This window comes from Rutidosis leptorrhynchoides, chromosome 5 (genome assembly GCF_046630445.1).
Source record: "Rutidosis leptorrhynchoides isolate AG116_Rl617_1_P2 chromosome 5, CSIRO_AGI_Rlap_v1, whole genome shotgun sequence".
NCBI lineage: Eukaryota > Viridiplantae > Streptophyta > Magnoliopsida > Asterales > Asteraceae > Rutidosis > Rutidosis leptorrhynchoides.
This window is the reverse complement of record NC_092337.1, coordinates 33,316,167-33,388,255: the sequence shown is the minus strand read 5'-3', so window position 1 is coordinate 33,388,255 and position 72,089 is coordinate 33,316,167. Positions and strand designations below refer to the sequence as shown.

General features: G+C 34.8%; 3 protein-coding genes and 1 non-coding gene across 5 annotated transcripts; 1 reads left to right on the top strand and 3 right to left on the bottom strand.

Annotated features, from left to right (window-relative positions):
- Positions 1-37,228: 37,228 nt before the first annotated feature.
- On the top strand, positions 37,229-46,202 carry LOC139846474 (myosin-2-like). 2 transcript variants are annotated; one of them, XM_071835961.1, is made up of 24 exons: positions 37,229-37,857; positions 37,954-38,055; positions 38,135-38,278; positions 38,370-38,520; positions 38,602-38,629; positions 39,059-39,227; positions 39,315-39,378; positions 39,791-39,804; positions 39,902-39,986; positions 40,353-40,456; positions 40,549-40,687; positions 41,044-41,153; positions 41,248-41,400; positions 41,494-41,583; positions 42,123-42,200; positions 42,380-42,535; positions 42,679-42,867; positions 43,006-43,211; positions 43,322-43,454; positions 43,552-43,681; positions 43,793-43,906; positions 44,360-44,475; positions 44,721-44,933; positions 45,501-46,202. In XM_071835961.1, the coding sequence occupies exons 1-24, from the start codon at positions 37,423-37,425 to the stop codon at positions 45,993-45,995; spliced, it is 3,618 nt and encodes a 1,205-aa protein (XP_071692062.1). In that variant the 5' UTR covers positions 37,229-37,422; the 3' UTR covers positions 45,996-46,202. The 2 variants fall into 2 exon arrangements, with proteins under 2 accessions (XP_071692062.1, XP_071692061.1); XM_071835960.1 differs by having other exon boundaries at positions 39,791-39,816.
- A 144-nt stretch (positions 46,203-46,346) lies between these two features.
- Positions 46,347-47,780, bottom strand: LOC139847638 (chlorophyll a-b binding protein 13, chloroplastic-like). The gene is made up of 3 exons (XM_071837356.1): positions 47,593-47,780; positions 47,309-47,470; positions 46,347-46,948 (listed from the first exon to the last, which is right to left on the bottom strand). Exons 1-3 carry the CDS (start codon positions 47,716-47,718, stop codon positions 46,439-46,441), a joined length of 798 nt encoding a protein of 265 aa, XP_071693457.1. The 5' UTR covers positions 47,719-47,780; the 3' UTR covers positions 46,347-46,438.
- A 362-nt stretch (positions 47,781-48,142) lies between these two features.
- On the bottom strand, positions 48,143-48,215 carry TRNAF-GAA (transfer RNA phenylalanine (anticodon GAA)). The gene has a single exon. It is a non-coding gene; the product is annotated as a tRNA-Phe (tRNA).
- Positions 48,216-57,606: 9,391 nt separating this feature from the next.
- Positions 57,607-61,684, bottom strand: LOC139850618 (G-type lectin S-receptor-like serine/threonine-protein kinase At4g27290). Its single transcript, XM_071840172.1, is given in 6 exon segments — positions 57,607-58,012; positions 58,252-58,402; positions 58,654-58,891; positions 58,969-59,176; positions 59,266-59,426; positions 60,126-61,684. Coding segments are annotated over 6 exon segments (2,547 nt in total). The 5' UTR covers positions 61,609-61,684; the 3' UTR covers positions 57,607-57,706.
- Between the last annotated feature and the right edge of the window lie 10,405 nt (positions 61,685-72,089).

Here is a 72,089-nt window from a genome sequence, read left to right as displayed (position 1 = left end):
GATTATTAAGAGCTTCCGCTGTCGCATACTTTAATAAGGACGAGATTTGGAGTCCATGCTTGTATGATATTGTGTAAAAACTGCATTCAAGAAACTTATTTTGTTGTAACATATTTGTATTATAAAGCATTATGTAATGGTCTTGTGTAAACAGGATATTTTAGATTATCATTATTTGATAATCTACGTAAAGCTTTTTAAAACCTTTATCTATGAAATAAAGGTTATGGTTTATTTTAAAAATGAATGCAGTCTTTGAAAAACGTCTCATATAGAGGTCAAAACCTCGCAACGAAATCAATTAATATGGAACGTTTTTAATCAATATGAACGGGACATTTCAATTTTGCTGTTTTCTCTGCATTTAATGCAGCCATATTTGAATCGTCGGTTATCAATCTGAGATGGTTTCAAGAAATTTCGTTTTTAGATGATTGAACGCTGATTGTGATCGTCAAGATTCAAAGGATGTTTTCAAAAATTTTGAATTTGAAGTGTTTAAGCCTAAGATGCATCCATCAATGGATCTAACAGTTGACGAAGAAATGTTTGTGATTTTCAAAAGTAAGGAATGGTAAGTTCGGTGGTTTGATGTGATAATTCATCATAGAATACGAATGAATATAATTCATGAATGTAGTGATCTTTAAGAAGATAACACTTGCTAAAGTTTTACTTAAATTCCGATATGTCAAAATCAGAATATGTATTTGAATTTGTATGAAAATGGTTGTTCTTTAGTGAACGGATACATATGTGGATGTAAGTAGTATAGTTAATGACTGTTGAATCAGAATTGAAGAATGTACGGTGTAACATATTAATGTGAGATATAAATATTTCTCGGGTATTACCTACTCGTTAAAATATTTTCACCGTCAACAGTTTGTACAACAGAATATTTAATTACAATCTTTATGAAAATATACGTACATATATATTTTCTTTCAGATGTAATCATGAATTTAATGAGTTAATATAATTTAAAACTCATTTGATTTACGGTTGAAATGAGAATTAATAATCTCCAAAACCTTAGAGATTTAATAATTGTCGCGAAATATTTCGCTAATGAAGTTATGAATCAATACTTCATCGTTCATTGTTATTGATATATCTAGGTATATGATGTTGGTGCTCGTGGATTTCTTGTGAAATTCACAAGGCACGAATAATGTTTTCTAGAAAGTTTTGAGTACATCGAAAATGGAAGTGTAAAATCAAACATGTATTTGAATAATACACTTGATTTATTATGAAAATGGAGTTTAGTGTGCTGAAGCAGTGATTAACGATTGTTAAGTCATTAACGAAAGATGTACATCATAGCATATTAGTGATATGAATTAACCGAGTAGTATTTACTAGTTAAGATTCACACGTAATAGCTTAGTACGAAAATATTTATTATTGTTCCAAACCATATATATATAAAGTATACATATATAATTCTTCAGGAAGAATGAGTCAATACATCTTAACTCATTATTACTAATATTCCTTGGTATCTATGGGGCGTATGATGTTAATGTTTGAGGTACTGAGTGTGATGTTGAGGCGTGGAATGCAGATGTTGTTGTTGGTGAAGCTGATACTGTTGGCGGTGATGCTGATGGTACTGGTGGTGCTGGTTATGCTGCTGGTGCTGCTGCTGGTGCTGGTAGGTTTTGCACCATATTTTCCAAAGCCACTACTCGAGCGCGAAGCTCGTTGACTTCTTCTATTATTCCGGGATGATTGGCGGTTCAGACAAGGGGATGAATAAGATCTGAAATTCTAGATATTATATATTCGTGACGGGATATCCTAGAAATGAGGGTGAAAATAGTGTTCCGAACGGGTTCGCCGGTAAGTACTTCAGGTTCTTCGCCAATAGGGCAATGTGGTGGGTGAAAAGGATCACCTTCTTCACTTCTCCATTGATTAAGTAGACTACGAACCCACCCCCAATTCATCCAGAAAAGGTGATGACTAATTGGTTGGTTCATTCCGGTTACGCTGCCATTAGAGCTTGAGGAGTTCAAGGAATCAAGTGAGAAATCCATATTATCTGATCGGAATAAGGGTTTTTGTTATAAGATGAGTGTTGAATATTGAATGATATATTTGTCTTCTTGATATACGTATATATAGCAAAAAGATTTCCGTAATTTACGCAGAAAATTTAGAAAAAGTGTTAGACAAAGTCTATTAAGATAGATATGATAAGATATAATAAGATATGATGTGTCTATACTCCAATAATAGCAGTATGACGTGTCGAGATCATAAAATGATAAGTATGTAATCTGATAATATTTCGATTAAAGACTTTCAATTCGTAATGGCCTATTCAGGTCTACGGCTTGAGCTATAGGATCCTTTAAATCGATAATCCAAACCCTTCTATTCTAGAGTTTCGTAGACGCCATCCGTCAAGAAAATTCAATGATAAAAAAATAACGAGAAATCAAAGATTTAAAAGTAATGAATATGAGTAGTGATGACATTATAATGTCTTTGAGATAACTTAATGACATTTTCTGGTTCACAAACCGATGCATAAAGGCATAAAGCATATAGGTACGTGATATAACAAGGAGGTTATATACGTTTGAGTATGAATAGTAACAAATATAGGAGTTTCAAAAATCATGGATAACATTTCATGTAATACATATGTAATACACAAAACTATGATAGATGACATAGGAATGTCGAGAACGGTGGCGGAATTGAATAGTACTTAGGAAAGTGAGCAGAGTTCTTAGGTTGGCTCGGCATTCTAAGATAAGTAGAGTTTCTAAAGTATAGTGTAGCATTTAACAGTTTAAGGCAACAATTAAAGGCACTATAGTCAAGGAAAGTTGTAGTCCTACATTGCTAAGGTACCTAATTGTATAAGGCATACATAAAATGCAATCCTGGTTCTGTACATCAGCCTGCTCTGATACCAATCTGTCACACCCCCCAAAATGGACCAGGGGTAATTGTGACCAATCATATCATAACACAGTTGTATAAACGAGAACGACTCTATATGAGACTTTTTAAATAAAACCTTTGTTAATAAAACAATGGAAGCAGTAATACATGTTTACATTATTATTAAAACGTAAAATAAATGTTTATGAACTAAAATATAATATGCGATGTGGACTCCATGCAAGCATCAAATCTATCATCACAAAGTTGCAAACAGCTAGCTCAATCATCACCTGAGACAAAACATGCTTAAAGTGTCAACCAAAAAGGTTGAGTGAAATTCACAGGTTTATAAATAATATCCAAAGTTTTAGACCACAAGATTTAGTTTAAAGTTGATTGATATAGAAATATCGATCTAAAAGTGTTGCTGCATTTTGTAATATCGCTACTAAACAAGTTTACCCTATGACACCTTGTACTGTCAGTGTCGTGGAATCATTATTATGTAACCAAAGACCAACAGTTGAATGGTTAGAGACGTTACTCTCAATAGGCCTACTCACAATAATTAAGTTTGCATTTAAACGTAGCAACTGACGATATTACGGTAGGGATTTAGCATGAATCAAAGCATGACAGCATAGTTAATAATTTAATACTTGTGTCTAAGTGTAAAACAGTTATAAAGCAAGCATGTGTCTCACCCCAAAAGTTGTAAAACAGTTATGAAACAGTAAAAAGTGGGGCTATGAAGTTCACCTTAGTAGTACAAAAGAGTATTCCACGAAAGAATTGAACGGAAGGACGTGACCGAGATCTCAACCTAGAGATAGAACGTATGATCAGACATTGCCTAACAGACAATAGTATATATTACTATATTGATAGTAATGGTTCACTAAAGAATTTCCATTTTCGGAAGGTTACTATTTATGGAAAGTTTCCACTTATAATAATTTTCCAATTTTAGAAAGTTCGGGTTAATCTTTAGCAAGACGTTGTATAACTTTACTCAAACTTCGTTGCTATCAAATAAGTCAGGAATGACCAGATGTAACCGGGGGCCCAGGACTCTTGATCAGAATCTAAGTCATGGCATTCGAGATCCACAAGCTTACCCATAAATGGCAACCTAGACATCATTCACTTACGACCGTGAGTAGCGATGAAGTTCACATGAATTATACATTATCTTTGATTAACCTTCACTTTAGGTGTATACACACAACGAATTATTAATGTACTTAATAATTATATATGTGATAATATAACCTAAGTTTTATTTAATATTTAGTTATTATACCTTAGTATGTCTTATATATATTAAATATAATTACCTTTAAATAAATACCTAAATTACTTCAAAAATAATAGTGTTTTATTAATCGAACATTATTCAAAAATGTCTAAATAATAAATTAAATATCTAAAAATTACATACATAATTTTTATAGTCTTAGTTAATCATATAGATTAGTAGAAAAATTTAAGAAAACGTTTTTATTATATTTTTGTATTTATTTTTTTTTTACCCTTAATGTATTCACAAAAAAATTTTAATTCTACGTAATTACTAAATAAATCCAAATAATTATTTTTATAATTTTTATAAGTTTCTATCAGTCTAATAACCTGTAGAAAAATATTTAAAAAAATATTTTTTATTATTTTATATTTATTCTTAATTTACCTTCAAATTACATAATAATAGAGTTTAATTATATAATAAATACCAATTCGACCTAAGTAATCATTTTTATATTTTTTTCAGATCTATATAAGTTTTAAAAACTCATAAAAAATTATATATATTTTATTTTTAGTTAAAAGTATTTATTACGAATTTTACATTGTTTTTACGTTTAAACACTACATAATTCGTATTTAATTATAAATAATATTCCATAAATTATCAAAATTATTTTTATGCATCATAACACTTATAATACTAATTATAACATATAAACATAATTAATTTCGAATTTTACAAAGAATATACAATAAATATAAATATAAATGATAATATTGAAAAAAAATTAATAAAAATAGAAAGTACCTCAAATTTTCTTCAAGGTTTTGAGAGAATAACTTAAGTTTTTGTGTTTGGCAAGAAAAAATGAATGAGGAGCCATGTATTTATAGGTAAAAAATGGTTGGTGAAAAGAAAAAAAAATAATAAAATAAAGGTGCCAATTTTGACAAAATAATAAAAACATGTTAAAAATGTTTTTAATAAGTTTTTGTTTTTGAAAATATTTAGTCAAAATTCATGGGCTCATTATTTAATTTATAAAAAAAATCTTATTTCTTTTTATTTTTATTTTTTTTATAAGCTAAAAATATATATATAATGATTAAAATAACTTATCATTTAATTAATAATTATGTTACATATAGTTTTAAATATAATACACATTAATATTAACTAAAGTTATTTTATATAATTAGTGTAAACTTTAGTTAACAGAACGTGTCGACTAAAAATAAATATTTGATCAACGTCGAATTTAATTATATATTACGTATGAATAACAACCTTATAGTCAAATTAGTCAATTCAGGCATGGAAATATGAGGGTTGTTATATAATTTGTGGATGTAAACATAATATATAAAGTAAAAATTATGTTGTTGTAGTTTATATGCAGTTTTTTGATTTGTGATGCACGACAAGCTTCTAGATAGAACTAGCGTTACAGTTATTTCAGTTACTAACTTCTTCGGTCATTGGATACTTGAACTACATCTAATTTATTAGTGATTTGAAGGATTAAAGACTATCATTTATATATTTCATGAATTTCTTCATCATTTGTAGTGATCATGTTTAATTGATATTTGACAACAACACAATAATTTGTTGCAAGTTTTATCGGTATATGGTCGTTGTGGTGTTGCCTTTTGAATTTAAATTTCATAGCAAGTATCTATCAAATAGTAAAAGAGGATATTTGCTTTGCCGTATCTATCAAATATCACGTGCAGCACCATCTCTGCCATCAAAATCAATTCCATCTACATCATGAGTATAACCATGAAGGATGAAGGTTTTGAAATTGTGTTGTTTTGGTTTTTGATTTATGCATATACAAGGTGAGTATAAATTCCTTCAATTTATACTGTCGTTTTACTAAGGATGAGTGTATGACCTTTTTACAAATTCCTTAAATGTACTTAATGGATTGTTCTCATTCTCTTCATTTGAATGTTTGCTCTGACATCATGTTTTGCAGATTATGTTATTGGGTCTGTGTGATGTAAATATCCCTGCTTGAATCTAACAATGCTCTTAAATTGTATGCTCCTGAAGGTTTGAGTAAGCATGTGGTTTCATCCAAGAAAGCTCAGTCAAACTGGTAATTTAACTGTTGTTCAAAACTCTAGCTGTTGACTATGGAAGAGAATATTTGTAATTCTGTGTTGTTTGGTTGGTTTCTAACATTACATATAATTGATGAATTGAAGGTATAGCAAACTTTTTGAGGCATTGGCACAATCAAAACTATCACTAAGATCACCTGAAGAAATTTCCACATTCATTGTTGTGATGACCTGGAAAATTTCAACTTATTTAAACCAATTCTCTATATGATTTAATATTTTTGACATGATAAGCAATGAAATTTTGACAAGTTTTAAAACTTTTGAAAATGATTTTTTATATAACGGTTGACCACCCTGTTTGTCTAACGATTCATGAACGTTATATCATGTATTATATACATATTTTAATAAATATAAGAGTTTTCGATATATACGGAATCATGCGAATAATATTTATACACGAAATGATTAAAAATTTACTATTAAACGATGCTATTTCAAATTAAAAATTTTACGTATTAAGTCATTTTATTTTTATGATATAATTTTTGTATTTTTTTTTTAAGAAACGGAGTTAAATTAATAATGTATAATTTGTAAAGCACAACGTACAACGTGTAGCTTAAATAGTTGGATTTAAATTAATTCATTTACTATTCACATGAAAATGACATGATAGAAATTATTAATTATAAGTTACATAGAATACCCCTGAAGTATTTAATAAATACGACTTTTTAAAATTTTAAATTTCAATTTACGTATTATTAAAACATGTCGACACACAAGAAAACAACGGAGTGTGAGCTGGTGAGGGAGGCCATGCGATCGCATGGCCATAGTGCCCAAGACCCATGCGATCGCATGGTGAGTCTGGTGGCCAAAACTCTATAAATTCGCCCGAAGCCTGATTCGTGTAATTCATTTTCATTTAGATATCGAATAGTTTCGATGAACGGATTAAAAGATATGATCAACTGAATTATAATTGACGTTAATTGAAATTGCTTTTGAATCTGCAATTAATATTTAAACAACTTGTTTGTAAGATTGATAAATTGGATTTTTGAATATTACCAACCGAGTAAATGAATCCTTATATAAGGTACATCTCGTTTTGTTAAACAACTGTCCAAAATTGACTTTTTGAAACGACTTTGGATAACTTTTGTATGTCGATCTCGAGCATTAGGATTGTGATACACTATGACCTGACCTAGCTTGATAAACATTTATTGACCAACATATGTTATCTAGGTTGAGATCTACGGTTATTTGGTAATCCGAGTTTCGGTCACATTTTGGTGAACGACTTTATATGCTGCTAAATTGAGTTTCATTTGCTCCCTTTTTAATTGCTTTTGCAATCTATATTTTTGTGCTGAGAATACATGCACTTTATTTTAAACGCAATGGATACAAGTACATACTAAATTCTACACCGAGTTTGAACCGAAAATCCCTTAGCTTTGGTAACTAGTAACTGCCGGTTATAAGAACTGGTGGGCGCGAGTAGTTATATATGGATCCATAGGGCTTGACATCCCCGTCCGAGCTAGAGCACTAGCCTTTTAACGGACGTATGCTATTTGAGAAGCGTACACGTTGGTTTGCGTGTATTTTTAAGATGATTATACAAAGGGTACAAATTATATATACATTAAGTTTAGTTACCAGGGTGCTCAATTTCGTAGAATATTTTTATAAACGTTTCTGGATGGAACAACTGAAATCTTGTGATCCACTTTTATGTACAGATTATGCAAAACATTAAAACTATGAGCTCACCAACCTTTGTGTTGACACTTGTTAGCATGTTTATTCTCAGGTTCCCTAGAAGTCTTCCGCTGTTTGCTTATATGTTAGACAAGCTATGTGCATGGAGTCTTACATGGCATATTTTTCAAGGAAACGTTGCATTCACCAAATCATCACCATGTATATTATTTTGACTGCATTGTCAACGGAAGTACTATTGTAAACTATTATTTACAGTGATTGTCTATATGTAAAAATCATCAGATGTCAAAAACTTTCGATTTAAATATTCATTTATGGTGTGCCTTTTCAAATGAATGCAATGTTTACAAAACGTATCATATAGAGGTCAAATATGTGATGCCCCGTACAAAACCATCGTGTACGAATCATCAACAACAGGATCATTACAAGGTTAAGTACTATATGCTGTAATTAAAGAAGTTGCATTCACGATAACTAGGTGATATCATAACTGACATCAAATGTTTTACATTTCAAAAGCATGCTTCACTAAGTAGAAGCAAATAATAAGTGTATGTGACCACAAAGGTCGTTACAAGTCATAGTTCAAAAGTACGAATGTTTGAATGCAAAGTAAAGTAGTTCATGCGACGACAACTCTAAGCAGCGGGTGTCTACAGCACGACTAGTACACAGTGGAAGCTAACCTCAAGCACCTGAGAAAAACATGCTTAAAAACGTCAACACAAAGGTTGGTGAGCTATAGTTTAAGTATAACAGTATGTAAGGTAGGCCACGAGATTTCAGTGCTACAAAGAGCGTTTCAAAACAGTATGATAAAGTATATGTTAACCGTGGGCACTTGGTAACTAACTTAACGTTTATACCCCCTAAAAGTACACTTGGCAAGTGCGTATGTTTACGAAGTATTAAACACTCGTTAAATGCTAGTGCTACTAGCCCGAGTGGGGATGTCAAACCCTATGGATCCATATCTAAGATTCGCGTTCACGGTTCAAAAACCAATGATTAAACGTTACCGAGCTAAAGGGAATGTTTATGCCGTTGTATAACCCACACATATATAAGTTTAAGTACTCGTGCCTAGTATGTAAAACATAAAATCCGCATGTATTCTCAGTTCCCAAAATAAGTTAAAGTAAAAAGGGAATGCTATAACTCACAATGATAATGTAGTCGTAAAGTTGGTTCGGAAAAGGTGTGCAAGTAATCGGTCCGAAAGTCCTCAACCTAAGTCAAATAGTACTAAGTCAATAAATTGTCTTAATAGGTTTAAAATTATGTAAATAAGGTCTTAAGGGTCATCATCATTCATCATCAAACATAAGGCGTAAAGTAGGTTTCGTTCATGAAAGTAGTTTACAACAAAGGCTGACTTCGGTCAGTCACCACGGCCTCTACCCTTACTGAATTAAGGTGAGACCAGTGGACATGGCTCCGTCTATGAGTCCTTTAAGTGTGGTAAAATTTACAGAAGCAAACTCGTCTTCGTTTGACCGTGGCGACGGTCTAAGTGCGAGTAGGTCAGAAATTTCTGCACAACGTTAAAAGGACATAGTGACGATCGGAGGGCCATAAATCCTAAACCGTAACTCGGATTAAGACGAGTCCTATATGAAAAGTTATATACTCAAAAGGATATATTTGAAAATCATAACCACAACAGCCCAGGTCTACTGGCCTATTACAGAATCAGCAAAACAGTAGGTATAAGACAGAAAGCGGTAAAATAATGGGTTCCGGTGCTCGATGCTTATCACGGTTCTCATCCTTGATGCGTATAGCTTCAAGTATACAACTCGTTGATGTGTTTGCATCATCTTGACCAAGATTTGAACATCATAACCCAAGTGCAAGTCTAAGACATGAAGCACAACTCACTTAAGAGTTGTATGAAGTTTGATGAACCAAAGTTACATCAAAGTCTTAGATCTAACACATACATGAACTTTAAAGCTAATAACAAGTTACAAACTTGAAAGTAAACTAACTAATCAAGATCTTAAGATGTAGAACATAGTTCTTAGTTAGATCTTGAAGATCCAAGACCCAAAAGTCTAGATCAAGCATAAGTATACAAAGTTATATTTAAAGAAAACTTATTTACATGTTCTTGAACTTTTAAGTTATCTTTTAGTTCAAGATTAATGAGATCAAAGTTAACTAGTAACATTTGACCAATAATAACATAAATCATGAAATTGAAGTGCAAGTAAATGAAGTAAATAGCTAAGTAAACAAGTAATTAAGTTCATGGTTTGCATACTTTAAAGATTTAGAAAGTAAACATTAAGTTCACTTCACGTACTTCAAGTATGAGTTACAACACAAGAACTTTAAATCTTTTGACATAATGTATGTAGAACAAAACTAGGAAGTTAGTTCTTGTATGTTCTTGAAAATACAAGATTAATATGAAGAATCAAACTAGAAAGTTTATTCTTGTAACATGAAAGTAAGCAACTAATCAACTACAAGTAAGTAAGCTACAACAAGATCAAGTAACAATTTAACAACAAAGAATGATGATGAAGATGATTGGGATTCGGTTTTAGCAAAGAAAAAGAGAAAGGAAAAAACTCAAGTTACTTACAAGAACTAGAGAGAAAAAGAGAGGAAAGTTTGAGAGAAAAATGAAATGCAAGTTTGAAGTGTGAGTTTGAAATGAAGATACAAGTGAGAAGTAAGTAAAAAAAAAAAGATTTTGAACACATAAAATGGCCCTAGGCCGTTGGTTTTGGAGTGGGGGAGGGGGAAGAGAGTTGTTTGTTGGTTACAAGCTTGTAAAGTCTTACAAAAGTTGGATATTTAGTGTTAGTTCATGGGGATTGTAAGGTAACTAGATTCCTAATGCCTTAACTAACTAGTTACTTATGAAAGTAATACTTACATGCAATGTTGGGCTAGTTAAGTCCATATAGGAAGTAGGGTGGGCTTATGAGTCTTATTCATGAGTCCATTACACTAACAAAGCCCAAGTTCAACTAAATCACAAGTTAAACCAATTAAAGCCCAAGTAACTAACTAATAGCCTTAGTTAATTAAAATGATTAATAAATTTAATCATGAATGTAAATAATATCTAAAAATATTATTCGTGAAAGTTCCGGGTGTCACAAAGACGTTTCGGGCACTTAAAAGTCAAGTTCGGACAATCATGGCAACATGCAAATGTAATGACATACATTCGTTTAATCACACGTATTAATAATAATAATTATTAATAAATAAACGTTGAAAAATCCAGGGTCGTTACAAAATACCTCGCAACGAGGTGCCTTACGTATGAGTGGGTCGGCAGGGTACGGCACAAGCCGCTTACGGGCAGTAATCCTCCGACGCCGACCAAAAGCGTCAGTGAAAGCACGACCTCCATTCACCCCTGGAATGACGGTGCCATCAGGACGGTACCGGTTCTTCGGCGGGGTGGAGGGTGCCTGTATAGGTACGTCATCAAGGTTCTCCTCGTCGGAGTCACTGGAGTCATCTGTAGAGGAGTCATCGGATGAAGGATCATCAGAATCATGTGGTAGTGACACAGGTGGCTGAACTGGTAGTCCAAAGGCGGCCAACATCTCTCTGTGTCTGCCTGGCAGAATCGGCACTAAACGTCCATCTGGAGTGCGTCGGCACGGCATGCGCATATGGTTACGGAATGGCCCTTCCCCGAACTCTGCGGGGATCATATAGAGGTCAAATATGTGATGGCCCATACAAAACCATCGTGTACGAATCATCAACAACAGGATCATTACAAGGTTAAGTACTATATGCTGTAATTAAAGAAGTTGCATTCACGATAACAAGGTGATGTCATAACCGACATCAAATGTTTTACATTTCAAAAGCATGCTTCACTAAGTAGAAGCAAATAATAAGTGTATTTGACCACAATGGTCGTTACAAGTCATAGTTCAAAAGTACGAATGTTTGAATGCAAAGTAAAGTAGTTCATGCGACGACAACTCTAAGCAGCGGGTGTCTCTTGATATTTTTTTTACTGATACTGAGTCAGAGAAAGAGCCCTCTTTCTTGGATCAAAGAAGAGTGGGGAACCTCTCGCTGGTTTTTGGAATTCGACAACCTCACCCGTGAACCACGAACTACACTTACAGACAACCTAAGGTTCGAATCACATAGCCTCAGTGTAACAATAGCGGACTTTAAATCTACGATGTCTTGTACTTCTGCCTCACGTATACCATGACCGATCACCATCGATAAAGAAGAATCTTTCTAAATCACTAACCTCAAGCACCTGAGAAAAACATGCTTAAAAACGTCAATACAAAGGTTAGTGAGCTATAGTTTAAGTATAACAGTATGTAAGGTAGGCCACGAGATTTCAGTGTTACAAAGAGCGTTTCAAAACAGTATGATAAAGTATATGTTAACCGTGGGCACTTGGTAACTAACTTAACGTTTATACCCCCTGAAAGTACACTTGGCAAGTGCGTATGTTTATGAAGTATTAAACACTCGTTAAATGCTAGCGCTACTAGCCCGAGTGGGGATGTCAAACCCTATGGATCCATATCTAAGATTCGCGTTCACGGTTCAAAAACCAATGATTAAACGTTACCGAGCTAAAGGGAATGTTTATGCCGTTGTATAACCCACACATATATAAGTTTAAGTACTCGTGCCTAGTATGTAAAACATAAAATCCGCATGTATTCTCAGTTCCCAAAATAAGTTAAAGTAAAAAGGGAATGCTATAACTCACAATGATAATGTAGTCGTAAAGTTGGTTCGGAAAAGGTGTGCAAGTAATCGGTCCGAAAGTCCTCAACCTAAGTCAAATAGTACTAAGTCAATAAATTGTCTTAATAGGTTTAAAATTATGTAAATAAGGTCTTAAGGGTCATCATCATTCATCATCAAACATAAGGCGTAAAGTAGGTTTCGTTCATGAAAGTAGTTTACAACAAAGGCTGACTTCGGTCAGTCACCACGGCCTCTACCCTTACTGAATTAAGGTGAGACCAGTGGAAATGGCTCCGTCTATGAGTCCTTTAAGTGTGGTAAAATTTACAGAAGCAAACTCGTCTTCGTTTGACCGTGGCGACGGTCTAAGTGCGAGTAGGTCAGAAATTTCTGCACAACGTTAAAAGGACATAGTGACGATCGGAGGGCCATAAATCCTAAACCGTAACTCGGATTAAGACGAGTCCTATATGAAAAGTTATCTACTAGAAAAGATCTATTTTAAAATCATAACCACAACAGCCCAGGTCTACTGGCCTGTTACAGAATCAGCAAAACAGTAGGTATAAGACAGAAAGCAGTAAAATAATGGGTTCCGGTGCTCGATGCTTATCACGGTTCTCATCCTTGATGCGTATAGCTTCAAGTATACAACTCGTTGATGTGTTTGCATCATATTGACCAAGATTTGACCATCATAACCCAAGTGCAAGTCTAAGACATGAAGCACAACTCACTTAAGAGTTGTATGAAGTTTGATGAACCAAAGTTACATCAAAGTCTTAGATCTAACACATACATGAACTTTAAAGCTAATAACAAGTTACAAACTTGAAAGTAAACTAACTAATCAAGATCTTAAGATGTAGAACATAGTTCTTAGTTAGATCTTGAAGATCCAAGACCCAAAAGTCTAGATCAAGCATAAGTATACAAAGTTATATTTAAAGAAAACTTATTTACATGTTCTTGAACTTTTAAGTTATCTTTTAGTTCAAGATTAATGAGATCAAAGTTAACTAGTAACATTTGACCAATAATAACATAAATCATGAAATTGAAGTGCAAGTAAATGAAGTAAATAGCTAAGTAAACAAGTAATTAAGTTCATGGTTTGCATACTTTAAAGATTTAGAAAGTAAACATTAAGTTCACTTCATGTACTTCAAGTATGAGTTACAATACAAGAACTTTAAATCTTCTGACATAATGTATGTAGAACATAACTAGGAAGTTAGTTCTTGTATGTTCTTGAAAATACAAGATTAATATGAAGAATCAAACTAGAAAGTTTATTCTTGTAACATGAAAGTAAGCAACTAATCAACTACAAGTAAGTAAGCTACAACAAGATCAAGTAACAATTTAACAACAAAGAATGATGATGAAGATGATTGGGATTCGGTTTTAGCAAAGAAAAAGAGAAAGGAAAAAACTCAAGTTACTTACAAGAACTAGAGAGAAAAAGAGAGGAAAGTTTGAGAGAAAAATGAAATGCAAGTTTGAAGTGTGAGTTTGAAATGAAGATACAAGTGAGAAGTAAGTAAAAAAAAAGATTTTGAACACATAAAATGGCCCTAGGCCGTTGGTTTTGGAGTGGGGGAGGGGGAAGAGAGTTGTTTGTTGGTTACAAGCTTGTAAAGTCTTACAAAAGTTGGATATTTAGTGTTAGTTCATGGGGATTGTAAGGTAACTAGATTCCTAATGCCTTAACTAACTAGTTACTTATGAAAGTAATACTTACATGCAATGTTGGGCTAGTTAAGTCCATATAGGAAGTAGGGTGGGCTTATGAGTCTTATTCATGAGTCCATTACACTAACAAAGCCCAAGTTCAACTAAATCACAAGTTAAACCAATTAAAGCCCAAGTAACTAACTAATAGCCTTAGTTAATTAAAATGATTAATAAATTTAATCATGAATGTAAATAATATCTAAAAATATTATTCGTGAAAGTTCCGGGTGTCACAAAGACGTTTCGGGCACTTAAAAGTCAAGTTCGGACAATCATGGCAACATGCAAATGTAATGACATACATTCGTTTAATCACACGTATTAATAATAATAATTATTAATAAATAAACGTTGAAAAATCCAGGGTCGTTACATTACCCACCTGTTAAAGAAAATTTCGTCCCGAAATTTAAGCTGAGGTAGATGGAGGAGTCGGGTAAAGGTGAGGATGCTTCCACATCATTTGATCCTCTCGCTCCCAAGTAAACTCAGGTCCTCGTTTGGCATTCCATCGTACTCGGATGATCGGAATCTTGTTGCGTTTCAAAGTTTTGATCTCACGATCCATAATTTCAATAGGCTCTTCCACGAAGTGGAGTTTGTCATCAATGGTAAGTTCTTCAAGTGGTATGATGAGTTCGGGTGCAGCAAGACACTTCTTCAAGTTTGACACATGGAAGGTAAGATGAACTGAGCTCAATTGTGCTGGTAGATCCAAACGGTATGCAACGGGTCCAACACGTTCCAAGATTTCGAAAGGACCAATGTATCGTGGGTTCAACTTCCCACGCTTTCCAAAACGAATCACACCTTTCCAAGGTGCAACCTTCAACATTACACGATCACCAACGTTGAATTCAAAGTCCCTACGTTTAAGATCAGCATAACTCTTTGGACGATCGCGGGCAGTCTTAAGTCTAGCTTGAATCTGAGCAATCTTCTCTGTGGTTTCATGGACTACCTCGGGTCCGGTGATTTGCTTTTTGCCTACTTCGGCCCAACAAATAGGAGATCGGCACTTGCGACCATACAACGCTTCAAAAGGTGCAACATTAATGCTCGAGTGATAACTGTTGTTGTACGAGAATTCAGCGAGTGGCAAATGCCTTTCCCAGGCCTTTCCGAAATCAATGACACATGCACGCAGCATGTCCTCCAAGGTTTAAATCGTTCGCTCACTTTGCCCGTCAGTCTGAGGGTGATAAGCAGTACTCATGTCAAGACGGGTTCCCATGGCTTCTTGCAAAGAACGCCAAAACCTAGAAGCAAAACGGGGATCGCGATCGGAGATGATCGATAAAGGTACACCATGACGAGATACAACCTCCTTGATGTATAATTGAGCAAGTCTCTCCATTGTATCCGTTTTCTTCATCGCTAGAAAGTGTGCAGATTTGGTAAGGCGGTCAACAATAACCCAAATGGTATCGTATCCGCCCACCGTCTTTGGTAGCTTGGTGATAAAATCCATTGTGATCCTTTCCCACTTCCATTATGGGATTTCTGGCTGTTGAAGTAACCCAGAAGGTCTCTGATGTTCGGCCTTAACTTTCGAACAAGTCAAACACTTCCCAACATAAGTTGCAACGTCCTTCTTAAGATTCGGCCACCAATACTGTTCTTTAAGGTCGTGGTACATTTTGCCTGCTCCAGGGTGAATCGAATATCTCGATTTGTGTGCTTCATCAAGTATAAGGTTCCGTAGATCTCCATAAAGAGGTACCCAAATTCTTCCGGCATAACATCGGAGTCCAGACTCCCTAACCTCGAATCGAGAGACAAGTATGTTCAAATGTTTGTGAGATATGTTCTCCTCCTTGAGAGCCTCAACTTGGGCTACTATGATCTGGTTGTTGAGGTTCGAATGGATGGTGATGTTCAGAGCCCTAACACGAAGAGGTGCCGTCCTCTCCTTTCGGCTTAAAGCATCAGCTACAACATTGGCCTTGCCAGAGTGATAACGGAGTTCCCAATCATAGTCGTTGAGTGTCTCGATCCATCGACGCAGTCTCATATTTAGTTGCTTCTGATCAAAGATGTGCTGGAGACTCTTGTGATCGGTGAAGATAGTGCTCTTAGTTCCATACAAATAATGTCTCCACAATTTGAGTGCAAAGACAACGGCTCCAAGTTCAAGATCATGTGTAGTGTAGTTCCGCTCGTGAATCTTCAATTGGCGGGAGGCATAGGCAATAACCTTTGATCGTTGCATCAGTACACAACCAAAACCACTCTTCGATGCATCACAATAAACAACGAAGTCGTCACTGCCTTCGGGAAGTGATAGGATAGGTGCGGTGGTCAACTTCTTCTTCAAAGTTTGAAATGCTGATTCGTGTGAGGGTTCCCAAATGAACTTCTTGCCCTTGTGAGTCAGCGCGGTCAAAGGACGCGCAATCAGAGAGAAACCTTCGATAAACCTTCGATAATAACCGGCGAGACCTAGGAATTGGCGAATATGCGTTGGAGTAGTGGGGGTCTCCCACTTACTGATGGCTTCAATCTTGGCGGGATCAACTTTGATACCCTGGTCGCTCACAACGTGACCCAGAAACTGTACTTCCTTCAACCAAAATTCGCACTTGGAGAATTTGGCGTAAAGTTGCTCTTGTCTTAAGAGTTCAAGCACTAATCGGAGGTGTTGCTCATATTCTTCTTCGCTCTTAGAGTAGATGAGGATATCATCTATGAAGACGATAACAAACTTGTCCAAGTAAGGCTTGCAGACACGATTCATGAGGTCCATGAACACGTCAGGTGCATTTGTCAAACCGAATGGCATCACGAGAAACTCATAATGACCATAACGGGTTCTGAATGCAGTATTCATCACGTCACTTTCCTTCACCCTCAACTGGTGATAGCCGGATCGCAAATCAATCTTTGAATAAACGCTCAATCCTTGTAGTTGATCAAAAAGATCGTCAATTCGTGGAAGAGGATACCGATTCTTGATTGTCAATTTGTTGAGTTCACGGTAGTCGATACACATACGGAAAGATCTATCCTTCTTCTTTACAAACAACACAGGTGCGCCCCAAGGCGAGAAGCTTGGTTGAATAAATCCTCGATCAAGTAGTTCTTGTAGTTGGCTTTGTAATTCTTGCATCTCGGAAGGTGCGAGTCTATAAGGTGCGCGAGCTACAGGTGCAGCTCCTGGCACTAAGTCAATCTGAAACTCTACGGCTCTCTTCGGTGGCAATCCAGGCAATTCCTCTGGGAAGACATCGGAAAATTCGTTCACAATTCGAACGTCATTCACACTCTTCACCTCAGTTTCTACCGCTTTCACATGTGCTAGGACAGCAAAACGTCCCTTCTTCATAATCTTTTGCGCCTTCACGCAACTAATGAGGTTCAACTTCGAGGTACATCTCTCTCCATAGATGGTCAGTGGTTCGCCATCTCCTTGTGGTATGCGAAGTGCTTTATCTCCACAGATAATATCGGCCCTTATCTTGCTCAACCAATCCACACCAACGATCACGTCAAAACTCCCCAGTTTGATAGGTATCAAATCAATTTCGAAATCTGCACCAGCTATGTTGATAATAGCTCCACGACTAATATGGTCAACCTTTTCAAGTTTTCCATTGGCGACCACGACAAGCATACTCTCTTTTAACGGGACTAATGACCAATTAATCTTATCGCAAAATGTCTACATACATAACTTCTATCCGCACCAGTATCAAACAAGACAGAAGCTAAAAGATTGTTGATTTTGAATATACCTGTCACCAAGTCGGGGTTATCGCGTGCATCCCTTGCATTAACATTAAAAGCTCTACCACGGGGTGGTCCTCCGTCTTTTCGCTTGTTTGGGCACGCATTTCTGAAATGGCCCGTCTGCCCGCATTCGTAGCACTTCTTCGGTCCATTGGTGTTCGGATTCCCATTCAAAGTGGTGACCTTGCAGTCTTTCCCGATATGCCCAGCCCGTTGACACTTCTCACAGACAACATTGCAATATCCAGTATGGTGCTTGTAGCACCGCTTGCATTGTGGTAAGGTTCCTTTGTAGTTCGGGTTGGAGTTGGTGTTGTTATTGGGGTTGGGGTTTCCACCGTTGTTGTGCCTCTTGGCGGGGGTCTGGTCATAGGTTCTCCCCCTGTTGTTGTGGTGGTTGTTGTTGTTGTCCCACTTTCTCTTTTCGCTACTACCAGCTTCAAACTTAGCCTTCTCCGGCTCATCAATAATGATTTGGTTCATGAGAGTATGCGCCATGCGCATTGCTTCGGGAACATTCGGTGGTTTGGACGATGTGACGTTTCCTTTGATGGACTTAGGGAGTCCCCAGAAGTATCTCTCCATACGCTTGAATTCCGGGGTGACCATTGTCGGACACATAAGAGCTAACTCAAGAAACCTCCTGTTGTAACCATCAAGGTCGTTCCCAACGACCTTTAACTGCATGAATTCCATCTCCATCTTTTGTATCTCGGTTCTCAGACAATACTCATCAATCATAGCCGCCTTGAATTCCTCCCATGGCGTAGCATACGCCTCATCGATACCTTTCGCTTGAGCTAACGTGTTCCACCACGTTAGCGCACCGTCAGATAGCGTGCAAGATGCAAACTTGGTCTTATTGTCCTCCGAACAGTTGCTAACTCGGAATACTGATTCAAGTTTCTCGAACCATCTGGTGAGACCAACTGGTCCCTCGGTGCCGCTGAAGTTATGCGGTTTGCAGCTCTGAAATTCCTTGTATGTACACCCATTTCGAACGGGTGGAATAACCGGTGGTGGTGGCGGTGGAGCTTCGAGATTTCTTTCTGCTAGGGCTGCAGCGACCCGTTCGTTGATCATGTCCTCAATCTGGGCGGCGGTAGGTGTGGATCTTCCGTTAGCCATGGTATTCTAAACAAAAATTTTGACTCAAGTCAAAATCCAGTACGCAAGTAGTAATAATACAGTATATAGTGACCAACATGGAATCAAAACATCACATGTTATTAAATATCGCATCTAGGTACGAATACCACAGAATCATCGTACAGTAATGTAAATAGAACATCGTGCAAGAATTAAATGACGCAAAGTTCCATTCATTAATAATAATAAGTTCATACATCCGAATAAGTTCGTACAATATATGAGTAATACAATAAACTACAACTAGATTACATAACGAAATCTAAATACAAAAGTCCTACGGTGAAGGTGGGTGTAGGATGTCTAAAACCTGAGCCATCTGCTCCTCGAGCTTAGTAACCCGAGCTCGGAGAATCTCCACCTCCCTTGTCAATTCCTCGATAGTGGGAGCTGGTGGGGCAGGCGGTGCTGGTGGTGCAGGTGGGGCCGGTGGAGCAGATGGTGCTGGTGCTGCCGATGGTGCGGGTGGAGAGGGTGATGCAGACCGCACGAAGCGGGGTGCAGATGTCCCGGCTCCAGAAATAGTCAGCACGTAACGAGGTGCCTTACGTATGAGTGGGTCGGCAGGGTACGGCACAAGCCGCTTACGGGCAGTAATCCTCCGACGCCGACCAAAAGCGTCAGTGAAAGCACGACCTCCATTCACCCCTGGAATGACGGTGCCATCAGGACGGTACCGGTTCTTCGGCGGGGTGGAGGGTGCCTGTATAGGTACGTCATCAAGGTTCTCCTCGTCGGAGTCACTGGAGTCATCTGTAGAGGAGTCATCGGATGAAGGATCATCAGAATCATGTGGTAGTGACACAGGTGGCTGAACTGGTAGTCCAAAGGCGGCCAACATCTCTCTGTGTCTGCCTGGCAGAATCGGCACTAAACGTCCATCTGGAGTGCGTCGGCACGGCATGCGCATATGGTTACGGAATGGCCCTTCCCCGAACTCTGCGGGGATCATATAGAGGTCAAATATGTGATGGCCCATACAAAACCATCGTGTACGAATCATCAACAACAGGATCATTACAAGGTTAAGTACTATATGCTGTAATTAAAGAAGTTGCATTCACGATAACAAGGTGATGTCATAACCGACATCAAATGTTTTACATTTCAAAAGCATGCTTCACTAAGTAGAAGCAAATAATAAGTGTATTTGACCACAATGGTCGTTACAAGTCATAGTTCAAAAGTACGAATGTTTGAATGCAAAGTAAAGTAGTTCATGCGACGACAACTCTAAGCAGCGGGTGTCTCTTGATATTTTTTTTACTGATACTGAGTCAGAGAAAGAGCCCTCTTTCTTGGATCAAAGAAGAGTGGGGAACCTCTCGCTGGTTTTTGGAATTCGACAACCTCACCCGTGAACCACGAACTACACTTACAGACAACCTAAGGTTCGAATCACATAGCCTCAGTGTAACAATAGCGGACTTTAAATCTACGATGTCTTGTACTTCTGCCTCACGTATACCATGACCGATCACCATCGATAAAGAAGAATCTTTCTAAATCACTAACCTCAAGCACCTGAGAAAAACATGCTTAAAAACGTCAACACAAAGGTTAGTGAGCTATAGTTTAAGTATAACAGTATGTAAGGTAGGCCACGAGATTTCAGTGTTACAAAGAGCGTTTCAAAACAGTATGATAAAGTATATGTTAACCGTGGGCACTTGGTAACTAACTTAACGTTTATACCCCCTGAAAGTACACTTGGCAAGTGCGTATGTTTATGAAGTATTAAACACTCGTTAAATGCTAGCGCTACTAGCCCGAGTGGGGATGTCAAACCCTATGGATCCATATCTAAGATTCGCGTTCACGGTTCAAAAACCAATGATTAAACGTTACCGAGCTAAAGGGAATGTTTATGCCGTTGTATAACCCACACATATATAAGTTTAAGTACTCGTGCCTAGTATGTAAAACATAAAATCCGCATGTATTCTCAGTTCCCAAAATAAGTTAAAGTAAAAAGGGAATGCTATAACTCACAATGATAATGTAGTCGTAAAGTTGGTTCGGAAAAGGTGTGCAAGTAATCGGTCCGAAAGTCCTCAACCTAAGTCAAATAGTACTAAGTCAATAAATTGTCTTAATAGGTTTAAAATTATGTAAATAAGGTCTTAAGGGTCATCATCATTCATCATCAAACATAAGGCGTAAAGTAGGTTTCGTTCATGAAAGTAGTTTACAACAAAGGCTGACTTCGGTCAGTCACCACGGCCTCTACCCTTACTGAATTAAGGTGAGACCAGTGGACATGGCTCCGTCTATGAGTCCTTTAAGTGTGGTAAAATTTACAGAAGCAAACTCGTCTTCGTTTGACCGTGGCGACGGTCTAAGTGCGAGTAGGTCAGAAATTTCTGCACAACGTTAAAAGGACATAGTGACGATCGGAGGGCCATAAATCCTAAACCGTAACTCGGATTAAGACGAGTCCTATATGAAAAGTTATCTACTAGAAAAGATCTATTTTAAAATCATAACCACAACAGCCCAGGTCTACTGGCCTGTTACAGAATCAGCAAAACAGTAGGTATAAGACAGAAAGCAGTAAAATAATGGGTTCCGGTGCTCGATGCTTATCACGGTTCTCATCCTTGATGCGTATAGCTTCAAGTATACAACTCGTTGATGTGTTTGCATCATATTGACCAAGATTTGACCATCATAACCCAAGTGCAAGTCTAAGACATGAAGCACAACTCACTTAAGAGTTGTATGAAGTTTGATGAACCAAAGTTACATCAAAGTCTTAGATCTAACACATACATGAACTTTAAAGCTAATAACAAGTTACAAACTTGAAAGTAAACTAACTAATCAAGATCTTAAGATGTAGAACATAGTTCTTAGTTAGATCTTGAAGATCCAAGACCCAAAAGTCTAGATCAAGCATAAGTATACAAAGTTATATTTAAAGAAAACTTATTTACATGTTCTTGAACTTTTAAGTTATCTTTTAGTTCAAGATTAATGAGATCAAAGTTAACTAGTAACATTTGACCAATAATAACATAAATCATGAAATTGAAGTGCAAGTAAATGAAGTAAATAGCTAAGTAAACAAGTAATTAAGTTCATGGTTTGCATACTTTAAAGATTTAGAAAGTAAACATTAAGTTCACTTCATGTACTTCAAGTATGAGTTACAATACAAGAACTTTAAATCTTCTGACATAATGTATGTAGAACATAACTAGGAAGTTAGTTCTTGTATGTTCTTGAAAATACAAGATTAATATGAAGAATCAAACTAGAAAGTTTATTCTTGTAACATGAAAGTAAGCAACTAATCAACTACAAGTAAGTAAGCTACAACAAGATCAAGTAACAATTTAACAACAAAGAATGATGATGAAGATGATTGGGATTCGGTTTTAGCAAAGAAAAAGAGAAAGGAAAAAACTCAAGTTACTTACAAGAACTAGAGAGAAAAAGAGAGGAAAGTTTGAGAGAAAAATGAAATGCAAGTTTGAAGTGTGAGTTTGAAATGAAGATACAAGTGAGAAGTAAGTAAAAAAAAAGATTTTGAACACATAAAATGGCCCTAGGCCGTTGGTTTTGGAGTGGGGGAGGGGGAAGAGAGTTGTTTGTTGGTTACAAGCTTGTAAAGTCTTACAAAAGTTGGATATTTAGTGTTAGTTCATGGGGATTGTAAGGTAACTAGATTCCTAATGCCTTAACTAACTAGTTACTTATGAAAGTAATACTTACATGCAATGTTGGGCTAGTTAAGTCCATATAGGAAGTAGGGTGGGCTTATGAGTCTTATTCATGAGTCCATTACACTAACAAAGCCCAAGTTCAACTAAATCACAAGTTAAACCAATTAAAGCCCAAGTAACTAACTAATAGCCTTAGTTAATTAAAATGATTAATAAATTTAATCATGAATGTAAATAATATCTAAAAATATTATTCGTGAAAGTTCCGGGTGTCACAAAGACGTTTCGGGCACTTAAAAGTCAAGTTCGGACAATCATGGCAACATGCAAATGTAATGACATACATTCGTTTAATCACACGTATTAATAATAATAATTATTAATAAATAAACGTTGAAAAATCCAGGGTCGTTACAAAATACCTCGCAATGAAATCAATGAATGACGTGTTCGTCCATATGGATTTGGAGCGATCGTCACAATTGTTAACACCTTGAAGAGACAAAAGGCCGATGTCATATCTTTTTCAATTATATTCATCAACGTTTTCTTATTTGGTAATACTGACTTGAGGCATATGCTATATATACATATATAAGTTAAACTATTTAGGTAACTTCAATTGAATAATAAGTTAATGGATTCACTTTATGGGATGTTGATATAGAGGCAAATGTGGGGCATGGTTCACAATATAGAAGAGGCTCAGATTCACTTCGAGGAACAAAGCCAATAGCCATGCTAAGGCTACCATTGTACTTTCGTGCACCAGCATGTCAAAACAACATTGACCTTACATGGGCTATACTGAAGAAGGATTTAGAAGAGCCTTCAAACATATTAGAAAAGGAAGCATGGTATCAAGCCGTTTATGTGTAGAAAATGCGAAAAGGTCTTTGCGCTGAGAGGTGGTAAAAAGGATGGGAGAATATGTGGTATTGTAATTGTGCAACCAATTTTAAGCACAAGATCATATCATATAAAGGCATTTAAGAGATGTCTGAAATATCATACAAAGGCATTTAGGACAAATGAATACTTACTTTGATTGTAATTATTTCTTAAAGGTGTACTCGCCATTAAAAACGTATGTGTTTTTTGCAGTTAAAAAAAGAACGCATAGATGTATGGTTGGCGGATACAGTGACGTTCCATCGGTATAACCTTTGTATCTTTCATTAAATTCCTGAAGAAAATATAAAGAAAGTTAATTTTGAATGAATAGTAGTTCAAAGCAACTTACTTTCATTATTTATTATTTATTATTAGTGACACCATCTAAAGTAGTATAGATAAGATTTTTCTTAGACGTTTGAATATTGTACTATTATGTTGATTAACTTTAACTACTACATTAAAAGAATGTCTCTTTCGAGTGACCTGTTAATAAATATAAACAGGTGTAGTAAAGACATCAGAATGTGGGTGAAATCTGATTATTTTGTTTTACTTACAAGATTGACGTGAAGGATGAAATTGCCATATTCAACAATTTTTACTCTCCTTATCTTGTACTAAATACGAAAAACAAAAAACAGTTATACATGACTTTGAAAAACACAAAACAATTTACCCTCCTGGAAGACTTTGAAAGCTAAATAGGAAAAAGACAAAGCAGGTATACATGACTGAAGTAGAACGTAGTATGCCATATTTAATTAACAAATTAGAGGAGGACCCCTATCGTAGAAATTCCAATATGACTAATAACCATCCACGTAGTTCCAATATTCAAACCTTAGGCATACTATAGGTCGCAACAAGGGCGGGCTAACCGGTGGGAAATTTGTCTTAGATGCTTATTTATATAACCTTTACAAACAAGTGTTTTTTTTTTTTTTTTAAATTCCTACTCCTATGGATTGCAATATGGGCGGACTAAACGGCGAAGATCGAAGACAATAAACTTTTATTTGTATATTTTGGAGAGTGACTTGCAACCATCTTGACATACTTGCCAAAGTCAAGAGCAAACAAGAAGACTCTACTAGACAACTCTAAATAAACTTGTGAGGAAGAGTCATTGCCCAAGGTTGCTATATTGCTCAAACTGTTCTTGCCAATCAAATTAGTCTTGGTTGTTATATTGCTCTAACTGTTCTTACCAATCAAATTAGTCTTGTATGCTGCCATGAAAACCACCGTGCACGTCTATAGGTGATATTTCTCCATGTTTTAATATTTTTCGAAACCACAACTACCATGTCTGTTACTGTTGGTGATGTGTTTTGTGTTTTGCTAATGTCAGATTTATTAGCCTTAATCTATGTGTTTTGTGTAAAACAAAAAATACTTAAGCAGATTATGTTTATTTCATCCACAACAATACTTGTGATACTGTCTTTATCATACCGTTAATTAATATAACATTTTTTGATTCCAGTTTGTTTGATAAAGAGTAGCCGTGCAACGCACGGGCTCTTAAATCTAGTAATATATATATACTTTGACAATAATTAAAGATTGGGCTGAATTTTGAGCAAAAATAAGTAATTTAACAAAACCCAGAAGTTGTAATTTTGTGGGTTACGGAAATTCAAGAATGAATTTGAATATTGGGGAATAAGAAGAAATTTGCAAACCTTATAAATTGAGAAGACCCACCCTCATAATTTCTATGTGGACTGGGGATGATGATAAAGAAATAGAATCGGGGGTCACAAATCTTAGATTTGTTTGTTTTTGTGTGTGTGTGTGTGTGTGTTAATTAGTTAATAAGGATGTATGATTGGTTGGAATGGTGGAAGATATGATTCATTGATTTGATTGGATTTCTTCTTAAAGAAGATGAAGACGAAAGATTAAATACCGAAAATACCCTCACATGTTTGGCACATGATTTAGTTTTAACGGAAAAAGTTAACAGTGTTAGTGTGATGACCCGGAAAATTTCAACTTATTTAAACCAATTCTCTATATGATTTAATATTTTCGACATGATAAACAATGAAATTTTGACAAGTTTTAAAACTTTTGAAAATGATTTTTTATATAACGGTTGACCACCCTGTTTGTCTAACGATTCACGAACGTCATAACATGTATTATATACATATTTTAATAAATATAAGAATTTTCGATATATACGGAATCATGCGAATAATATTTATATACGAAATGATTAAAAATTTACTATTAAACGATGCTATTTCAAATTAAAAATTTTACGTATTAAGTCATTTTATTTTTATGATATAATTTTTGTATTTTTTTTTAAGAAACGAAGTTAAATTAATAATGTACAATTTGTAAAGCACGACGTACAACGTGTAGCTTAAATAGTTGAATTTAAATTAATTCATTTACTATTCACATGAAAACGACATGATAGAAATTATTAATTATAAGTTACATAGAATACCCCTGAAGTATTTAATAAATACGACTTTTTAAAATTTTAAATTTCAATTTACGTATTATTAAAACATGTCGACACACAAGAAAACAACGGAGTGTGAGCTGGTGAGGGAGGCCATGCGATCGCATGGCCATAGTGCCCAAGACCCATGCGATCGCATGGTGAGTCTGGTGGCCAAAACTCTATAAATTCGCCCGAAGCCTGATTCGTGTAATTCATTTTCATTTCATCTCATCATGCACTCTGTATAATATATATATATATATATATATATATATATATATATATATATATATATATATATATATATATATATTAATATTATTATAAATATTAATATTAATATTAATATTAAGTATTAGTATTAGTATTAGTAAGGGTATTATTAATATGTATACATAAAATATTACGACGAGGTTATGAGCGTGTTACTTTCAAAATATGTTTTCGAGCGGGATAGAGCTAAAGAAATTATGGGTTATAGCTATGGAGGTTATGGGTACTGTTCGCAAGTCAAACCTAGTGTTTATCATCTCTGTTGCGTCTACGTACTTTCCTGCAATATTGAATCTCAATATTGATAAGTGAGCATTCATATCTTATCTTTTATATATTAATAGTGTATACATGTCTAGTGCTCGAGTATATATGTTTATGCATGCTTGTATACTAAATTTCATCGTTAAACAGTTTATAATGAATCACTAATTAAATACATATATTACTGGTAAAAGGTATATGATATACATGTTTTTGGAAAGCTGGCGAAAAATCAATAACTTTTCATTTAGATATCGAATAGTTTCGATGAACGAATTAAAAGATATGATCAACTGAATTATAATTGACGTTAATTGGAATTGCTTTTGAATCTGCAATTAATATTTAAACAACTTGTTTGTAAGATTGATAAATTGGATTTTTGAATATTACCAACCGAGTAAATGAATCCTTATATAAGGTACATCTCGTTTTGTTAAACAACTGTCCAAAATTGACTTTTTGAAACAACTTTGGATAACTTTTGTATGTCGATCTCGAGCATTAGGATTGTGATACACTATGACCTAACCTAGCTTGATAAACATTTATTGACCAACATATGTTCTCTAGGTTGAGATCTACGGTTATTTGGTAATCCGAGTTTCGGTCACATTTTGGTGAACGGCTTTATATGCTGCTAAAGTGAGTTTCATTTGCTTTCTTTTTAATTGCTTTTGCAATATATATTTTTGGGCTGAGAATACATGCAATTTATTTTAAACGCAATGGATACAAGTACATACTTAATTCTACACTGAGTTTGAACCGAAAATCCCTTAGCTTTGGTAACTAGTAGCTGCCAGTACATAGGATATGGACTGGTGGGCGCGAATAACAGTATATGGATCCATAGGGCTTGACATCCCCGTCCGAGCTAGAGCACTAGCCTTTTAACGGACGTATGCTATTTGAGAAGCTTACACGTTGGTTTGCGTGTATTTTTAAGATGATTATACAAAGGGTACAAATTATATATACGTTAAGTTTAGTTACCAGGGTGCTCAATTTCGTAGAATATTTTGATAAACGTTTCTGGATGGAACAACTGAAATCTTGTGATCCACTTTTATGTACAGATTATGCAAAACATTAAAACTATGAACTCACCAACCTTTGTGTTGACACTTGTTAGCATGTTTATTCTCAGGTTCCCTAGAAGTCTTCCGCTGTTTGCTTATATGTTAGACAAGCTATGTGCATGGAGTCTTACATGGCATATTTTTCAAGGAAACGTTGCATTCACCAAATCATCGCCATGTATATTATTTTGACTGCATTGTCAACGGAAGTACTATTGTAAACTATTATTTACAGTGATTGTCTATATGTAAATATCATCAGATGTCGAAAACCTTTGATTTAAATATTCATTTATAGTATGCCTTTTCAAAAGAATGCAATGTTTACAAAACGTATCATATAGAGGTCAAATACCTCGCAATGAAATCAATGAATGACATGTTCGTCCATATGGATTTGAAGCGATCGTCACAGTTAGTGAAATGGCTATCCTTGCTCCACTTTTAAGTCACAAGGACTATCCACACTCAAAACAGCAACTTTGTCTATCCATGTTGGCTGGTACAAACCACAGGGACTATCCGCGCAATTTTTTCTTTTTTTTTTTTTTAAAAAAAACAACATTTTAGGATCACTAACTAAACAACCTACAAGTTCATTTCTCGCATCGCCTCCAACTGCTACACATAAGGAAACCACGCCCAATCCGAGGGCATGGGCAGTAAAACCCTCTTCCCCACTGCCCCTGCAACGCGATGTGCGTAAAGCACTCTTGAGTAGAATTCAAAGGTTAATGGACAACTTTGTGTGCAGTGTTATACCCTACGGTTACCTCTTAATGGAATGGTTCAGCGCTGAATGATAAACCATTCAGCATTCATTGCGTTTGTTTATGACATCTGAATGACAAATGATGTTAAATGGTTCAGATATTCAGTGTTGAACTATTCATGGCTAAAATACTCTCTTAACCATTAAAACATAATTTTATGTAATGTTCTCTTTAAATTATAGCAAGAACACTTATAAACAACTATATTCTAATTTTGATTCATATAAAAGTTAATAAGGTAATTTTACATCATTAATATTGCTCATTCAAAGTGATTATCAAACAGCTTATTGTTATTCAAAATCCAACTCATTCGGAACCTTTGAATCATTCAGATTATAGACCATTAGCGCCTAACCATTCGGTTCTATCAAACACACTAAGCACAATATATAAATAAGTTAAAAATATAGTAATTGTTGATCATGTGATGTTTTCTTTTAATAACATGGAGTAAATAGAGTAAATGGCAACACAGAGATTAATTGATTTTCATTGTTAATTTTATAAATAAAATGTCGCACTGTTTTACATTGTATTTGATAATTTACTTTGATATAATTTACAAATTTTCATCTTCGTTTTTCTTCTCTATGTAAAAGTGTTTTAATTTAATCTTTGATATATTCAAGCTAATGGTACATTTTTTCGCAAAAAATAACTAAAACTCATATCCATGAATTGTATTATATTATTCTATATGGTATCTAACACAATAGATTGCATCGGATATATATAGAGAGTTGTTGACTTAGAGTAGATAAATAGACTGAAAGTTGTGACACGAGATCGTTGATAAAAATAGATATATTACGATGCAATGACTTAGAGAGTTGTTGATAAAAATATAATGCAAAAGTAGCTGAAGGACTGTAAGTTACATGTTGTTTCGGATTTGATTGGGAGGACTAGGACAAGGAGGCGGCACTGGAGGTAGTGATTGTAAAGGAGTCCATGTGTATGTGGGAGCCGGTGTTGGTGACGTATTAGGAGTATCAATAGGTGAATGATCGGTATGTGAAGGATCTGAATAAATATGTGAAGATGAAGTAGCAAGACAAGGTGGTTGAGATGTTTTATCTAATGGGCTAACACAAGGGGTTGTGTTGGTAGCCACATGTGGTGATGTTGATGAAGTGTATGGGCATGATGTAGGGGATGTTGATGAAGAAGGCAAGGAGGTAATTGCAAACGGAAAGTGCTTCTCTAATAGGTGACGAACAAAGCGCTTTTATTTCTAATAGATATATACTTGATGGTGTCTTAATTGCTCTCGAAGCTTTAGAAGATCTTAAATCTAGAAATCAAAAGAGTTTTATTTTTAAAGTTGATTTTGAAAAAGCTTTTGATTGTCTAGATTGGGACTTCCTTAGCTCCACTATGACTTCAATGGGGTTCGGGCCAAAATGGGTTAAATGGATTTTGTCGTGTCTTAATTCCACATCTATCTCCGTCCTAATCAATGGTTCACCCACCGACCAATTCTTCCCTAAAAGAGGTGTAAGACAAGGGGACCCCTTATCCCCTTTTCTTTTCATCATTGCGGGCGAAGGATTAAACCAACTTTTGAAAATTGCAACTAACAAAAAGCTAATTAGTGGTGTGGAGATTGGTAATGACAAAGTTGTAGTGTCACATTTACAATATGCAGACGACACCATTATTTTTGGAAAATGGAATAAAATCGAGGTTAGGAATATCTTGAAAATTCTTAAATGTTTTGAGGAACTATCGGGTCTTAAAATTAATTTCAACAAAAGTAGTGTTTATGGTATTTCTACGTCTAGTTCCGAACTTAGTAGCTTAGCTTCGTGGTTTAATTGCAAAGAAGGATCTTTTCCCTTTAATTACCTAGGGCTTCCAATCCGGGCACACATTAATTCGTATAATACGTGGTCTCCTATTCTTGAAAAATTTAAAAAACGTTTATCGGATTGGAAAGCTAAATCTATTTCTTTTGGGGGACGCCTCACCCTAATTAAAGCGGTCTTAACTAGCCTCCCCCTTTACTACTTTTCGCTCTTCAAAGCCCCGGTAAGTGTAATAAAAGAACTAGAAGGGGTTCGTCGTGATTTTTTTTGGGGGGGCTCCCACGATGAACGAAAAATGGCATGGGTTAAATGGGATCAAATACTTTTACCTTACGAATGTGGTGGATTAAATGTTTGCTCGTTAAGAACTAAAAATCTTGCACTCCTAACCAAATGGTGGTGGAGATTCCTCACGGGTGGAGATGTATTTTGGATTCGTATTATCAAAAGTATTTATGGGCATGGTGGTGGGTTGGGTTGTTTCACTCCTTTACCCGAAAACAAATTGAAAAAATTATCGGGTCGGCCTCGGTACAATATCATTAAAATCGAAAACACCCAAACACCCTAAAATCTTTCTAATGCTTTTGTTAAAGATGTAGGTAACGGTGCGGATACGAAATTTTGGATTGATAAATGGATAGGTGATGCTTCGCTAAAAGATGCTTACCTGAGACTTTTTCAACTTGAAACAACAAAAGAGGTCTCCATTGCCGATCGATTGGATCTGTCTGTGTCTCCACCGGTTTTTAAGTGGAGTTGGGCCGTGACACCAAGATGGCGTACTGAGGATGAACTCATCTCCATTACATAAGTCATAGCTGCACACTCATTCTCGAACGCCGCTGATATAACCTGGTCCTGGAAGCTAGATCATTCGGGTCGGTTTACAACACATTCATTAGTAGAAAGACTTAGTTTTATAGCCGCAGGAAATGTCCTATCTTCATCCCCTCAACCGACAGACCTCAACCCATTTATCCCACAAAAAATCGGTATCTTCATTTGGAGGGCGAAACTAAACAAATTACCCGTTAGAATCGCTCTAGACAAAAGAGGTATTGATCTCCACTCATTGAGATGTCCAATTTGTGACGATGATATAGAATCTCTACATCATTCGCTACTAACATGTAGTTTTGCCAAAGATATTTGGGAAAGAATTCGAAAGTGGTGGAATTTTAATTATCTACCTATCTCAAACATTTCTGAGATCGCAAAAAGTACAAACCCGTTCCTAAACTCCAACCTCGGGTTACTCATTTGGCAAGCCGTAGTTTGGGTCACTTCGTACTACATTTGGTCTCATAGAAACGCATGTGCGTTTGGAGGAGATATCCTTAGCTCTTCAAAGACCGTAGCCGATATACAAAGTAAATGTTTCGAGTGGATTAATTGTCGTTTGAAAAAAGGATCGTTAAATTGGTTAACTTGGATCACGAACCCCAAAAGTTTTGATGCGCTTCCTCCTAAAGCAGGTGTTGGTTAATGTAGGTTTTTTATGCCGGATCCTTTTGAATTACTTCTTAGTGGTGGTCTAAGTGGTTTAGGCTCGATTACTTTGTCGCTGCCTCGATCAGCACTGTAATTCGTGTCCTAAACCGGCTTGTTTTTTACAAGTTGATCCCTCTTAGTAGTAACCGACGGGTGAAAGCTTTTTCCTACAATTAATTAACCATACATACACGTTATTTCTTCGGGTTTTTTTTCTATTTGTAAGCTCTCGAGTTTAAGTTTTGTTTATAATTATAGTTTGTTTGATTATAGCTTCGAGTGTAATTGGCCTTTGGCCCTCCTGATTGTTCCGTTTTGTTTTTTAATAAAATTGTTGGCTTTTCAAAAAAAAGTATTAGTATTAGTAAAAGAACATTTCAAAAACTTTTTCAACGTGCAATAAACAGTGTCATAGAACATCCATTAACATTCTTTTATTTCTAAATAGTAATATAAAACTGATAGCTCTTATAGCAATCAAACTGTCAACGATCCACTAGAAAACATTGCATAAAAAGAACATGTGCATTTGTCACTTTACAAAATAGTGAAACAAAATAGCAACCGATACTTTGAATTTACGTGATTTTTCGTTTATAGTTGGAACCATCTTTTTAGATACACTTTGTGACAAATCAAAATGGGCAATTTAGGAACCTAACCTCATCCATTTATACCAAAGCAAATGGGCCTTGTGGTGGTTGTATCATGTGTGGTGTGAGCTCGACCCCACAATACTTAACGCATTAGTTAAAAAGGTTGTTGCCCCTTATAAGAGGTTTAACCAGTGATCCATGATCCATCACACCCGATCCCCATTACAAATTAACATACACCCATACCTTCCTTGATTAGTGGATTTTGCAACTATTTATTTATTTAATATATAAAAAGATGTGTAATATCTTAATCTGACTTTTACGTATGAAATGAAACAACATTAATAAAAAAGGAGAAAAAAAGCCTACATCAGCTACTCCCTCTTTCACAATTCTATTGTTCACGGACAAAAAACACACCGTTTAAACAGTTTAATAATAAATAACTATTGTATGTACTTTTTTGTTAACTTTTCAGACTTACCCCTTACTTTTTACATACATTTTTGTCTTACATATATAAAGTAGAGGCACAAAAGAATTTTATCAAATTTTTTTCCATTTATGAAATTGCAAAATTAAATTGGTAAATCTCAAAATGACATAATGAACTATAGGTTTGAGACGGAGGGAGTATTAACTAACCTTAGTATATAATTCAAAATTTCTTTATATACTTCTATTAATAATTAATATACATGGGAAGCTCGTTAATCATAAAAGTGTTAGTTCAACCTTTCACTTAGTAAAGGCTCGAACTTAAGACGTTCGAGACCTTTAGGCTTATGAAATGGACGGATAACTTCAAAAGAAATATTTTTGCAGTACTTTTTTATTTAAAATTGTGGTTCACTTCAAAATTTTAACTAATGAAAACCTTTTATCCAGTTAAGGTAAATCTTTATTAATGAAACGCATGAGTAGGTTATGCAATCTTGGTCAATGAGTTAATCATATGTTAACTAACAAGTTTTAGATCATCGTTTGTCTATATATGATTGTAGAGTATAATAGATATGTTACATATTTATTGTGCAAACAAATAAATAGTACTCGTAATAAGTAGAGTTATTGATGATATGTAATTGAGTATTATGATAAATGATAAATTTGGTATATCCTAAGTTGGTGTCTAGTCTCTACCATGTTTGTGGACATGGAGTTGGTAAATTACCTTATTGCCCCATATGTCATGGTTCCCATTGATTATAGCAATAGGAGGTTGGGGGTGGATACATAATTATGGACGTTCACATGGTGGACATGAAAAAGCGAATGATGGCATTGTGGTGTCCAATTCTTTATCCATTTTCTGGTTGATTTTCAGGATTATAAATCATGAACAATGATTTTTAAAGTGCTCAGTCACATGCTTATTTACGTGACATGCGTGTAACTATTAGTCATGCATTTTAATTATTTTTATTAAGGAAAAAAATGTGTTGGGGGGAAAGATGTTATATTTGATAGGAATGTAAAATGTAGTACTATTTTTGTTGTTGTTAGTTAGTAAAACAGGTAATGGGTAACCGGTAAACGAATAAAGTTTTCAATGTTCAAACTATTTGGGGAAAGAAAAATATTTTTACTCAGATGCACGTGGTTTAATCAGGTTCCCGTGACGTCACGATCAGGGGCGTATTTAGAGGGGGGGCAGGGGGCGCCCGCCCCCAGTCGATTTCGAAATTTTAGTGTAAAAATTTGGATTTTTTTTCATTTTGCCCCAAACCCAAAAGCCATTTGCCCCAAACCCAAAAGTCATTTGCCCCGAAACCTACATATTTTGCCTCAAAACCTTTAAATTTTGCTCACAATTCTCTAAATTTTGCCCCAAAACCTTCAAATTTTATTCAAAAACCTCAAAATTTTGCCTAAAAACCTCCAATTTTTGTCCCAAAAACTCCGTATTTTGCCCAAAAAAGTTGCTACGGTTTTAAAAAAAATTTCGCCCCCGGTGAAAAAAATCCTGCTTCCGCCACTGGTCACGATTAATGTATAGGGTTTTTTTGTTCATATTACCCGGTTAGCTGAGATTTTTAATTAGTAATTACCATTTTCAACATTTTCTCTAATCACCACAAACGTGCTGCTAGTGAGTTTTGACAAGAGACCTTTTATTAGTATAGAAGGACGCCAATCACTCATTATCATCGGCATTTTAAGTTAGTGTTAATGCTCAACTATGCTTTGAGTATTTTCTTTCTATTTACTCTCCTTTTTATTTTTATTTTTATTTATTTTTTATTTTTTTATTATTATTGATCAACATAACATTAGGTTGCTAGTTTCACATAACTTCAATATCTGCTATTTTCATTTAACTTCAAGATTGGTTACTCCTCAAAGGTATATCAATTTTGAGGAGTGATGACACAAAAAGGGTTAGTCATGCGACCTACTTATAGCGTAAAATCATACTCTAAATCAATATCGTTTTTTCGACAAATGGAAGAAAAATGGGTCATTTCATAAAAGCACAACGTTAAAAGGAATAAAACAAGTATTCCATTAGTGTCCAAGCACAAAATTGATAAAACTCTGCCTCAATTCGCATATTATATCACTTCACCGTTAAGTGCCTTTGACCTATTTTTATATTAATTATTAATATTAATTTTTTGTTAAAAGATAGAAAGTCGAAAGTATCAAGTAATTAAATATTAATTAAATATCTTAATTATTATATTTGCTGAACAAATTGTGAAAACAATTATATCAATCATATTTTAAGGTATAAAAATTAAATATCAAGAATCATCATCATCATCATCATCATCATCATCATCATCAATCATCAATCATCAATCATCAATATTCAATCTCTTGTATTAGAAAAGATAAAAAATAAACTATACGTGAATCCCTCCACGTCTATGCTTGAAAGTCAAGGGTATAAAAAGTCAAGTTTTGATTTTTGATTTTTGATATTTAATTCCTTAATATTCAAATTTAGTTGTTGATAAAAGAGTGAGTGTATGATTGCCTCAAATTTGAAATTTAAGGTGTCCTTTTCAAATGTCAATTATTTTCAATTTCAAAATTCAAGTTTAGGTTCAAACATATACTATCATATAATCAATTATCAATTAATAATAATAATAATAATACTTTTAAACCTATAATTCCCATTTGTTTGAAAACACATCTTATATCTTATATGGTTTAATAATGATAAGTTTTATCACCCAAGTATTAGTTAAGTGGTAAAAGTCTCAACTGATTACTAGTCCCGTATCCTTAAAAAAATATGTGCATATTCAAATCATTGCAGAGAGTTTTCTTCAAGGTTGTGCCTTTGGTATCATTCACTCCGTGCGAGTCAAACAGTTAACCTAAAGCATTCCGGGTACACTTTGTGCAAGGGATGCGAGGAGTTTCTTTCTAACGAGTGTGTGGTATCCTTCACTGTGTGCGGGCCATGGTAGTTAACCTAAAGCATTCCAGGTACGTTTTACGCTATAGATGCAAGAAGTTTCCTCCTAACGGGTGTGTGAGTGACAACTGACAAATGAAAGGATTCGATGACAAAATTGTTATTAAAAAAATAAAGATATAAGATTAATAAAAAAAAATTATGCGATGTATGAACAAAGACATACTCCGTAGTAAATTCGATTATCACTATTCAAGATTTCAAGCTACAAATTTGCAAATAATTGCCTACGTTTTTTTTAAATTTTTTTATAAAGATAAAGACTATTAATGTATTTACACAAACAAATGAAACTGAAACTATTTAAATGAATTTTAACAACTAATGTTATTAAGAAATGATATTAGTATGCATATTAAATTGTGAATATTATAACTTGAAAGAATATCAATCTCGCTGTAAAACAATATAACAAGTAAAAGATAAAAAGATGTTTTTATGAATTTTTGCTTAAATTGGTATTTATATTAAATTTTTTTAATTAAAAGTAACTATTGTCAATATGCAGAAATGTATTTTTGCATAACTGTTACTTTAAAGTGGTGATTTATTAGTTATACAATACTACATTTTGTACGTGTTAAAGAGGAAATACACTTATAATTTTTATTATTATTATTATTATTATTATTATTATTATATTATTATTATTATTATTTTTATTTTTGTATGTGATATGTGATAATGTGATAACTAAATCAAAATCAATATTAATGTATTTTCATTAGCCTGAACTATGTAAATTACCGAATATACCCTCGAAGATTGGTGTTGTATTTTATACGGCACCAGCCGCGCCACCACTTACCATATCGGAAAATTCAAAAACTCTCCAAACAAATCATTTTTAATTTTTTTTATATGAATGAATTCAGAAACAGCCACGCCAGGCTCCTTTTCTTAAAGCTTCTTTTTCAACCCATCTTTTGTTTCTATACCACCATTAATAATCAAATTCATCTTTAATCTCTAATTTGAATTTAATTCACCAAAACATTCTTCCATCGTCCTGTTTCATTCTCGTTATTCGTGCCTCATTTTAAACCCTAAAAACTTCAAACTCATCGATTTTAGCCTAAAACTTACTTCTCGATCATATATTCAGTTTTTTTGTTTTAAGTTTTATCCAGCAGCGTTGAGAATAATCGATTTTAGAATTCGATTGACCAAATTACGGTTGTTGATTGTTTAATTTTGATTATTTGATACGTATTGGAACAAATTAGGGTTTATGGAGTTGAATAAACAATGTCGACATCTTCGGCATTGTTTTAATCATGAAGCGTGATGAATTAAGTTAATCCGTTAACTTAGGGTTGTTGAATTGGATTATATATAGAGTGTGTTGTTGTTGTAATTATAGAAAAGATGTTAGTTTCGCCGCATTCGGTAGCTAGGAGTTCGTTAGAGGAAATGCTGGATTCTCTTCGCCGGAGAGATGAAGGTGAAACTCGAAAGGATTTGCCGCCGGCGTTGCCATCACGGCCAACTTCGAAAGCACGTCTTCCCAAGCGACTGATTCAGGCTAAGCTTGCTATGGAACATGTTGTATCCAATGATTGTAATAACGATAAGAAGAAAGATGTTAAACGTGTTAGTACTACTACTGCTGCTGCTGGTGGTGGTGGTGGTGGCGGTGGTTGTAAGTTTGGGTGGAGAAAAGTGAAAGTGCCGGATGCTGAAGATTCGCCTTACAACATGACGACTGTTTGTGATCGTAGATTGGCCAATAATGGTGGTGCCACCCTTGCGACTTCGAAGGAGACTGAATTGAATGACAGTATTGGTTATTTTACTCATAATGTAAAAGTTCATTATTATCTCATTGAATTCGTTTTTTGCAATCTTGATAACTTTTAGTTAGTTATTGGTAGTAATGGATGAAGTTGTTTGTTTCAGAATCTTAGAGTATGGTGTAGGGCTAAGAATGATCAATGGGAATCGGCCATGATTAAATCAACAATAGGAGAAGAAGCATCTGTTATGCTTTTGGGTGGAAGTGTGAGTCTATTAGCAATGTCGAATTTTTACAAAGTATACTAATTTGATGCTAATATACACCTTGTTGCTATTTGTCTAGGCCATAACAGTTTTTACAAGAGATCTCTTACCTGCAAATACTGAAATTCTTGATGGAGTTGATGATCTTCTTCAACTTGGTTACTTAAATGAGCCATCAGTTGTTTATAATCTTCAGTATAGATACGATCGTGATGTAATTTATGTAAGTAAATTTTACATATGTTATAACATTATCAAAATACTTGTCTTGTTGTGGTTCCTTCTTTAGCTTAGATGTTGATTTGATTCTGCAGAGTAAGGCAGGACCCGTGTTATTAGCAATCAATCCGTTTAAAGATGTACAAATATTTGGAGACAGTTATATCACAGCTTACAGAGAGAAGATTTTGGATAACCCTCATGTATATGCTATGGCTGATGCTGCGTACAAAGATATGATGAATGGTTAGTTGTAGAACATTTAAAAAAATCCATGTTGAATTTTGTGACCAATAAGTTAATACCTTTTCTTGATAATCGTTGCAGATGGTGGAAATCAATCTATTATTATCAGGTTAGTTCATTCTTTACTCCGAGGGTGTGTAGATGCACATTTCGGAAGTGATTATATATCAGTTGAATAGCCAGAATAAGATAATCAGTTGTAATAAAACGTGTTGTAGGAGATAGTGTTTGGACGTGCTTGTAATAAACACTATTGATGGTTGAACATTTTGCATGTTTTACTTACTGAAGGAGGTAATAGATTATGGTAAATAAGGGTGCGTAAGAAATTCAGTCTACCCTTCGGTAGTCAGTTTTATTGCAACTAGTACCATAAAAACTACTTATTTAAATCCTACTTGATCAGATAGGTCACCTAAAAACCTACAAACTGATTATCAGATTAGATAATATTTCAAAACCCACATACAAATGCCATAATGTCTCATTTTAATTTTTGTACAAGTATGAAAATACGAGTGGTCATTGTTTGGTATAGTGGTGAAAGTGGATCTGGGAAGACTGAAACAACAAAGTTTGCAATGCTGTATCTAGCATCTGTTGGAGGCCAGAATAGTGAGATGACATCCAAATTAGTTCAGACCAGCTGTATACTGGAAGTTTTTGGGAATGCCAAAACGTCTTGGAATTGCAACTCCAGCCGATTTGTGGGTTCTATTAGTTAATATTCGTTTAGTGGTTGTTTTCTACTGTTTTTCCTGAAATAATCTAATTTGGAGTTTTTGTTGGTGCAGGGGAAGTTAATTGATATTCATTATAATGAAGAGGGGACAATCTGTGGTGCATTTATCCAAACACGTAAGCTTATATGCCATGTAAAGTTACTGCACAGGGGTGCCAAAATGGGTTACTTGGGTAACTTGCCAAGACAGGCTTCTTTTTTAGTGCGAGTCAAAATTGGTTGTGCGTCCATTTTATCTTGAATTTGATATTATTGATCTTTGTATGGTAACCAAGTTTTGGAACATAATTATGAGATTTTATGCATTTATTAATGTTTTGGTTACTTTTAAGGTTTTAAATTCTGGACCTGTTTACAGTGTTGCTAATTTTATTAAGGTTTGCTCATTTGAATTGTCAGAGACAAGGTATAACCCAAATTGACCTGTTTACATAATGTATAGACATTTCCACTTCTACTATTCTACTTGCTAACTTGGCTATTTGATATGTTCACTCGAAACCTCTACATATGTGGTATAACGATCAGTCCTTCTTGAAAAGGTAGTTACTTATGTAATATTTATTCTTGCTTGTGAGTTTGATGTTTGATTATCATTATATTTCGTTACTTTGTTGAAATATTTTCTTTCTTATGCAGTCAAGAGTATCTCAAATATGCCAAGGAGAACGTTCATACCATGTCTTCTATCAGATCTGTGCTGGGGCCCCACCTTCTCTTAAAGGTTTCTTGTTTTTATTAGCATTTATCACGGGGTCAATAAAACTAATTCCCTTGCAAATATGGTCAGGTCTGAATAATAGGGCGGGTGGTTTGGGTCAAAAGTAGTATATTCTTGTTACCGATCAAAATAGGTATGGTGACTCGAAGCATCTATTGTCTAAATTGTTTTAATCATATAACAATAACAAATTTTATAATTTGAATAATAATCTACTATTTAACTTGTTTGACCCATTTACCTTTACGGCTTGTGTGTATGTGTGTGTTTAATCTATATGAGCCTTAGAAATAAAACATAATCCAAATCGAGTAATCGACCGATTCCCAAGTATAAAGGTCGAAATTGCACTTTTGCTTGTCACCACAGATATGTTGAATTTGAAAAAGGCGAGCGAGTACAAGTTTCTTAATCAGAGTGGATGCTTGAAAATTAACGGTGTTGATGATGCACACAACTTTATAGTGCTAACGGTAACTGCAACTTTTAGTACTTGAAAGTGTTATGAGCCAATATTATATGTTGAGTAACGTGATAAGTTAACTATGCTATATGTTTCGAGCAGGATGCCCTTGATACCCTTGAAATTTCCCTTCAGGATCAAGAAAATGTGTTTGAATTGCTTGGCGCAATCTTGTGGCTAGGGAATATCTCATTTGAAATAATTGACGAAGAAGAACATGTTGAGGTCGTGGATGATGAAGGTATGTTCTTACATTTAATATTATATCATTGGGGTGTATGAGTTTACGTTTTGTATCTGATTCGTTAATTGTTAATCAATTTTATATGTCTGAATAAACAGAATTTGCTTTTTCTATTATATGATCATCTTGGGTGTCAAATAACCAGTTAGGATAATAAGTTTCTTATTAGGTGAATCGAAATTTATAATTATGATCTACATTACTTAAGTACTCTTCTTCTTACAGATGTCCTTTTTTTTGTAATTTGATGTTATATTTATTTAACTAATCAGAAGTTTCCAAACGTTTTAAACCTATGATTATCTGATAATTTAGCACTATTCTTTCTAATTTCCGTTTTTGTGTACTTGAAGCTAGTCAAAGTGCTGCCAGGTTGATGGGCTGCAATATGGACGATCTTATGCTGATTTTATCCACCTGTGGAACACATGATGATATGGTTGAACCTTTGACATTGCAACAGGTACCTCAAGATAGTGCATGTTGATTTTCGGCTATGGATCTCATTATCTTAGCACTGAAAATCGTAACATGACAATTGTTTTTGTATAATGTAGGCAAATAATAAAAGAGATGCGTTGGCAAAATTTGTTTATGAAAGCATGTTCAGTTGGCTTGTTGGAGAAATTAATAGATCACTTGAGGGAGGAAAACAGCATACTCGAGGGACCATAAGTATCATAGACACTTATGGATTTGAGTCACTTCAGGTATATTTTGTTTAGTTTTAAGATCAATTTTTATCTTGAATATTATATTATTGTATCCTGTCAAATGAATGTTTTTGTATCTTCATGTTACAGAAAAATAGCTTTCAGCAATTTTTTATAAATTATGCTGATGAGAGGGTGCATCAGCACTTCATTCGGCATCTTTGTAAGCTCGAACAAGAGGTAAGAACAAGCATTTGTTTATGTGACCCTATTGGTATATAATATTCCTTTTAGTTTCTCATGAAGGTAAAAGTTATTTTGGTAGTTGTTAATTGTGTTCTTTAGAGGTGAAATTGTTGATCCATTTACTTATGAACGCATTTCAGCTCTGGTGTTCTATCTTTAATGGGTCAAAAGAGTAAAATTGGTAATAATAAATATTATTTTTGTCCAAAAGGATATGGGTTGAACAGGCCAAAAGAATACACTTTGGTATTCTTGATGCATAAAACCTTTTTAATTGTTTATAAAATTAAAAGTTATATACACACAAACACACACACACACACACATAACTATTTTTTGCTCTTATGAGTTATGACGCTAACAACATATGAAATTTTGATTTTGTGGATAAAAACTGTATCAAGAATTACATGATCAACCATTACCCAATAAGACTGACCGGATGATTTTTCCATATCTAGTGTCCTTAAATCATGGATTTGGGTTCATGTCAGTCTTTAACATACATTTATTTGTGCTGTTATTATTATTAGGAATACGAAATGGAGGGAATGCAATGGAAAAAAGTAGAGTTTAAAGACAATCACGAGTGTTTGCATCTTTTTGAGAAGGTATCTTTACTGACTTTTATACCATGCATCCCAGAAAAAATTACACCAAAATGTAGTAAGGCCCGTAGATATAATGTCTGTTTGGCAATACCATGAAAAGTAAATACATTTTTGTATTTGTCATCAACTGATCTGTTTTACATATAAAGTGTGGATATTAATTCGTTTTGGTTTTTCAGAAACCTTTGGGATTAATATCACTACTCGATGAGACTTCAAGCTCCTCCAAAGCCACAGATGTGACCTTTACTAATAAGATTAAACGGCACCTTAGTTCTAATTCACGCGTTAGCAGTGAAACAGGAGCTTTCAGGATTCACCATTATGCTGGAGAGGTTAGTTGATCACATATCCTATAAAATCTATTCGACGTGTTCCACTTTTAGCTGTGAGGGAGTCCAAATTAACCCGTGTATAAGTTAACGGGTCAAAACTGCCACAAATAGATTCATATGCTTGTTCTTTACGTTGTTTGCAGGTTCAGTATGACGCTACTGGTTTTATGGAACAGAGTAGTGATAAACTACAACATGATACCATTGAACTCCTCTCTTCATCAGATAACAAATTACTCATATGTTTCGCATCTGGTGTGACGAACCAGTTTCAAACTACCGAGCCGGCTTCGTATGACTCACACAAGCAAAGTGTTGGAGTAAAGTTAAAGGTAATACTAAGTATATATTAACACATGCGCGTTACATAAGACTTGAAACACTCATACCTATATGAAGTTTCTTTATAACTGTCCTTGAGAAAAATCTGGGTTTAAAATTTTAATAACAAGACCTATGGATACTTGTAGGATCAATTGTTCAAGTGGATTCAGCAGTTGGAAAATACAAAGCCACACTTCATTCGATGCATAAGACCAAATAACGAGCAACGTCCAGGAATGTATGAAAAAGATACCGTCTTGGAACAGATCAGATGCAGCCAAGTTATGGAGATAGTACAAGTCTCGAAATGTAGATATCCAGTACATATCACACATCAAGAATTTGCTAACCGGTAATGCAAATCTCATCAATTCATAACTTTTTCTGGTGGATTGTGTAACATGTCAAAAGAAATAATTTTTTTTTTTGGTCAATGTTTTTAATCGCTTCATGGATAATCAGGTTTGGGTGCCTTTTGTCAGAGAACGTTACATATATGGATCCATTGAGTACATCTGTTGCTATTCTGCAGCAGCATCGTGTACCCCTCCACACTTACCAAGTTGGTTATACAAAATTGTTTTTCAGAGGACAGGTGAGCTTTTGTTTTGTGTTCACCAAAGTACATGTTAAGAATATAATCCTAAACATCTTGAACGATTTTTCTTAATATATTTATGAATTTTTTGTAGGTTGATGTATTGGAGAATCTGAGACTGCAAGTTTTGGATGGTACACATGAAGTGGCCCATGGTCCCGTTGGTGGCCGTGTTCTTCTTGACTTCGATGAACTAAAGAGCGGAATTGTGACTTTGCAGTCGTGTAAGAAACTTTTGCATACAGTATGTTAATTAGTTTAAATTATGAAAATGCTGGTCAAACAGAAAACTGTGTTTAAATAGCATAACTTCTAATTCTTCATTTCTCATGCAGTTGTTCGTGGTGAAAATGCAAGAAGGAAGCATAGCGTTCTTAAGAAACTGAATGATGGGGTTGCACCAACTTCACCTGATAAGCATTTGACAACAATAGTGTATATACAGTCAGGTACCCGTAATGTATAACCTTATCCTTTGCAGTTTAAACTATATGTTGAAAGTTGACGGACTGAATGGGTGGGTAATGGGTCAAAAGGTTCACGCTGAAATATTTTTTTTTTTATTCATGTAATAATGTCTAAAGGGTCATTGGTTTGGGTTGGCCCTGAAGCACTTTTCCCGAATCTCTTTTAGTATATACCAAGTGCGTGGAATATGTTCACACAATTTATACGGAGTATTTTTTTTTGGAAGGCAAACTCATATACCCAATACGAATTGGAGACATTCGAATGTTTGACCCACCATTTAAGCTAGTTTCTAGACTTCACTCACTTCACCGTTGGTGACAAACATAACCAAAATCGAACCAATCAAATGTAAATGAACAAAGCGTGCCACCAATCAAACATAACCCACCATTTAAGCTAGTTTCTTGACTGTTACTTCTTATTTTTTGCAGTGGTTCGTGGGTGGTTGGCTCGAAGGTATTTCTGTCACCTGCAGCGATGGAAGAAGTTAACCCTTGATAGTTCAAGAAGTCGGCAACGGTCTCGCAGTAGAAATTTAGAATCGAAGGTACCACATGGATACATCACTGATCCAATAGGTGGAAAGATGGGCGGGTTGGGTCTCAGGTCAAATCGTTGTAGCTAAATAGTACTAGTTTATAGTATTAGTAACAGCGAGTGGAGACGGGTTTGGCTGAAACACTTTTTTTTTCACATTCCAAAAAAAAAAAATTATAGATGATCAGTGTCTTAGTGTTGATAACATATAAAATATATAATGTTATCAATCTAAATCTTCCTTTTTGTGTGTAGGATTTCTCCCAAGAAAATAAACCAATTCTGCCACAAAATGTTGAAGAGTTGCAGAGACGAGTAGTGAAAGCAGAATCATCTGCAAGTGTAAGAGAGCATGAAAATACAGCCTTACGGGAACAAATACGACTATCCGAAACACGGTGGTCAGAATATGAAACCAAGATGAAAGCCGTAGAGGAGATGTGGCAAAGTCAAATGGCAACTTTACAGGTTAGTGTACATGTTTGTCTCTATGTGATACTCAATAAACATTCACGCACGCACACACGCAGGCTAACAAGGGTAGAGATTCACGTGTAGAGATTCATGGAGAACTAATTAACGAGACAACTAAGAGAACCAAAGGCTAACAAATGGAAAAACTAAACTAACCAATAACGCAGAAACATAATTTTTTCCTCGATTTTTTACTTCAAATTAAACCAGATTTAGGGTTCAGTTTTAAGGTTTTAGATTCCCAAACCCTGACCCTTGAACCTAGAACCCTAAATCTTAAATGCTAAACCGAAAAATCTAAACTTCAAACCTTAAAATTTAAACCCTAAATATGGTTTACGTAAAACAAATTGGAAATTTTTTTAATTTCCGCATTTGTACTTCTTTAAAATTTGTTGCGAGTTTTTTTCCTTTAGTTATTAGTCAGTTCTTTTTTGGTTCTTTTGGTTCTCTACATTGTTTAGTTTTCTCTAGGTTCTTTTACTATAATATAATAACTCTTCAATATATATTATATATCTAATCTAATATATAATTCTGTGGTGGTTGAAACGCATGCAGGTAAGTCTTACTGCAGCGAAGAAAACACTTGGTTCAGATGGGCACCAGGGAAGACCATATGGATCTCCATCACCCAATTATTATGATTCCGAGGATGATGTATCTGCAATTCAAACTCCTGTTCAAATGACTCCTGCCAGAACAATTGGAAACTATAAACGCGAAAACACAGTTGATAACTTATCTAAGGAATTTGAGCAAACTAAACAGAATTTTGATAACGAGGCTAAAACTTTTATTGAAGTGAGGCCTGAACATGGTTCAAAGCAGATAGAAGATTACAGAATCTTAAAGAAGAATTTTGAGACGTGGAAAAAAGAGTATAAGTATCGGTTACGAGAGGCTAAAGCACAAATTGCAAAGGGTGTAAATGCTGAAAGTGGGGGTGGTGTTGGTTGTGGGGTAAGTGGTGGCGGCGGTGGTCGTGGTGGTGATAGGCGGTCGAGACATTGGTGGGGGAAGTTAAGCAAAAAGAGCAAAGAAAGGATAGTGTAATATGGAGAAAATAGTGTTGTCAATATTGCTAAAACTTTGTTGTGTGTGTGTGTGTGTAAAGAGGGTTGCACCTGTGTAAGTGATGAGATTGTACATGATCTTCAAATTTTGAGATCTTCAATTTTTATTGTTTGTATTAAAGCGGCATGACGAATTGTTGTTGTACTAAACATCTGATTAGTTAAATTATTTAATGTAATTTTGATTCACAAGTATGAATGTAATCTAAATTTTGTAGAGTTTGGATGTGTAATTTGGAGTAATTATTGTAAACTAAACTAGAATTTAAGCTAGCATTGTGTTCTTGTCAAAAAAATTGTCTACTTAGAGTAACCAAATCAAACATAATAATAAGTTAATAACCAAATCAAAATATATAACAATAACAATAATTATAATTTACACAATTTTCTCATCCAATCCAACTGATAGTTTACAAAAACTTATGCACCGGGCACAAACTTGGTAGCATATACCCAAGCATTGTTAGCAACAGGGTTGTCCAAATGGTCCAAAAGGTTCTCCAATGGTCCTTTACCAGTTACAATTGCTTGCACAAAGAACCCAAACATTGAAAACATTGCTAGTCTTCCATTCTTGATTTCTTTCACCTTCAACTCAGCAAACGTTGTGGGGTCATCCGCAAGCCCCAACGGGTCAAAGTATTGACCTCCCGGGTAAAGGTTGTTACCGTCTCCGACACCCTCAAGCCCATTAATACGGAACCCTTCAACGAGGCCCATTAAGATCACTTGAAAACCGAGTACCGCTAGTATGCTTTGAGCATGGACTAGGTTTGGGTTTCCCAAGTAGTCTAGCCCACCTTCCGAAAATATTTGGGCTCCGGCTTTGAACCAAACGGGCTCCTTGAAATCTACCTTCACCCATTTTTCGAGGACTTCGGGAGTGATGCAACCGAACGCTCCAAGCATCGCCCATCGCCCGTGGATTACCTGATCGTTTTAACCAAAGCATTAGATGATACTTGATACATACTAAACATCTTTAATAAATGTATGTTTGCATACACCGGCGGATCTAGGAATTCTAATGTCACTAGTTAAAAGCTAAAAAAATTACACTATTCGGTGGTGTCAATTAAAAAATTTACACTATTCAATGCTATCACTAGTTACAACCCTCAAAAAATTCCACTGCATCACGTATTTCACTGGTAGCTCGTGTTACGAGTGCCAATACATTAGATCCGTCCTTGTTTGCATATATACTATGAGAGTTAGATTGTAGGTTTGCCGTTGTTTTAAAGGAAAAAAAACAAGAAAAATAAACTTAAAAAGTTTAAGGCGAATTACCTCAAGTGCCCGGTTCTTAGCGAAAGCCTCGGGATCAGCAGACAAACCAGCGGTATCCCATCCATAGTCACCGGGGAATTCACCGGTCAAGTATGATGGTGTTTGAGCCGAAAAGGGTCCCAAGTATTTCACACGGTCCGGCCCATACCACAACTCATTTCCCTGTTTTATTTCACAAATTAGAATAAGCTACTTATAACTGTTCTGATCAGAAATAAATAATTGTGAAAAGTTAAATGAAATCAAAAGTATGTAAAGAGACAGATAGATTAATTGATTAATACCATAGTGAACTTGCCATTGACCATAGAAACAGAATCTCTAAGTGAGTTGACATTGGAGCTTCTGGTTTGACCCAAGAATGGGGTCGCTTTAACCACAGTGATGGAGCTAGCAGAAGTTGCAGCCATGGATATTGCTGTTGAATATTGATAGATATGGAAGCTTCAAAGAGATTGAGAAAGAAGGTTTGCAAAGGGGCAGTATGTATAGGCATTATGAATTTGCATATTTGTGGTTCATATTGTGTTGTGGTTTGGTGACAAATAAGTAATTTCAGATCAACCAATCAGATCGCTTCAAAATATTCTATTATATCTTCATTTCATATTTTCCCTATCTGTATTTTATCAAGTGCTTGCATTATTTTTTATAAATAAAAACCATAAATACTCTCAGTAAACATCTTGTATTATTGGGCCAAACAGATACACATACCCAATAGAGAAGCCCATCAAGGAGAAAGCCATGCGCCATTGCCCCAGGCGGGGAGTTTGCCCAACAAAGAAACAGATCAAGCGGAAACGTTGAAACAAAAAAAAAAAAATGAAGTCATGCGGTGAAGGTGGATCGAACACCTGACCTTCAGATCTTCAGTCTGACGCTCTCCCAACTGAGCTATCCCCGCAATTGGTATTTCTATTGAACAAATGTTGATTTAAGTTGTATCCTATAGTGGATCATAAAATATAAAAAGTAACTTATAAAAATAAAAAGTTATTGAGAGTCATTGTTGATATTGAATAGATGCTCATTTCTAGTTGTATTAAAAAAGCTACGCCCACATGATTTGGACTTCCTACCAAATAATTGGTAGTTCGGGTCCTGAATTTTATATGCTTTTGAATTAAATGCTGAGCCATTCGGGCTAATTTGTAGTTCCGAATATTCATCAAATGCCTCCACTTGGATCATAGGCCTGCGTTACTAGACCGGCAAGAAAATTAGTCCAAATAGCATTTAAATATTTCTCGCTACTTTTACTTGTAGTCGATGACTAGTTATTTCTTTTGTTTTTCCTTTTAAACAATATTTTAGTTTAGCCTTAGTTTTCACTTGTTATAGACTATAGAATAAAATCAGTCATCATGTTTCAGATTGTCGATTAAAATTCCATTCTAGTTTTAACGACAAACTATTGATTCTCAGTTAGGTTGTTACTTGCGACTACGATTACATTTTGCTACACACTAAAAACTTGTATTGCTAAACTTAGTCCCAAACTATTATTAGTTTCTTCAAATCTTCTGCAACATACATGCAAAATTCTATTGCTTTTATGTATCAGCTGAAAATATGTTAAAAACATTTTACTCCGTTATCATACCTATTGACTTATTCCGAGTGAATAGGATATACGAGTGATGTGGTGAACGTGGATCGAACACGTGAACTTCAGATCTTCAGTCTAGAAGATCTGACGCTCTCCCAACTGAGCTAAACCCGCACATGTTTCTTTATGAGCACCGTTAGAAAGATGATTTTACACGTCATTTTCATATACTCTGTAATATTCATGACTTCATGAATCATGACTTAAAACCCTCCATACTTGAATACGGATGTAGTTTTTTTCTTCTTAATATTCCGTGTTATAAACATAAACAATAAAAAATAAAATAAAAAGAAAAACAGTAAAACTATAAATGAGGAGTAGATAATTTTAAATTGGCTTTTACTCTAGTTAACGTGTATAAAAATATTGTACAATTCAATAACACCAAGAAGAAGTCATTAGCAAAAATCCATGAAAAAAATATACTAAGTGTTTTCTACGACCTTCAATCCCTGTGAGCATTTAAGAAAAATAATATGAGAGCTTAAAAAAATAATTCCGAAAATGAAATTTTAGTTTATCTTTAGAAAATACGTAGTTTAACTTTCTTTGTATAATTTCGTTGTCTTTGTGAATACGCCACAAAATCTGAGTTTTTTTTTTTTTTTTTTTTTTTTTCGAGTTTGAGCAGATCAATTACAACAAAAATTGCTGAAAGAGTCATGTATACCCACGTATAAGATGTTACAAATACAGAGGCATCTCTACAAATACATTATTACATGATCTTCAACTATAATAAAGTAGTATCTAAAATCTAAGTGTACTAGGTCCAAAACAATTCATATCCATAACTTTCTTCATAGACTCGGCTTTTGTCCTCTTGGATCTATACGCCATTTCAGTACCAACAAATAAAGATCTAACACTAGATCGATCCGCAACAGATTTATTATAAGAAGAAACAATCTTAGTTTTGGCATGATTATGCAGCGCCTTAAGTGGCCCGTTCCATCGTGCAACACCTTGATCTTTTAACGCTTCAACCGCTCCAATGCTCGCCACCACTAACCACGCTTTTATCGCACCTCCACCACCGTTCATTTTCAGGTTTGATTTAAGAATATGAATATGAATATGAATATGATGTAATGAAAAATGTAAATTGATTGTTGTTGATTTGAGGGGGTGGGGTTAATGTGATATAAATATGAAGGAGAACGGTTAAAATGAAAACAGGATGCGGGTTAAACAAGGGAAATTGCTGCTGGTTTTTAACGTTTATTTATTTAATTAAATTAATATTTAATTAGTTAATGAAAATGAAAGGTGGTTTATTACTTTAATAAGGTCCGTGTAATTTGGATTATGTGGTGGGAGTGGGATGGGCCTGTGGGCGGAATCCGCTGATTTTGGACCTTTGATTCTTGGTTACTGCTCCCACATACTGTCTAAGAAAGTGACTTTTATTACAAGCAAATCAACGGCCCCCAAATTGTGTACCTTTGATCGATGAAACATGAACAACTTTTCCATTGTGTTTAGATTTTTTTTTTTAAAAAGCTTTAGATATTTATTTTTGAATATCACGATTTAAAACATAAATAATTTATTAGTAATATTTAGCAATAACGAGTGGAAGGGTCTTGCGTTGCGTCGTGTTTGTGAATTATCGATAGTTTGCGTTTAGATAAACGTTTTATTGAAGTTTTAGTAATAGTAACTGGGTTTAAAGGTAGGTTGAGGTTTTGTAAAAAATAGAAAATCCATGGTTTTTTGTTAAAAGGTAAAATATTATTATGGTTTGTTAAAAAGTGAAAAATATTGTGGTTGTATTGTAAAAATAGAAAGTTTATGGTTTTATGTTAAAAGGTGAAATAAATTGTAGTGTTAAAAGGTAAAAAATATGGTGGTTTGTTAAAAAATGAAAAACCATCGTGGTTGCTTTGAAAAGTTAATGGTTTTATGTTAAAAGGTGAAGAGTTTCATGGTTAGTTTGAGCAAAATAACTATTCATGATTTTATGTCTTAGATAAGTAGATAATTATACTACAAATATGAACGGTACATTTAATGGCTTATAAAATTGTGCAGCCAAAAATTTGACTTTTAGAAATGATTTCTCACAACACTCCCCCTTGGCTGACAATTTTATTTAGAGAGAAACTAGTACTGCCTCGTTAAAAACCTTGCTAAAGAAAACCCAGTGGAAAAAAACTTTAGCTAAGAGAAAAAGAGTGCAGCATAGAATTGACTCCCCCTCAAGTAGACATCGTTGAGCTTTTACATCTTTTGAACATTCCTCATGCCAATATTGTGAACGTGTGTTCTGAAAATAGCAGTTGGAAGTGCTTTGGTAAAAAGATCAGCAGAGTTTTTGCTAGATTGAACGTATAGCATTTCAATCTGGTTGTCCTTGATGAGACCTTGAGTATATGAGAAGAATCTTGGAGGTATATGTTTTGTTCGATCACTTTTGATGTACCCTTCCTTCATCTGTGCTATGCAAGCTGCATTATCTTCACAGATAGTTGTTGGACTTTTATTACGTTCTAGTCCACAAGAATCAGTAATGAGTTGTGTCATTGATCTCAACCAAACACATTCCCGAGTAACTTCATGTAATGCAATGACTTCGGCATGATTTGAGGATGTAGCAACAAGTGTTTGATTCTGAGAACGCCATGAAATTGTTGTACCTCCATTTAGGAATACATATCCAGTTTGAGATTTAGCTTTATGAGGATCAGATAAATAACCTGCATCTGCATAGCCAACCAAATCTTGTTTTGAATTGTTAGAATAAAATAATCCTAAATCAGCAGTTCCTCGAAGATATCGAAATATGTGTTTGATCCCGTTCCAGTGTCTTTTTGTAGGTGCTGAGCTGAATCTTGCTAACAAATTAACTGCAAAAGAAATGTCAGGTCTCGTACAATTGTAAGATACATCAGAGCTCCAATTGCGCTAAGATATGGTACTTCTGGTCCAAGAATATCTTCATGATCTTCACATGGACGAAATGGATCATTTTCAACATTGAGTGATCTAACAACCATGGGAGTACTTAATGGTTTTGCTTTGTCCATATTGAAGCGTTTCAAAACCTTTTCAGTATATGTTGATTGATGTATAAGTAAACCATTAGGCATATGCTCAATTTGTAAACCAAGGCAATACTTGGTTTTTCCGAGATCTTTCATTTCAAATTCTTTCTTTAAAAGTTGAATGGCTTCATGGATCTCTTTATTTGTCCATATGATGTTAAGATCATCAACATAAACAGCTATGATCACATATCCGGATGTTGTTTTCTTAATGAAAACACAAGGGCAAACAAGGTTATTGGTATACCCTTTGCTTATCAAGTAATTACTTAATCGTTTATACCACATGCGACCCGATTGTTTCAACCCATATAAAGACCTTTGTAACTTGATTGAGTACATTTCTTTGGGTTTTGCATTGGTTGCTTCTGATACCTTAAATCCTTCAGGTATCTTCATATATATATATATATATATCACTATCAAGTGATCCATAAAGATAAGCAGTCACAACATCCATGAGATGCATTTCTAAATTTTTAGAAACTGTCAGGCTGATTAAGTATCTAAAAGTAATTGCATCCATAACAGGAGAATAAGTTTCCTCATAATCAATTCCTGGTCTTTGAGAAAAACCTTGAGCTACAAGTCTAGCTTTATACCTTGTAACTTCATTTTTCTCATTTTTTTTTCGCACAAAAACCCATCTATATCCCACAGGTTTCACATCTTTAGGTGTGAGAATGATAGATCCGAAAACTTTTTTTTTATTGAGCGATTCAAATTCAGCTCGTATTGCTCCTTTCCAATGATCCCAATCATGTCTATTTTGACATTCCATGACAGATTTTGGTTCTGGATCATCATCATCATTCATGATGTCATATGCAACATTATATGAAAATATCTCATCAAGATTTTTCATTTCATTTCGGTTCCATAATATTTTTGAATGTGCATAATTGATTGAAAATTCCGTATTGACATCATCAATCTCCTCTGCAGAAGGAGTATTGATTTGTAGTTCTTTTTGAACACTTTCTTTTACCTCATTATCAGCTGATTTTCTTTTTCGAGGATTTTTATCTTTGGAACCAATTGGTCTCCCACGTTTCTGGCGTGGCAAAGACTCAAGAATGACATTATTTTTTGGAATTTCAATTCGAGCTGGAGCATTTGCTGCTGGTATATATGATTTAGTCACTCTTTTTGTATCTGTAAATGCATCAGGCAATTTATTCGCAAGTTCTTGCATATGCATTATTTTTTGAACTTCGGTCTCGCATTTTTTTGTGCGAGGATCAAGATACATTAATTGAGGTTCACACCATGAAACATCATTTTCTTTATTTTTTATTTCTCCCCCTAATCTAGGGAATAATGTTTCATTAAAGTGACAATCAGCAAAACGTGCTGTAAAAACATCACCCGTCATGGGTTCAATATATCTTATTATTGAAGATGTTTCATATCCAACATATATTCCCATCCTTCTTTGAGGACCCATTTTAGTGCGTTGTGGTGGTGCGATAGGGACATAAACCGCACAACCAAATGTTCTAAGGTGGGAAATATTTGGCTGATGGCCAAAAGCAAGTTGCAAGGGAGAATATGTATGACTTGCGCTTGGTCTAATGCGAATTAATGATGCAGCATGCAAAATTGCATGGCCCCATACAGATACTGGGAGTTTTGTTCGCATTATCAATGGTCTAGCTATTAGCTGCAATCGTTTAATTAATGATTCAGCTAAACCATTTTGTGTATGCACATGGGCAACGTGATGTTCAACAATAATCCCAATAGACATGCAAAAGTTATTAAATACTTGAGACGTAAATTCACCGACATTATCTAGTCTCACCCTTTTAATAGTATAATCAGGGAAATGTGCTCTCAATTTAATAATTTGAGCAAGAAATTTTGCAAATGCCATATTTCGACTTGATAATAGACAAACATGAGACCATCTACTAAATGCGTCTATTAGAACCATAAAATATCTAAATGGTCCACATGGTGGATGAATTGGTCCACATATATCACCTTGAATTCTTTCAAGAAACATTGGTGATTCTTTTTCAACCTTAAGAGGTGATGGTCTTATTATCAACTTTCCAAGTGAGCATGATGTACATGGGATAAGTGCATCATGAGGGATCCTTTGATCCGCCAATGGATGTCCATGTGTATTTTGTATTATTCTTTTCATCATTGTTGATCCTGGGTGGCCTAATCTCTCATGCCACAAACTGATCATTACAGGATCACATGATTTTTCTTTAACTACCACATTTACTTCAGGTACATTTATATGTGTATAATGTAAACCATAATGAAGTCTTGGTAGTTTTTCAATTACACGATTCTTATCAGTGATACTTAAATATTTTTCATTTTCTGTTGTCACTGACTGATAATCATATCCATTTTGGTATATGTCAGAGAAACTTAACAAATTTCTCTTTGACATGAGAGAAAATAAGGCATTATTTATCAGAAAATTCGTACCATTTGGTAACATGAATTTTGCCTTTCCCATTCCTTTTATTAAGTCCACAGGACTTGATATAGTATGTATAGTTCCTTCCGTTGCTTTCAAGTCTGTGAAATATTTTTTAGATTTGAGTATGGTGTGAGTGGCACCACTGTCTGCAATACAAATATCTCCACCATTTGACTGATTTTTTATTCCAGCAGTATACATCATGAACTTCAAAAAAAATAATATGAGAAACAAATAATGAGTACATAATTCATCAATATATTACATTAAAAACATGTTACAAATGATAGCACATGATAAGGAAATCTGTAGTAAACTAGATATGGTGTAGATTGAAAATCTACAACCATTTATTTAACGGGAACATATAATAGGATATCTATATATATAGATATTATAAATTTATTCATTAAAATAGTCACAAGTTGGCTCAGTGATTTTTGTATCAAGGTCATCCACAAGATTTGCTTCTTTTCGTTTTCCCTTTAGGGATTCTTGATACCGATTAACAGAATGCTGATTTGTTCGGCAGTTTTTAGACCAGTGGCCAATTTTACCACATCGGTAACAAGAATCTTCAACATTCTTTGAAGAGCCTTCTTCAACATTGTGATTTGTGGGATTGTATGGTGTTTGGATTTTATAATTTTGTGGATTATTATTTCTTTGTCCACGACCACGACCACCACGACCACGACCACCACCACGGCCATTACCATAAGGGTGATTTCGAACATAGTTATGATTTTTATTATTGTTATGGTAATTTCCATGATGATGGTTTTGGCCAATATGTCCACGCCCTTGTCCACGCCCTCGTCCATGTGCATTTCTTCTTTTATTATTATTATTATTGTTAATAGCATTAGCTTCAGGAAATGCTAGCGCACCGGTAGGACGAGATTCTTGTTTTTTCATCAGTAATTCTTTATTAACTTCTGCAACTAAGAGATAAGTGTGAAGTTTGGAAAAAGTTTTATAATTCTGCAATCTTAAATTTTCTTGCACAGTTATGTTTGCAGAATGCATTGTGGAGAAAGTTTTCTCCATCATATCAGCATCACTTATTTCTTGACCACAGAATTGAAGCTTTGAACGGATCTTGAACATGGCCGAGCTGTATTCACTTACCTTTTTGAAATCTTGGAACCTTAGATTTCTCCATTCTTCCCTCGCAGCTGGGAGTAATATTCCTTTTGATTATCGAATCTACTCTTGATACTTTCTCATAAAACATGTGGATCTTTGATAGTGAGAAACATATGTTTTAAGGTGGTATCAATATGTTTGCGAATAAAAGCAATTGATTTTAATTTATCTTGATCGGAACAAGTATTGTTTTCTTTTAAAGTTTCTAGAATACCCAATGATCCAAGATTTATTTCTACGTCCATAACCCATGATGTGTAGTTTGTTCCCGATACGTCTAAGGCATCAAACTCAAGCTTTGATAAGTTTGACATTTTCTATTTTCGGAAAGATGAACAACATAAATCATAATCATAATCATAATCAATTTTTTTCCATAGACAAATAACAACATGAAATTAGAATTAGTTTAGATTCATAAGTAGCAAACAAAGGAATAATGGTATGATTACAAATAATAAAACCATAAGGGAAGGATAAAATATAGGTTCATCTAGTGGTGTACAAGCAACAAGGATGATAGCTATTATGACCAATACAGTAGGAAAAATCATCCTTGAGTTAATCATCTTTTAATAAAAAAAAATTTGGAGAGTAGTAATTTGAGAAAATGAAGATTGATTTGTGAAAATGTGAAAACGGGGATGTTTAATTTATATTTGAAAAATATAGTCGTTGTAACGTCGTCAATCGACGTTAACAACCATTATGTATATATGGCCGTTGTAACGTCGTTAATTAATGTTAACGATCGTGATGTTGCCGTTGTATTAAAATAATTTTAATAAAAGATTTTTGTTAGTATAAATATGATTACTATAAAATATATTTAGTATAAATACATTTAGTATAAATACGAAGATTAAGAGAATAAACATATTATGCATAAATAATAAATTTAAGAATAAACATTAGTATGCATGAAATAAATAATGATTAATTGCATAAGTAATCATAAATGTTAGATAACATAAATATAAATGTTAGTGAAGTTAATAAGAGTTAGATTACAGAAAATATAATTCAGGCGGTATAACCGACTATATATAACTTAAATAACATAAATATAAATGTTAGTGAAGTTAATAAAAGTTAGATTACAGAAATATAATTCAGGCGGTATAACCGATCATATATAACTTAAATAACATAAATATAAATGTTAGTGAAGTTAATAAAAGTTAAACAATTTCTTACCTAGATTAGTGACGTGTGCTTGCTTAGATAAACTTTGATTATACGGAGCACTTCGTGCTGATAACGTGTTATAATTTAGGAGTTTTATAACTACCTTTAGTTGTCTGGTTCTTGACTATAGACTACTTGATTAAAACAAGTAAACCAATGGAGTAAATGTATATGTAAGAAGTATATGTATTAAGAAATAGTGTAAAAACTACATCATCATAACCCACATATTTATACTACAAATATGAACCGTACATTTAATGGCTTATAAAATTGTGCAGCCAAAAATTTGACTTTTAGAAATGATTTCTCACAACAGAACTAGTTATATACTCCGTATCATACAAGCAGACAAGAATTCTGATCAGAGGTATTCAAATAATTGTTAGTTCGAAACTGAGTTAATGAGCTTTTAACGTCATAATTAATTTAAAATTCTTACAATCAACTAAATTAGATTGGTTACAGTTTTCAGGCTTGTTCCAGCCCAATCTACCCAACCTACATTTGTTAAGATTCTCAACCCACTTTCTGTTTTCTTTTATAATAAATCCAACCCAATCCAACTCATTTGTTAAGATTCTCAACCCACTTTCTGTTTTCTTTTATAATAAATCCAACCCAATATCCACTTCGGTTGAAGAATGAAGATAACTAATTTTTTTTTTTTTGTAAGGAACGGCGATATCGAGTTCGAATGCTCTCAATTGTCAACCACACACGCATTAGGAGATAATTCAATTCGCGACGCTGTTAGCAGCACCATCGAAGGTTTAGTTGCAAAAAGGGAAAAAAAAAGAAAAAAAAAAAGAAAAAAGAAAAAAGAAACATCCACATTATTTATAACTTAGGCTCATTATATTACATGCATAAGATATGTTACCTATGCACTACTTACATAATAAGACATCATATAACAAGGTAACTTAACCTCATAGGTCTAAACATGTTATCTACCGACCATCAACAAGTGTAATGGTCATTGCAGTAGTAGAACAAGGTCGATGGGTGCTTGATGACGTATCGTCTCTAGCCACATGCTCTGTGTAGAAGAAACCTGGTTGTTTCGGTTGTGGCAATTCACCATCGCTACTCAGCATCACCACCACCGATGACATACTTGGTCTATCTTCCGGGTTTCTTTGAACGCATAGCAATGCTACTTCGGTTGATCTTATTAACTCGAACAAATGGCACGAGTCACTTATACTCGGGTCAATTAGCTCCATTAACCTACCTTCTTGATATAGTATCCATGCCTACAAAAATTCAAAAAACAAATATTATATCGATCTCTATAGCAAACTTTATAATAAAATTTGGAATTTGCTTAACGACCGCCCTAGGGGCTATCGTGAAGATTCATAAAAAAAACTTGTACACAGTGGTTACGTTTGATTTTAATGTGGCAGTTATTGAATTGTTCAAGCTTTTTATGCACCTTACGACAGCTCTAAGAGTGTCATTAGCATTTTCCATAAACTTTTCTGATACTTACATGTCCAAGAAGGTTATGATGGTGGTCATGGTGAAAAAACCCTCTATTTTTCTTCCCACTCAAAATCTCCATCACCAAAACGCCAAAACTAAACACGTCTGATTTTACTGAGAAAATACCGTCTACCGCATATTCTGGGGACATGTAACCGCTGAAAATCGATAACAAACGTTGTAAATAAATTATTTCTCTAACTACAGGATGTCATTAATGTGCATAAGTGTTGTACACTTCAATAACTTCAATAACCATCATTGAAGTCAGCATATAACTGATATGTATAACACTTTTGTGCACCTAAGGGCTCTCGTTAGGAAAATCCATATATAAATAAATAAATAGATAAAATGAAAGAGCATATAACAAGTAATAAGACTTATGAAATGGCAATGAGGTGCATACTAAGTTCCAACTACTTTCATTGTATTTGCTTGTGTTTCATCGCCTATAAAGCTTCTTGCCATGCCGAAATCTGATATTTTTGGATTCATGTCAAAATCCAGCAAAATATTGCTTGCTTTAAGGTCTCTATGAATGATTCTCAGTCTTGAATCTTCATGAAGATACTGCAGCCCACGAGCAATTCCATTGATAATGTTAAAACGCTCTGGCCAATCAAGTAATTTTCTTCGGCTGTCATCTACCAAAATCAATGAAAGGTTAAGTGAATTCAAATTTGGAAAATTTATTTCATAGAAATAATCGAATGTGGCAAACCGAATATGAAGTAATCGAGGCTTTTATTAGGCATGTATTCATAGATTAACATCTTCTCATCTCCTTGGCAGCATCCAAGAAGCCTCACTAAATTCCTATGTTGAAGTTTTGATATGCAAATAAGTTCATTTTTGAATTCTTCAAGGCCTTGATTCGACGTTTTTGAGAGCCGTTTCACTGCTACTTCTTTTCCATCTTGCAGAACACCCTGTTTCGTATATACGTTCTTGTTATTGTTATGATGATTTAACAAAGGGATTATAGTTGCAAACATAAATCTTAAAGTGAAAAAGTTACCTTGTAAACTGGCCCATAACCACCTTCTCCAAGCTTATTCTTAAACGAAAAGTTATATGTAGCTTTAGCTATTTCAGATAAATGAAATAATGGCAACTCGAGATCTTCCTTTTGACTTTTGTTCGTGTAAAGTTGGTCAGTGTCGTTTCCCACCTGTTCCTCTACAATTAATAAACATTCAGGAATTCAGGAATTATCAATGCTTTTTACACTATGACCCAGTTTATGTTATTTTGGTCTGTACTAGATCTGGCAAAATGGGCGGGTTAAGGGTTGGCTTAAAGCCAGAACCCCTTCTCTCAAGCATAATTGTTTTCCTTTTATAAATGAGTCTAGATATGATTACAAAAATAATATTATTACAACCATCATGGCTGGCCACGGAGGTTCACCTGCAATGACTCGGGCTGCCTGCAAAGCTGGTTGTAACCCAGACATAGGTGAAACTATTGAGGGGCAGGGGGCCACCTGTCTCCTCTGGATTTGTAATTTTTAATGCAAAAATTTTGAATTTTTTCATTTTGCTCCTAGTGGATTTTTTTTTGCTCAAAAGTTTCCATATTTTGCCCCCAAAGGCCAAAACCTCCAAATTTTGCCCAAAAAAATTATTACGCTTTTAAAAAAATTTCGCCTCTAGTGAAAAAAATTCCTGGTTTCGCCTCTGAACCCAGGTATACCAAAAATATATAGTACCCTTAAAAAACATGATTAATGAGTTCTTATGCATTGAAAGCACAACTTTAGGCAACTTTCAACTCATTCGTTTTACCCTTAGAAAACATGGATCAATCAAGTTATAAGTAAATGGGTTGAAATTGACACCTTTAATACATCCATATGTATAAGATGAAGCTACTCACCTTCCTCCTGTGTGGGCTTCTTCTTCAGCTTTGTCCATACAACGAACACTAGGCCCATGCTTACAGATAACCCAATAACTAACGACACGATCAATGGAATCAGTTTCCTTTTCTTCTTCTTCTTACGTTTACCTGCAACACATTTTATCACCATCAAATCGAAAAATAAAATAATTTTTTTTACAAGTATTGACTAAACTGAAACAAGTACCTAAAATTCGGAGAAGGCTACCCTGATATACATCTCCGAAGTAAACGACGGAGCTTCTTGAATATCAACCAGATCACCCGTCCAAAGCAAACACCCGGTCCCGCCTTTTTTCAAAATATTAGCATACGCCATACACGAACAATTCTTCAAACATAACTTCTCGCACTGCAAAAGAGTCACGTTCTTATAAAACAACGAATACTGTGGGTCCGGCAGTTTAACGTTAGCCCGCTTCATAAACCCATCAGTTTTACAATCCAAAGGCTTCTTTCTTACACACCCTTTAGACCAATTTGCACCATTCCATTCATTCTGATACTTCGGTACAAACTTATCCAAACACCCACATTTCGGGAAACTATTAGTAGCACACGTACCATACGCACCGCATACTAAATCACAACCGTCGGTTGCAGGGATCGAAAAGTAAAGTATCCAATCGTTGACTTGGTCAGACCACACCCAACGTTGCACGATCCCCGAATGATTCATCGTTAACCTTGATATCATCGACGAATTAATCATTTTATAAGTATAAAGCACTTGTTTGTCATCAAAAACCATATCGAATTTATAAATAGCATTTTGCGGTAAAATTGAAATCCCGCCAAAATCAATACCGTTCCATGGTTCGCTTCGGTATAAAAGCGTTTGCGTTTTTATAACAACTTGATGTGGGTACCCGCGAAGATCACATTTAAAGGTATAATCACCAATAGACGGATCGTTATCGTTTTTCCACGACGTTATGAAATTTTCGTGTCCCGTAATCAAGTCTTTTCCCATTTTCATTCCCGGTAGCAACGTATCACCAGGATAATCGAAACTTTGCCACACGAATTTTACATTGTCAGTTTTATCTCTTACAACAAGATTACCTGAATCTAGAAGTTGTGCAACTGGATTAGTTACACTTATTGAAGCATTCGAAGACCATATGACATTGTTGTTGTTACCATTTACAATGGTAAGAACACCAGGATTCGTTAATTTTAGCACGCCTGAATTGTCGTAGACAGGAGTTTGTCTATTTGCAACCCAAACGACGTTTTTTGTTGGTATTCTTTTGTACCATATGCCGATATATCTGTTTTTCGAATTCCCGGGGCTGAAGAATCCCATTTCAAATAGCCCAGTAGATGAAACAATCGTGTTTCCGTCTTTTAATGGACTAACGGACGTTATTGTGTCCTGCCACGCAGACACATTTGAATTTGAAAGCAAAAGATGTATGATGAACAAATAGAACATATTACTATCTATTAATCCCATCTTCAAAAACTATTAACAGTTGGAGCAGATCACTTTTTTTTATGCTCTGTATTTCATTATTTGATAGTAGCAAGACAATGTGATTAGAGTAGACAGAGCATATATATATATAAGAAGCTTTAATGAAACAATGTATGTATGTTTCTAGAACAATGTAATGTTTCCTCATCCCGACGAAAATGGAAAACGGATGGTAGCTTGATAAACGAACTGAATGATTATAAAATAGAGAGCAATCTTGATCAGTATATGTTGATTTTCGGGTCATGATTCGATCCTGGTTATAGTGAGTGCATCAAATCTGGACCCAATTGTCAATCACCAAGTATCCGTCTTTATGATTGTTTATTCTGTTATATATTACACTCTTTTATGTTACAAATCCGTAGATATAAATGTGTCTCTGCACATTTTGGAAGAGAAGGAAATCTGCATGTTTTTGTGCAAAAGAGATTTTACTATTAAGTATAAATTTTTGGTGTACATTGTCTATTTAGGATCTTATCCTATTAGTGATAAGAAGCTTTTAACTCAAGCAATTTACAGTTTAGGTGGTTACTCCCATGTACTTTGTGTCATGGGATTGGAGAGGTCATGAGTTCGATCTTTAGGGATGACATGATTTTCTTCAAAAAAATTGAACACCAATAATGGTGGTATATATTGACCCTATAGGGAGGTTTTACCGGATTCGTTCACGGACCTCTACCCAGTAACACTGCCCGAATGGATGTGTTTCCGGGTACCGTCGATCGGGTTCAGGTTTCCGCCCGAACGTGTGTAATACGTGCAAATGATGAGAGTCGTTGAAATAAATGATCTACTGATGCCAAAAAATCGCCGTTAAAAAAAAAAAGAGATCGACTGAAAATACTTTTTATTTTAACACCTAATTAGAAAAAATTATCTGTATGGTCCTTGTGTATGCACAAGATTATATACGAAGTATATGTTTGGCAAAATTAGTGGGCAGCTGAGAGTACCTAGTAGTTGAAAACTCGTAGCTAATAGCTATATGGATGCTATTAAACTTCTTTTGCCGTGGATGGTCATCATGATTTTCGCTAGTTACGTGTATGGTCTCGATCTATCACTAACTACCGTTATTTTCTTCGCTAAATCCAATAATATAACCAACATGTGAGGATAAATTTGTCATTTTACCTGTTTCACTCCCATTTCTCTTTTACTAACCCTTCCTTAGGGTCTTTCCAACCCTTGGAATGTGTTCGATTCAATTGTATCTTCCTCCGTCTTTATTTTGTCAATAAATAAATAAATAAATAAGAGAATATCTATATGATAAATCAACTAAAGAAAATGATGGGTGATGATCCGTACACCACTAATTTAGCCATACACCACTAAACATGATTTACAATGATGTACGGTAAAACATCATAATGCATGTTTGGTGGTGTACGGATCACTCACCAGTCCCCAATGATACATCAGCAAAAAGTTCACTAAAGTGAAGTGCATTTCTAACATTATATAGACCTGAAGGAAAGTGCAAAGCATGAATCCACCACCACCGGAGTAATTATCCGGCAAAAGAAACTCCGAAATCGGCGACCACATTCGGAGAGATGAACATAGCGGCCACCATTCGTATTTGCAGCAAATTAGATAGAAAGACACGCGCAGATTTAACGGAGAAATCGAAATGTCAGCCGCCGCCACCACCGGCGCCGCCAGCCAAAAAACGTCTCAGCCGCCTACAGGTGTTGCAGAACCTGTAAGTGTTGATTAAATCTTTGATACACATTTCAATTTCTGAAACCCACTTGATTAATTCCATCTCTTTTACAACAAGACTCACTAGAAATGCGGTTAAAAGAGGGTGCAAAATGAAAAACTTAAAAGATAAATTCGAGAATATTGGTAGTGGAATTTAGAAAGGAGAAAAGGGAGCATTTTGACTGATTTTGGTTTCAAACGGATCAAGTCAAAAACCGAATCTAATAAAAATCGAAAAAAATAAGTTATGAAATTCGTTTATCGGTTCGGTTTTTGAATTTGAATTCAATTTCGGTTTTACTTATTTGAATTCGGTTTAATCAAAAATCGTAATCAAAACCGAATTCAATTAATAATATATTCCGTATTAGATTAGATTATTAATATATAAAGACAAAAAAAAACAAATTTTTTTAAAATCAAATATTGAATTTAAAAGCGATTTGTCATGGTTATTTTGTTTAAATTATGATCTTTTGGAGTTTTTTGGGGGTCAACGTAAACTGAATTTAATTTAAATATTATTTTTGGGTTTTAGTTTTGAAATTGAATTCGATTTTCGTTTTTGCATTCAAAATTTTCTAATATGAATAATCTGAACTGAATAAATTAAAGAAATCGAAAACCAAACCGATGAACACACTCATGAGGTAATGATTGCTTTTGAAACGAAATTGTGGTTGAATTCGAGATATTGACATGTTGTGGAGCTTAAAATCACTTTTTTGTTAAAATTTGTTGAAGATGATAAAATAAGAGTAATTTAATCTGAAACTTTTGTTGTGTGTTGTACGGGATTTCATTATTTGAATGAAGTTTTACCCGTTTGTTACATAGTTTTTTTTTTCCAGGAAAAAAAATGGTCAAAGAGAATGAGCAAGTATTTACTCTTGTATAAAATTGCATACGAAAATTGTTAATGGAAGGATCACTCGTGTAATTGGTGATAACTAGAAAAAAATTCGACCGCGCGTTGCTGCGGTTGTATTCAACGCGCGGTCGAATTTGGATATATGTTGTTTGGTACATAATATATCTAATAGGTTGAGTTGTTTGTTGTTCGTGTATGTATATGTATGAAATATGGCCCGAAATATTTAGTGTTTTTTTTAACGATGTCCGTTTCGTGCGTAGTTGGTCCCGTTGTGTTCGTTAGATTTTTTCGAGTTGAACGATGATTTTGGAAAAATTTAACTCGCACCGAGCGATATGAAATATAGCCCGGAATATTTAGTGTTTTTTTAACGATGTCCATTTCACGCGTAGTTAGTCCCGTTGTGTTCGTCAGATTTTTTCAAGTTGAACGGTAGTCTCGGAAAAATTTAACTCGCACCGAGCGAGAAGATATGGCCCGTTAAAAATTCGGGTGGAATTAGTTTCTTTTATTTTAATAAAATTATATATTTACGCTTTCTACTCCTGAAAATGTGTAAATTAGAGGGGGGTAAGTTAAGCCGAAGTTGAGGGACCGGTTGTAGTGTGAACGCAAACCCAAAACGATAATCCGATATAACTGAAACGACGTTTTTTGTCACGCCTTTTAGTATATAGGTGTAATGTAATGTAATTACGATGATCATTCACGTAAATAAGGTTTAAGCTTATCCGTGTATTCTTCGTACTACCGAGACCATCTCCGTAATTAATTTTCTCTAATCACGCCTACTGTCAAACACTTTTTTCTTTTTTTCGTAAACAAGTTTTCGACATCGAATACTCTTATTTGTCACACACGCACGCGTTTTTGTGAGGAAACTCGAATCACATTGCAGAAACCTGATACTTAAACCAACCCGAGGAGCAAGCGAACAGGGTTTGAATCCTGAATGGATATGGGAGAAGACCTCAGGGTCAATCTAGAGCTCCATCTTTCAGACAGATTAATTAATAGGATGGACAAATTGATCAATGGTAAACACTTTTTTTACATTAAACTTACAAAAGATAGTGAGTGTTTGATCATAATCGAGGAAAGATTGCCAATGGGGCTTTGCCTCATTGGTCACCATGTTAACATGGTGTTCGAGGAGACCAAGGGTTCGAGTCTCGGGGGGGGGGGGGGGGGATTTTCGTGAATTAACTCTAACCACTAACATTGCCTTTCAAAAAAAAAAAAAAAAAAAAAAAAAAAAAAATAATCGAGGAAAGATATGAAGAGAATCAGTCTTGGTTCGATATTTTATCCATGTAATTGGGAATTTTGTGTTTGTAATCAAATACGATCTGAAATTGGGATTCACGTTATTCATCATGAAACACATCAATCCAATATTTCAAGGTAGGTAGTAGTATGAAACAGATCACAATATCTTCATATAAAAATGATTTTCTCCAGAATAAACATGAGTTTAAGGACCTTAATTTGAGAGTTTTATGGGTCAAGATGAGACTTATGATGTCAATATATCTTGATAACATCAAAGTCCTAAGATAAATAATAAAGAACAAGTGGTATGTTTTCTGAATGTTTAACGTAAGAATGGCATCCACACATGGAACCCCAACATCGTATCTCAAATTCTACTAAAACTGCATCAAAAGAATTGCTAGGATGTTAATTTAAAATGAGTGTTAATTAGGTAAAAGTTTTGTACATAGCTAATGACCCTATGTGTTTCTTGAAAGAAAAAGTTTATCTTTAATATACCACTGCACCTTTATTATCTCAAAAGTGATAGTTTTGATCTTCTTAATTCTATATGGATATTATTAGGATATATATATATACTACTGTATTAGCTAGCTAAATTGTTACCACGTAGGCAATGTATATGTGTACACATATAGTCATTATACTCTGTAATAACATTGTAGTCCAATCAATCAATGGCATATTAATAGTGTTAATTTTAATTCGGATGTAAATCCGATCGCAATATGTAAGTGACTGTTTCGCGCGTCTCTTTGCTTGATCACTCTTTGTGTAGGCTGGGTTGGAAGAAGCCAGTGTTGCCGATGATGATGGCCAATCATCAGTCTAGCTTCTAGTTATGGTGGTGCATGGTCATGTTCTCAATCAAAACTCTAGGCCTCGTCGGTAATTCACCAAAAAATATGTTTTGTGCATCGAATCCGTCATGGTCATGTTCTCAATCAAATCTCTAGGGCTTGTTGGTAATGCACCAAATAAAGTTGATTTGAGCAGAGATATCAAATCCAAAAAACATAGTTTGCACCACCCCACGCATAGGCAATCGAGTAAACTACACACAAGCTCTTAAAATAACCTGGAGTCAAAACCCTATATATCACACACAATTTCTTTTTTGGGGCGATGTGGGATCAACTCTCACTTCTATCAAATTTTGCACCAAACAAACAACTTTAAGACGCGACATCTCATTAACCTTTTATTCGTTTTTGGACACACCTTAGTTTGTTTTAAAGTCCTCGACAAGTACTACAAAACTCAAAAAATAGTTATATATATATATATATATATATATATATATATATATATATATATATATATATATATATATACACACACACATCGGCTTATCACCAAAATACTCATTTTTTTGAAGCTTGTTGACTGACAGCCCTAAAAAAAAAAGTTTGACAATTTGCCCTCGCAAGGCGCAAGACTCCTTGCGACCTTGCGACCTTGCGACCTTGCGTTATTGCCAAACGCAACAAACAGACTTGCGTATTGCGTCTTGCGACTTGCTTCTTTGCGTCTTGCGTCTTATCCCGATAATATTTCCATGATTTCGTGGATAAGATTTTGTACGATTTTTGTACTATTACGGATAACTTTTTATTTCTTTCTTTGTTATTATACCTGGAACTACATATTACCAGCTCCATTTTCACTTCATTTCCACATAAATCATATAATTTCAAGCGTCATTAAGGTAACTTTCCACCATTTTTCTCTAGTTGTTTTAAATAATGAGTTTTAGTGATAATGAAACATTTGTTATTCATATATGTTGTGGTGGTTCTTTTCAATTTATTAATAACTTACCTATGTATTTGCCTCTAGATTGTTTTAGAACACGATTAAAACTCCCAGTTGCTCCCCAAAAACCAATTACTCGAAGAATATTGTTAAAAAATGTTCTTAGAAAAATTAATTTGCCACCTAATGCTCCTGTTTCAATGAGATATGTTGTCGATAATCTTGTTTTTAATATTACTGATGGTTATGAAGACTTTCGTGATTTTCTACAACATGCAATATCAAATGCTCCTATTAATATTTACATTGTCGACAAAGTTACAATGCATCAACTCCCAGAAAACTTACAGTCATTGCAAATCCTACCGATACACAATGTCCATCAAAACCTACCAACACACGATGTCCAACAAAACCTACCAACAAACGAGGCCCAAACAAACCTTCAGACACCCAATTTGGAAGAAGCACGACCTGAAGTACCACCTCCAAACACAGAAGAGTTTGATTTCTTCAACTATGGAGTTGAGAACGTATGTAAAATTAAAAAAACAGATCACCCTTTTGAATCAGTTGTCGCGTCTAGTGCTTCGGAGGAAGAAAATGACAAAGAAGATCAAGATGAAGATGAATAAGAGGAAGAAAAAAAAAGGATGTATTCTGGAATATGCCACTTTTATTGAGTGAGCATGACCAAGAGACTGAATCTACGAGCCAAATAACAACCAGTTATAGAGTATCCGATTTGATTAAAGTTCGACAAACTTTTTTAAACTAGGATGATTTTGTAAACCATCTATACACAAAATGTCTTGAAGAAAACTTCCAAATTAAGCCTGTAAAGTCGGACAAATCTCGATTCACCGCTAAATGCATGTTGCCAAATTGTGAGTGGAAATGTAGTGCATACAAAATACGCCACACTGACAACTTCATCGTAAAGAAATTGCATGACGTACACACATGCTCACGTACCCAAATTATGGAAAATAATAAACATGCAACCAAAAAGGTGCTAGGAAGTATTCTGATGGAATCATTCAAAGCTGCAAATCAAGACTATAAACCAAAAGATATACGTGATGATGTTGGCAACCGTTTTCGGGTGAGCATTTCTTACAATCAAGCATGGAGAGCCAAGTGTCATGCAATAGAGATGCTCCGTGGCAGTATGGATGACTCGTTCCGAATGCTTCCCATTTATCTTCATAACATTAAGATTCATAACCCAGGAAGCATGACAAATGTGGTGACTGACAATGAAAATAGATTCGTGATGTGTTACATGTCTTTTGGCGCAGTTGTAAGTATGACTCATCCTAAAATTGTTTTATCTTAAACTAATAGCAATCTCATTTGATTTGTTTGCGTGCAGATTCGATCATTTGTCCAAAATGTTCGCCCTATTATCATCGTTGATGGTGCACGTTTAAAAGCTGGATACTTGGGTACAAATTTAGTTGCTGTTGCAATGGATGCCAATAACGGAATTTTGCCATTGGCTTATGGAATTGGTGAAGGCGAGACAAACGAGGTTTGGTCATGGTTTTTTGGCAATCTAAGAGATCATTTAGAGAGTTGTGGTATGAGTAATCGTATGTCAGAGATTACCTTTATCTTTGATCGTGCTCCTTCAATAGCACATGGTATTTCAAATGTGTTTCCTGAAGCCTTTCACTCTTTTTGCGCACGTCATCTATTCATGAACATAAAAACGATGTCCAACAAATTCAAATATTTTGAATGGCACTATTGGAAAATGGTTAAGGCTTATCGTTTGTCAGATTTTCAAGATCATGTTAGTGTATTTCAACGAAGATTAAAAGCGTCTCACAAGTATCTAAATGACGTTGGTTTCAACAAATGGTCCAGAAGTCATGCTGATCATGTTAGGTATGCATACCTTACTAGCAACAGTGTAGAGTCTATTACCGCTCTATCCAAACATGCTCGCAAACTACCAGTTTGCATGTTATTGGAATTTTTTCGCGCTTCTATACAGGATTGGTTTTTCAAACATCACAACAAAGCAGTTAGTCTTACTTCAACGGTTACTCCATATGTTGAACGTAAATTAGGTAAGAGGACGAACAAATCAAAAAGATGGTAAGCATTTCCATCGACAAACAATCTAATAGAGGTGCGTGATGGAAGGAAAAACGGCCTCGTTAATCTAGAAGATAGAACATGTACATGTGGGCAATGGCAATTATCAGGCATACCTTGCGGACATGTATTGGCAGCAACACGACTCTTCGGAGTGGAAGTTGTTACATGTTATGTATCACATTGGTTCTTGTCTCAAACTTATATAAATACATATTCCGAACACATCCTTCCTTTGCCCCATCGATCCGAATGGTCGGATCCAGGGCCCAAGATCTTGAAAATCGTAAACCCCCCAATTCAAAAGAAAAGAGCACCTGGACGCCCAAAAAGTACAGATCGAATTCCATCTCAAGGTGAAGAAACTGAAAAGAGAGTAAGAACATGTACTCGTTGCAAGCAAGCAGGTCATAACCGAACAACATGTAGCGCTTCTTATGACCTAACCGGTGAATCTACTTCTCAGAGGGTTAAAAAAACAGCCTCAAAATCAAAGTCAAAGTCGAAAGAGAATGTGACGATCGCTCCAAATCCATATGGATAATACGTCATTCATTGATTTCATTGCGAGGTATTTGACCTCTATATGATACGTTTTGTAAACATTGCATTCTTTTGAAAAGGCACACCATAAATGAATATTTAAATCAAAGGTTTTCGACATCTGATGATTTCTACATATAGACAATCACCGTAAATAATAGTTTACAATAGTACTTCCGTTGACAATGCAGTCAAAATAAGATACATGGTGATAATTTGGTGAATGCAACGTTTCCTTGAAAAGTATGTCATGTAAGACTCCATGCACATAGCTTGTCTAACATATAAGCAACAGCGGAAGACTTCTAGGAAACCTGAGAATAAACATGCTAACAAGTGTCAACACAAAGGTTGGTGAGTTCATAGTTTTAATGTTTCGCATAATCTGTGTATAAAGGTGGATCACAAGATTTCAGTTGTTTCATCCAGAAACGTTTATCAAAATATTCTACAAGATTGAGCACCCTGGTAACTAAACTTAACGTATATATAATTTGTACCCTTTGTATAATCATCTTAATAGTACACGCAAACCAACGTGTACGCTTCTCAAATAGCATACATCCGTTAAAAGGCTAGCGCTCTAGCTCGGACGGGGATATCAAGCCCTATGGATCCATATACTACTACTCGCGCCCACCAGTTCTTATAACTGGTAGTTACTAGTTACCAAAGCTAAGGAATTTTCGGTTCAAACTCAGTGTAGAATTTAGTATGTACTTGTATCCATTGCGTTTAAAATAAAGTGCATGTATTCTCAGCCCAAAAATATATATTGCAAAAGCAATTAAAAAGGGAGCAAATGAAACTCACACTTTATAATTATTGTAAAACAGTTATTAAAGCATTTGCATGTATTCTCAGCCCAAAAATGTAAAGGGTAAAAGGGATCATATGAAACTCACACTTTATAATTATTGTAAAACAGTTATTAAAGCATTTGCATGTATTCTCAGCCCAAAAATGTAAAGGGTAAAAGGGATCATATGAAACTCACGCATATAAATCTAGTATTTTCAGTATTTATAAACAGTCGCATGTATTCTCAGCCCAAAAATATATTGAGTAAAAGGGATCATATGAAACTCACCTTAGCAGCACATAAAGTTGTTCACCAAAACGTGACCGAAACTCGAAATATCAAATAACCGTAGATCTTAACCTAGAGAACATATGTTGGTCAATAAATGTCTATCAAGCTAGGTCAGGTCATAGTGTATAACAATCCTAATGCTCGAGATCGACATACAAAAGTTATCCAAAGTCGTTTCAAAAAGTCAATTTTGACAATAGTTCAACAAAACGAGACATACCTTATATAAGGATTCATTTACTCGGTTGGTAATATTCAAAAATCCAATTTATCAATCTCGTAAACAAGTTGTTTAAATCTTAATTGTAGATTCAAAAGCAATTTCAATTAACTTTAATCATAATTCAGTTGATCATATCTTTTAATCCGTTCATCAAAATTATTCGATATCTAAATGAAAAGTTATTGATTTTTCGCCAGCTTTCCAAAAACATGTATATCATATACCTTTTACCAGTAATATATGTATTTACTTCGTGATTCATCATAACTGTTTAACGACAAAATTTAGCATACAAGCATGCATAAATATATATACTCGAGCACTAGACATGGATACACAATTAATGTATAAAAGATAAAATATGAGTGCTTACGTATCAATATTGAGATTCAATATTGTAGGAAAGTACGTAGACGCAACAGAGATGATAAACACTAGATTTGATTCACAAATATACCCTCGAACATTACCCATAACCTTCTTGACAATAACCCATAATTTCCTTAGCTCTATCCCGCTCAAAAACCCATTTTGAAGGTGACACGCTCATAACCTCGTCGTAGTATTTTAGGTATATATACTACTAATAATAATATTATAATAAGATTAATAATAATAATATTAATCTTAATAATAATAATAATAATAATAATAATAATAATAATAATAATAATAATATTATTATTATTATTAAAAAAAATAATAATAATACAGAGGAATGAATCGAGCTTTTATAGTATGTGGCCTGCTACAGTACCTCATGCGATCGCATGAGTTTTCAGTGTTTTTGCCATGCGATCGCATGGCCGCCTTATCCTGTTTATGTTTGCTAGTTCGTTGACATCAAATAGTGTTTACTGTAGCAAATAGTG

Bases quoted from the DNA above. Each gene is read 5' to 3' on its own strand.
- LOC139847638 (XM_071837356.1), bottom strand. From the start codon at position 47,718: ATGGCTGCAACTTCTGCTAGCTCCATCACTGTGGTTAAAGCGACCCCA. The intron at 47,471-47,592 runs GTATTAATCAAT...GAAATAAAACAG, and splicing joins TCAATGGCAAGTTCACTATG to GGAAATGAGTTGTGGTATGG. The intron at 46,949-47,308 runs GTAATTCGCCTT...TAAAACGATCAG, and splicing joins CTAAGAACCGGGCACTTGAG to GTAATCCACGGGCGATGGGC.
- LOC139846474 (XM_071835960.1), top strand. From the start codon at position 37,423: ATGTTAGTTTCGCCGCATTCGGTAGCTAGGAGTTCGTTAGAGGAAATG. The intron at 38,521-38,601 runs GTTAGTTGTAGA...TAATCGTTGCAG, and splicing joins GTACAAAGATATGATGAATG to ATGGTGGAAATCAATCTATT. The intron at 41,584-42,122 runs GTAAGAACAAGC...TATTATTATTAG, and splicing joins TTTGTAAGCTCGAACAAGAG to GAATACGAAATGGAGGGAAT.